The following is a 72,089-nucleotide window of genomic DNA, read 5'->3' as shown; positions in this document are numbered from 1 at the left end:
CACAAGGTTCTGTTTGTGCCCTCCTGTGCCCTCCACAGGACTATTTCCTTGTCCTGTGTAAATTCTGATAGCTCTATGGTGGGGTTAATTATGACCTCCTCCAAGAAGGCTTATGCCATACCCAAGTCTGCTGCACCCAGAGCCCCTGTCCCTGCGGCAGTCCACTGCTGACCCGTACCTCCACAGGAGACACTCAAACACAGTTCCGTCTCAATCTCTGTGGGGTCCCTGGGTCCTGGTGTGCATAAGGTTTGTCTGAGCCTTCTGAGCGTCTCTGGCAGGAATGGGGTTTGAGTTTAAACGTGAATTCGCCCCTCCTACTGTCTTGCTGGGGTTTTCTTTTACCCTTGTACATGGGGTATCACCTCACAGCCGCTCCAGCGCACACAGCCGCCGCTCACTCCAGACAATGCAGTGTTACTGAGCATTAATAAAGAATGAGCCATTAAACCTTGAAAAGTCATGGAAGACCTTAGATGTGTATTATCAAGTGAAAGAAGACGATTTGAAAAGCCTACATAGTTACATACTGTATATAATATTCTGGATAGTGGGGAGAGAGGGATGAATAGGTGGAACAGAGAGTTTTTAAGGCAATGAAACTCTTCTGTATGATACTACACAGTGGGTATGTGTCATACTTTTGTCAGAACCTGTAGAGTGTGCACCACCAGAGTGAACCTTAGCATAGAAGTATAGACTTCAGGTGGTAATGATATGTCAGTGTAGTTCATGTAGCAAAATACCAGTATGGTGGGGAACATTGATAGTGGGAGAGGTTGTGTGTGTGGTAGGAGGCAAGAAGTATGTGGGAATGCTGTACTTTCTGCTCAGTTTTGCTGTGAACCCAAAACTGTTCTAAAAAAAAAAGTGTATTAAAAATAATAAGTCATAAGTAGATGTGTAAGTCACATATACTTTCTATGAGAAGGAAAACTTGATACAAGGTGAAATCAGAGGCCCTCAGTCTCATTAGAGAATTTGCTAGTGTGGACTAAATTAGAAATAGCCTGACCAGGTAGGAGATAACAGGTGATATTTTCCAAATACAGATAACAAAGTGGTTGTAGTAGAAAAATATAGAAGTATTTGGGAACTTCACCCTCCTGGTGGCATATGGAAGCAGGCTTTTTGTTAAATTCTTGACCTACTATGCTCTCCAGTTCATTTAGTAGAAGAGAGGAAATGGTGAGTGACACCGCTAACTTGTACTTAATTGTGACTCTTAAGAAAATAATTCAGCATATTTTAAAAGGAAGGGCTTACTAGATGATGATGACCTGTCATTCTAGACTGTGACATGCAAGTAAGTGTTCACTAGACATAGTCAAACAGAATTCAAAAAGTTGAAGCATATTTCATAGAGCTGATAAGAAAGAAATGTACTGAATGAATTGAAGGAAGAGTTCATGTAGCCATAAATGTCTGCTGCATTTTGAGGGGCACTTTTTTTGTTTTTCCGGCTTCAGTTGCCATTGCTTGGGTACATATTCCATCACAGGGGTACAGACAGCGCTTACTATAGCCCCTATGGATTGGAACAGGAAACTATGTGAACTGAAGGAAGCCACAGATGGGTTAAACATGAGGGAGACAGAAATGGTTGGTAGTAAGTCTTTTAAATACTGCAGTCCAAAAGCTACCTACCAAATCCTTTCTGTTGGGAAAACATACATATGCATAGCATACAGAGAAGATAGGCATCTATTAATAGTTTGCAAATCTGAAAATTGTGCAGTTTTTCCTGTTACTTTTCAAGAAAAACATGTATAACAGAATTGGGAGGTCAGACACTTGTTAGGGTGGCTCTGTGATTCCAAAGAAGTACATTTTCTTTGTATTTTTTGTAGGCAATATATTGTAAGTTATCCATTGTTGTAAGAAGCATGAGCATATATTTTTACTGACTAGAACTATAGAGACTGTGGAAAACTTGACAGGCTGGAGAAGTACAGGCATACCTCATTTTATTGTGCTTCACTTTATTGCACTATACAGATATTGCATTTTTAAAAATTGAAGGTCTGTGCCAACCTTGTGTTGTCAGATGATAGTTATCACTTTTAAATGACAAAGTTAGCTATGTACATTTTTAGCCATAATGCTATTGCACACTTAATAGGATGCAATATAGTGTAAACATAACTTTTGTATGTACTGGGAAGCAAAAAGTTCATGTGACTGACTTTATTACTATATTCACTTTATACTGGTGGTCTGGAACCAAACCTGCAATATCTCTGAGCTATGCTTATACATAGCTTGTACCTATGCTTGTACGACCCAGATAATCATGATGGTGTGATCACTGACCTAGAGCCATACATCCTGGAATGTGAAGTCAAGTGGGCATTAGAAAGCATCACTACAAACAAAGCTAGTGGAGGTGATGGAATTCCAGTTGAGCTATTCCAAATCCTGAAAGATGATGCTGTGAAAGTGCTGCACTCAATATGCCAGAAATTTGGAAAACTCAGCAGTGGCCACAGGACTGGAAAAGGTCAGTTTTCATTCCAATCCCAAAGAAAGGCAATGCCAAAGAATGCTCAGACTACAGCACAATTGCACTCATCTCACACGCTAGTAAAGTAATGCTCAAAATTCTCCAAGCCAGGCTTCAGCAGTATGTGAACGGTGAACTTCCTGATGTTCAAGCTGGTTTTTGAAAAGGCAGAGGAACCAGAGATCAAATTGCCAACATCTGCTGGATCATGGAAAAAGCAAGAGAGTTCCAGAAAAACATCTATTTCTGCTTTATTGACTATGCCAAAGCCTTTGACTGTGTGGATCACAATAAACTGTGGAAAATTCTGAAAGAGATGGGAATACCAGACCACCTGATCTGCCTCTTGAGAAATCTGTATGCAGGTCAGGAAGCAACAGTTAGAACTGGACATGGAACAACAGACTGGTTCCAAACAGGAAAAGGAGTTCGTCAAGGCTGTATATTGTCACCCTGTTTATTTAACTTCTATGCAGAGTACATCATGAGAAATGCTGGGCTGGAAGAAACACAAGCTGAAATCAAGATTGCCGGAGAAATATCAATAACCTCAGATATGCAGATGACACCACCCTTATGGCAGAAAGTGAAGAGGAACTCAAAAGCCTCTTGATGAAAGTGAAAGTGGAGAGTGAAAAAGTTGGCTTAAAGCTCAACATTCAGAAAATGAAGATCATGGCATCTGGTCCCACCACTTCATGTGAAATAGATGGGGAAACAGTGGCAACAGTGTCAGACTTTATTTTGGGGGGCTCCAAAATCACTGCAGATGGTGACTGCAGCCATGAAATTAAAAGACGCTTACTCCTTGGAAGGAAAGTTATGACCAACCTAGATAGCATATTCAAAAGCAGAGACATTACTTTGCCAACAAAGGTTCGTCTAGTCAAGGCTATGGTTTTTCTTGTGGTCATGTATGGATGTGAAAGTTGGACTGTGAAGAAGGCTGAGCGCTGAAGAATTGATGCTTTTGAACTGTAGTGTTGGAGAAGACTCTTGAGAGTCCCTTGGACTGCAAGGAGGTCCAACCAGTCCATTCTGAAGGAGATCAGCCCTGGGTGTTCTTTGGAAGGAATGATGCTAAAGCTGAAACTCCAGTACTTTTGGCCACCTCATGCGAAGAGTTGATTCATTGGAAAAGACCCTGATGCTGGGAGGGATTGGGGGCGGAAGGAGAGGGGGAGGACAGAGGATGAGATGGCTGGATGGCATCGCTGACTCGATGGACGTGAGTCTGAGTGAACCCCGGGAGTTGGTGATGGACAGGGAGGCCTGGCGTGCTGAGATTCATGGGGTTGCAAAGAGTTGGACACGACTGAGCGACTGATCTGATTTGATCTGATCTGATGCTTGTACAAGGGATAGTTTCATGATTAAATATAACATGAAATTAAAATGAGACTTCTTCAGATTGTCTCAGTTTTGGCTAAGAACTTCCAAGGTTAGGCAATATAGGTGTCAAAATTACTCCCATATTTTAAGGCAGGGTGCTGGAGTAGCTTATGTACAACATGCTAAGAGACAGAAAATTTCTTCCATCAACATTAGCTCATTTATTGTCTCTCAGCCATATAAGGGAGAGCAAAGAACTCACGGGGAAGGGCAAAAATGGTTTGGAACGAGAATTTCTTTGGAGTTGTCAGTGTGCTGTATATGCATTTCCTACTTCCTGGTAAGAATGATGAAACACTTAGCCCTCATCTGAAGTCAACAGAAGAACAACAGTCAAAAAGCTTTAAGTATTTTCTCTGGAACTTGGAAGACTCAAGGTCTGTTATCTGAAATAAATTAAAAAAAAAAAAAATTGTGGCTAGAGGCTGGCTAGAACAGCCTGTCTGGTGGCAGAATGAAATAGAGCAAAGTTTAGTGGCGAGAGGGATGCTAATGTGTTTCCACGGACCAAAGGTGGAAACTGCAAAGGGATACAGTTATTAATCCCTTGAGGTTTGTTGATCCTTTGAAGAACTCTTCAAAGGAGATTAACCAAAGAGATCCATCTGGAGAAGTAAGATGACCCTGGTGGAAGCCAAGGGCTGTCTTAATTGTCAGTTGTAGAAAGAATCATTCCTTTAAGGAACTGCAGATAGGACATCCCTATTAGGTCAGAGGATTCTTTGTGAAATCCATAGAAATTCCCCACTCAAGAAGGAACTCAGATTCTAAAGGATGCTATACCCAAAGGACACCAGTGTTAGACACCAATTGCAACAGTTCTGGTTGTATAAAATGTAGTCTTTTCTTCCAAATGTCTCCTCTTTTCTAGGCTGGACAGTTGAAGGGACTTGAAACAGTAGCTAGTATGCAATGAGAAGAGATGGAAGATGGAAGGGAGAAGAAGGAAGCCCCTCATTCCTTCCCTACTGCAGATCTAAATTCCTCTGGTAATAATGGCAGTCAAGCCAGTGGTGATGGCCTCAGTCTAGGGTTGGGTTTGATGGTTTAGTCTGCAGCATCTTGAACCTGAGACAAGGAAAATGGTGACCAGATCAGTTCTGCTGCATGGTTTTGGACATAATTTCAAACCATAAATCTCTGAAAGTGTTTTCTAGTTTTCTTGATATTATTAACTCTTGATATTAATAGTTTTCTGACCTAATATCCTTTTAATAAATTCTTTATCATTATAAATTAATCAGAATTGATTTCTATGACTTGCAATGAAATCAGTCAATTTGTATCAGGAGTTTGCAAGAAAAGAGACCATCAGGGAAGTGGGTCAATCTGGGGATGAAAAATCTGACCTAATGGGGCTGAAAGCAAATGAAAACCCAGTTGATTCTAAGGAGTAGATTAAGTATGCAAGGGTGGAACAGTTAATAAAAAATTAACTCTGATTTCTTGGAAGGAAGTATTGAAGGCAAAGCCTTGGGGATCACAAGATTTTTGCCATAAAAGAGTATTAAAATAGATGATCATTCACAGCCTGTGGGTGTAGATGATTTCTTCTGAAAGTGCTGGACAGTTTAATAAAAGAGAATGGTAAATTCTGCTACTTAGTGATGTTGAGTATCTAGTTCAACTTCTCTAACATTCTCCTCCTTCTCATCATTGTTGCGAGATGGCTACTGCAGCTCCAGACTGTTGTGCCCTAACATAGTATCCAAAGGCAGGAAAGAAAGGATATTTTCTTTTGTTTCCCAATTGAAGTACAGTTGATTTGCAATGCTGTGTTAGTTTCTGGTATATAGCAAAGTGATTCAATTACTATCTATATATGTGTGTGTATAATACATACATACATATATATATATATATATATATATAGTTGTTGTTTTTTAATTGCTCTAATAGTATCCAACTCTTTGCGACCCCATGGACTGCAGCACACCAGGCTTCCCTGTCCTTCACTGTCTCTTGGAGCTTGCTCAAACTCATGTCCATTGAGTCAGTGATGACATCCAACCATCTCATCCTCTGTCGTCCCCTTCTCTCCTCCCCTCAATCTTTTCTGGCATCAGGGTCTTTTCCAATGAGTCAGCTCTTCACATCATGTGGCCAAAGTATTGGAGCTTAAGCTTCAGCATCAGTCCTTCCAATGAATATTCAGGACTGATTTCCTTTAGGATTGACTGATCTCCTTGCAGCCCAAGGGACTCTCAAGAGTCTTCTCCAACACCACGGTTCAAAAGCATCAGTTCTTCAGTGCTCAGCCTTCTTTATTGTCCAGCTCTCACATCCATACATGACTACTGGAAAAAGTCATAGCTTTAACTATACAGACCTTTGTCAGCAAAGTAACGTCTGCTTTTTAATACTCTATTTAGTTTTGTCATAGCTTTTCTTCCAAGGAGCAAGCATCTTTTAATTTCATGGCTGCAGCCACCATCTGCATTGATTTTGGGGCCCAAGAAAAAAAAAATCTTTCACTGTTTCCATTGTTTCCCCTTCTAATTTCCATAAAGTGATGGTACTGGATGCCATGATCTTCATTTTTTGAATGTTGAGTTTTAAGCCAGCTTTTTCACTCTCCTTTTTCATTTTCATCAAGAGGCTCTTCAGTTCCTCTTTGGTTTTCTGCCATTAAATTGGTGTCATCTGCATATCTGAGTTTATTGATATTTCTCCTTGCAATCTTGATTCCAGCTTGTGCTTCATCCAGCCCAGCGTTTCTCATGATGTACTCTGCGTGTAAGTTAAATAAGCAGAGTGACAATATAAAGTCTTAATGTATATTGTCCAATTCCAATTTGGAACCAGTCCATTGTTCCATGTCCAATTCTAACTATTGCTTCTTGACCTGCATACAGGTTTCGCAGGAGGCAGGTAAGGAAGAGGGTCTGGTATTCCTATCTCTTTAAGAATTTTCCACAGTTTGTTGTGATCCACACAGTCAAAGGCTTTAGCATAACCACTGAAACAGAAGTAGGTGTTTTTCTCTTGTTTTGTCTATGATCCAACAGATCTTGGCAATTTGATCTTTGGTTCCTCTTCTTTCTAAATCCATCTTGAACATCTAGGAGTTCTCTGTTGATGTACTGTTGAAGCCTAACTTGGAGAATTTTGAGCATTACTTTGCTAACATGTGAAATACATGCAATTTTGTGGTAGTTTGAATATTCTTTGGCATTGCCTTTCTTTGGGATGTGTGTGTGTGTGTGTACGCTTCTATGCACACAGTAAGTCTCCTCAGTCTTGTCCAACTCTTTGCGACCCTATGGACTATAGCCCTCCAGTCTCCTCTGTCCATGGGGATTCTCCAGGTAGGAATACAAGAGTGGATTGCCATGCCTTCCTCCAGGGGATCTTCCTGACCCAGGAACTGAGACCACATCTCCTACATTTGCAGGCAGGTTCTTTACCACCAGCACCACCTTGGAAGCCCAATATATATTATATACCAATATACCTGCACCAATATATACATATTCTTTTTCATTTTCTATTATGGTTTGTTTCAGGATATTGAATATAACTCCCTGTGCTATACAGTAAGACCTTATTACTTATTTTATTTATTTATACAAAATTTTCTTTTATATCGGAGTATGGTTGACTAGCATTGTTGTGTTAGTTTCAGGTATATAGCAAAGTGATTCAGTTATACAAGTATCTATTTCAAATTATTTTCTGATTTTGGTTATTATAAAACATTGACACCGAGTTCCCTGTGCTATACAGTAGGACCTTGTTATTTATCTTTGTTATATATAGTAGTGTGTATCTGCTAGTTGATAACTCCTACTTTATCTCTCTCCTACCCTCTTTCCCCTTTGTTTTCTATGTCTGAATGTATGTTTCATAAATAAGTTCATTTGTGCCATATTTTAGATTTCATATGTAAGTGATATCAGACGGTATGTCTTTTTCTGACTTACTTCATTTAGTATGATAATTTCTAGCTGCATTCATGTTGCTGCAGATGACATACTTTCATTCTTTTTTTTGGGCTGAGTAATATTCCATTGTGTATATATACTGCATTTAGGTTGTTTTTCTGTCTTGTCTATTGTGAATATTGCTGCTATTAACCTAAGGGTGCATGTATTGTTTTGTATTAATAGTTTTGTCAGGATATATGCCCAGGAGTGGGATTGCTAGATCATATGGTAATTCTGGTTTTTTTCTTCTTGGATCACTGCTTTGTCATGGCAAAGGGGCTTGCATAACTCAATGAAGCTATGAGCTATGCTATGCAGGGCCACCCAAGACAGACAGGTCATAATGAGGAGTTCTGACAAAACGTGGTCCACTGGAGAAGGAAATGGTAACCCACTCCAGTATTCTTGCCTAGAGAACCCCATGGACAGTATGAAAAAACAAAAAATATGATACTGGAAGATGAGCCTCTCAGGTCAGAAGGCATTTGGTATGCTACTGGGGAAGAGTGCAGGGCAGTTACTAGTAGCTTCAGAAAGAATGAAATGACTGGGCCAAAGCGGAAACAGGGCTCAGTTGTGTATGTGTCTGGTGGTGAAAGTAAAGTCCAATGCTGTAAAGAACATTGCATAGGAACCTGGAATATTAGGTCCACAAATCAAGGCAAATTGGAAGTGGTCAAGCAGGAGATGGCAAGATTGAACATCAACATCTTAGGAATCAGTGAACTAAAATGGACAAGAATGGGTGAGTTTAATTTGGATGACAATTATATCTACTACTGTGGGCAAGGATCCCTTAGAAGAAATGGGGTATCCCTCATAATCAACAAAAGAGTCTGAAATGCAGTATTTGGGTGCAGTGTCAAAAATGACAGAATGATGTTTGTTCATTTCTAAGGCAAACCATTTGAAATCATAGTACAACAATTTTTAGTTTTCTGAGTAACTCCCATACTATTTTCCCCAGTGGCTGCACCAACTTACATTCCTACCAACAGTGTAGGAGAGTTCTTTTTCTCCACATACACACTCTCTAGTATTTGTTATTTGTAGACTAAAAAAAAAAATAATTTATTTTAATTGAGGCTAATTACTTTCGGAGAAGGTGATGGCACCCCACTCCAGTACTCTTGCGGGGAAAATCCCATGTCAGAGGAGCCTGGTAGGCTGCAGTCCATGGGGTTGCTAAGAGTCGAACACGACTGAGCGACTTCACTTTCACTTTTCACTTTCATGCATTGGAGAAGGAAATGGCAACCCACTCCAGTGTTCTTGCCTGGAGAATCCCAGGGATGGGGGGGCCTGGTGGGCTGCCATCTGTGGGGTCTCACAGAGTCGGACATGACTGAAAGCGACTTAGCAGCAATTACTTTACAATATTGTAGTGGTTTTTGCCATACATTAACATGAATCAGCCATGGGTGTACATGTGTCCCCCATCCTGAACCCTCCTCCCCCCTCCTTCCCCATCCCATCCCGCAGGGTTGTCCCAGTGCACCAGCTTTGAGTGCCCTGTTTCATGATCAAACTTGGACTGGTCATCTATTTCACATATGGTAATGTACATGTTTTAATGCTGTTCTCTCAAATCATCCCACCCTTGCCTTCTCCCTCAGAGTCCATAAGTCTGTTCTTTATATCTGTGTCTCTTTTGCTGTCTAGCATATAGGGTCATCATTACCATCTTTCTAAATTCCATATATGTGTGTTAATATACTGTACTGATGTTTTTTAATGATAGCCATTCTGAATGGTGTGAGGTGGTACCTCTTTGTAGTTTTGATTTGCATTTCTCTAATAATTAGCAGTGTTGAGCATCTTTTCATGTGCCTGTTGACCATCTGTATTTCTTCTTTGGAGAAATGTCCATTTAGGTCATGAAGACTTTTATTTTTAAGGTCAGGTTCTGAAATTTTATTATAGTATAAGCAGGCATGACCCAGATAATCACGATGGTGTGATCACTGACCTAGAGCCAGACATCATGGAATGTGAAGTCAAGTGGGCCTTAGAAAGCATCACTACGAACAAAGCTAGTGGAAGTGATGGAATTCCAGTTGAGCTATTCCAAATCCTGAAAGACAGTGCTGTGAAAGTGCTGCACTCAATGTGCCAGCAAATTTGGAAAACTCAGCAGTGGCCACAGGACTGGAAAAGGTCAGTTTTCATTCCAATCCCAAAGAAAGGCAATGCCAAAGAATGCTCAAACTACCGTACAATTGCACTCATCTCACATGCTAGTAAGGCAATGCTCAAAATTCTCCAAGCCAAGCTTCAGCAATACGTGAACTGTGAACTTCCTGATGTTCAAGCTGGTTTTTGAAAAGGCAGAGGAACCAGAGATCAAATTGCCAACATCCACTGGATCATGGAAAAAGCAAGAGAGTTCCAGAAAAACATCTATTTCTGCTTCATTGACTATGCCAAAGCCTTTGACTGTGTGGATCCCAATAAACTGTGGGAAATTCTGAAAGAGATGGGAATACCAGACCACCTGACCTACCTCTTGAGAAATCTGTATGCAGGTCAGGAAGCAACAGTTAGAACTGGACATGGAACAACAGACTGGTTCCAAATAGGAAAAGGAGTTCGTCAAGGCTGTATATTGTGACCCTGCTTATTTAACTTAACGCTGGACTGGAAGAAACACAAGCTGAAATCAAGATTGCCGGGAGAAATATCAATCACCTCAGATACGCAGATGACACCACCCTTATGGCAGAAAGTGAAGAGGAACTCAAAAGCCTCTTGATGAAAGTGAAAGTGGAGAGTGAAAAAGTTGGCTTAAAGCTCAACATTCAGAAAACGAAGATCATGGCATCCAGTCCCATCACTTCATGGGAAATAGATGGGGTAACAATGGAAACAGTGTCAGACTTTATTTTGGGGGGCTCCAAAATCACTGCAGATGGTGACTGCGGCCATGAAATTAAAAGACACTTACTCCTTGGAAGGAAAGTTATGACCAACCTAGATAGCATATTCAAAAGCAGAGACATTACTTTGCCAACAAAGGTCCGTCTAGTGAAGGCTATGGTTTTTCCTGTGGTCATGTATGGATGTGAGAGTTGGACTGTGAAGAAGGCTGAGCGCTGAAGAATTGATGCTTTTGAACTGTGGTGTTGGAGAAGACTCTTGAGAGTCCCTTGGACTGCAAGGAGGTCCAACCAGTCCATTCTGAAGGAGATCAGCCCTGGAATTTCTTTAGAGGGAATGATGCTAAAGATGAAACTCCAGTACTTTGGCCCCCTCATGCGAAGAGTTGACTCATTGGAAAAGACTCTGATGCTGGGAGGGATTGGGGGCAGGAGGAGAAGGGGACGACAGAGAGGATGAGATGGCTGGATGGCATCACCGACTTGATGGACGTGAGTCTGAGTGGACCCCGGGAGTTGGTGATGGACAGGGAGGACTGGCATGCTGCGATTCACGGGGTCGCAAAGAGTCGGACAAGACTGAGCAACTGAACTAAACGGAACTGAAGCAGGCCTATAAAAAGAATTTTATTGATGGAAATGGAGAAAGGGATAAAAATGTTATTTAATAACAGTAAAATAAAGAGGCTATTGTTTTCCTTCTTCTATTTTTATTTTACTTTTTGGCCATATTGTGTGGCCTGCAGGATCTTAATTCCCTGACCGGGGATAGAACTTGTGTCGCCCTGCAGTGGATGCATGGAGTCTTAACTACTGGACCACCAAGAAAGTCTCTCCTTTTTAATTATTAAATGCCTAATATACGTACAAATTCTTTCTAAAAAGACCTTGAAACTTCAGAGAAGAAAAATGGTCTATCCTTGGGTTTAAGTGATAGAATAAGTGCATTCTGGTTTAATAGCATTCCAGAGAGGAAATATTTAGGGCTTTTACACAGTTCAATATTTGTCAACAATGGAGATGACTGACTAAAGAATATACAAATATAACCTGCATTTAATGGTATATTATTCAGAATAGGTGTTTCTCAGACTGCGTGTGGAATATCAAGTTTAAGAATACTTAGCAATATGTAATCAGGAATAAAGAGGATGTGGTAAGGGAGAAAGAGGTGTGTTAGGCGGCTGCAGCTAGAAGAGGGACTGAATTTTGTGATGCTCTAGAGAACAGAACTAGGGAGGCAAACTTTAGTTTTAACCATAAAGAAAAATTTGACCTCTTTGCAAAGCACCTAAAGAATATTAAAAATGGCCTTGCTCTCAAAAAGCTGTGGTCCAGTGATAATTTTGAAGAATCAGATTAAGTAATGTACATGAAAGTACTTTTAAAAATGTCAACTGTGATATATGTGAAAATCGCTGTTGTCTCCCTGAATTCTTTTTCTCAAAGGAAGTGTGTGAAAGTGTTAGTTGCTCAGTTGTGTCTGACTCTGTGACCCCGTGGACTGTAGCCTGCCAGGCTCCTCTGTCCATAGAATTCTCCAGGCAATATACTAGAGTGGGTTGCCATTTCCTACTCCAGGGAATCTTCCCAACCCAGGGATTGAACCCCGGTTTCCCACATTGCAGGCAGATTCTTTACCATCTAAGCCACCAGGGAAGCCCATTTTCTCAAAGCAAATAGATGGAAAAATATTAAAGAAACAAACACCAGAGGGCATTGTGGTAGCGTTTAGAAAACAATGACAGTCCAAGACATTTGAAGACAGTTAATATCTCTTAAGAAATCTTTTTTTTTCCTTCTAAGAAAAAGTGATGGTATTGCTTTTATTCAGGTATTATTCACCCTGTTAACTGGCATTTTTAAAGATTTCTAATTATTGCAGGTCACAATATCCTTAAAAAAACACACCTGTGTATCTTACTATGTTAGAGAATACAAACCTTTACCTGGTGGATTTTTCATTTCATATTTTTCTTTTGGAGGAGTCAAGTTCCATTTCAGTTTTGTTTCAGTGGCTTTGTGCCCTAGAAATACTATAACTTGTATTGCCCCTGGTATTTCAAAAAGTAACATTTTAGGGAATTTTCTGGTGGTTGGTCCAATGATTAGGACTTGGAGCTCCCACTGCTGGTTAGATCCCACAAGCCAAGAGGCACAGCCAAAAAAAAAAACCGGTAACATTTTGGAGAGGGATGAATTGAGAGTTTGGGGCTAGCAGATGCAAACTATTATATGTAGAATGGATAAACAACAAGGTCCTATTGTATAGCACAGGGAAATATATTCAATATCCTATAATAAACCATAATGAAAAAGAAAAAAATTTTAAAGTAACATTTAAAAAGTAACAGATGACTATTAGAGCCCTCAAGAAAACCATACAGTTGTCAGTAGTTTGCAGATTATTTTATATGTCTCTAAAGTGCAGGTTTTAAATGGAAGTTTTCTGCATATTAGCAAATGAATTGTTGTTGCATGATTTTTATTGTTTCTGGAATATTCTGTAAAAACAGCATTATTTCTTACTTTAAGAGAGAGCTATTTGGGTAACTTAGACATTAGATGCACATTTGGGAGAATTATACTATTTAAATTCACTAGGAATTTCAATTGGGGACCTGGATGAGAAAAAAGTCCTTTGCTGCTAAAGGAATGATAATGGTTAAGACTTAAACCCCATACGTATCATCCTGAGTTTTCACTGATTTCATAAATATTCCCAGCATCTTTGTTAAGAATAATGAGACTTTTTTTGTTTTTCAAATCAAAGAAGCAGATGTGGAAAAATAGAAGACTGATAGCGGCAGGGATGGTGAGCATGAGTGTTTGGAGAGAGAGAGGGAAACTACTGCTTCACAGCTTAGTTAATTGTTATTAACCTAGTTATTAATTTTACTAATTAACTTTATTAGTTAATAGTTTTAATTGATTAATATTACTAATTAAAAATAATATTCCTAATGGCTATTCTAAGTTATTAGAGTTAGATTTGCGTTTCTCTATATAGGAAAAAAAGAGAGGTACAGAAATGTTTTAGAAAAATTTCATTCAAAAGGTCTAATACAAACTATTCGGAGACTTGTTGAAGGAGGAAACAGACAGAACAGGCTCCATCTTGAAAGCAGGACTCCATCTTGGGCTGGACTGTAGACTTTGAACTATATGCCCAGTATCTATGGAAACGACATACCAATTGGAAAACCAGACCCCCCCCCCCCATAGAAGAGCCCCAGGGCTCGTACCTAGACTCTCCATCGCCTGAAAGAATACCCTAATTATCTGTGTAACCAAATAGAATATAAATTCTATTATGCTTATTGGGGTATGACCACAGGCCTATTGATCATTGTTCACTGTTAACTACCTAGGCTTACAGCTACAGCTAAGTCACTTCAGTCATGTCCGACTCTGTGCAACCCCATAGACAGCAGCCCACCAGGCTCCCCCATCCCTGGGATTCTCCAGGCAAGAACACTGGAGTGGGTTGCCATTTCCTTCTCCAATGCATGAAAGTGAAAAGTGAAAGTGAAGTCGCTCAGTCGTATTCGACTCTTAGCGACCCCATGAACTGCAGCCCTCCAGGCTCCTCCGCCCATGGGATTTTCCAGGCAAGAGTACTGGAGTGGGGTGCCATAAGGTATCTGAATCACGGGTTAACTTTGATTGCATCTTTCTTTTCGTTTGTTCAGACTAGTTTCAGGGAATTTGGGGAGGCAGGTTTGGGCACGTACACTTAGGGTATGTAAGATTTTCACAAAGACTGGTCGGGGTCCTTGGCTAAAAAGAGACTCTGCCTTGGGCCTGCAGGTGTAATAAACTACACTCCACTATCTACATTGTCCATCTGAGTGAGTTTGTTTCCTGGAAAGCATGGCTACAACATTGTGAGGATAAATTTTGGTATCAGACAAAATGTATCCATTGAGCATTTCTAATAGAAGTGTGGATTCAAGGATTTTTCTACCTTTAAGGAGTTTACCAACATAGACTTGAAAATAACAATGGAAGAAGCTGCATGTGGTAAGATTTCACTGAAGACATTAAGAGCCAAAGGAGATCAGGGAATAAATACAGCTTTGTGGCTGCCAAGATCTGAGAGGAGGTGGGTCTCAAGCTAGACCTGGGAAGGACTGAGGAAGCCAAGGAGAGGAGGGCAGGGCATGAGGAGAAAGAACAGAACTAACGTAGGGAATAGCATGAGAAAGGCCAGCCACACATGGGGTGCATCCTATCCCCCACAATGCCAACAAAGGGAGCCTTAACTGATGGATTAACTGGCTGCTATTTCTAATGAGAGAGAATTTAAATAAACAGAAATATAAGTTTCTACTTTGAGATATTACTACCTTCCTAGCCAAAGCTTCAGAGAAGTTTATCTTCTCTCAGAGTTCAGTGTGTGGTAAACGTTAAAACAAACAAACAAACAAACAAAAACCCCAAACTGGTAGATTTCAGAAATTATCCTAAACTGAGAAATAGTCTTTGTTACTCTGATCTGAATTATTATCTATCTTAAACTGTCCATTGTAAAATCTGTTAGTATAACAGTTTGAAAACTCTCATTTTGCTTTTCATATTAATCTTATTGTCTATTATGTCTTGCAACTACTTATAGCTCTATTTACATTTATAATAAGTACATTGTTCTTTGTCATTTCTAGTTGAATATAGAAAATAGATTAATATAAATTATTAATAGATTATTTAGTACAAATTTAGTAAATAGATGTTCACATTGTATGTTGTGATAATTCTTAAATAAAAAAAGGGTCTTATTTAATAAAAATGGAAATTAGAGAGTATAAATATATTTTCTTTAAAAAAATATATATTTATACACTCATTTATATAGTTTCTGATATCCCACACTTGTGATTATACTTTGCAGTGGTGAAGTGGAGCTAAGAGAAATTAACAGGTATTAAAATTATTTAGCAGCTAATTAAGGAAGAGTATGACTGAGCGACTTCACTTTCACTTTTCACTTTTCACTTTCATGCATTGGAGAAGGAAATGGCAGCCCACTCCAGTGTTCTTGCCTGGAGAATCCCAGGGACGGGGGAGCCTGGTGGGCTGCCGTCTATGGGGTCGCACAGAGTCGGACACGACTGAAGTGACTTAGCAGCAACAGCAGCAGCAGCAGCAGCTTGTTACTTACTGTAAATTGTGTTACATATATGATGTACGTTTTAAAGATATCTATATCTTATTGTAGTCTACATATCCATAATGATTTTTTTCTGGTAAAAAGATTTTTATTATGGAAAAATTAAAACATATACAACAGTAGAGAGAGCAGTATAATGAAACCCCATATATTTATCACCCCACCTAAAAAATTATAGACATATAGACAATCTAGTTTTATTTATGACCCCTTCATTCCCCACTTCCAGCTCTCCAGAACTAGTTTTAAACAATGCCTAAACATCCTATGACTCTCTTCATAAACATATCAACTATCAAGGTTATTTAACATAGGAAATATTGATATATTGGGTGTTAACTGTAAATATCTGTTTAAACTCATGGCTATCATTATTCATCATATCAGGTAACGGATTAACTAGACAGGTTCAGATTTAGTTAGCTAGTATTCCAAATTCTTCCTGGTGTTGTCAAAAGAGCAGGACTGTTCGAATGCTGTTAATAATAATAAAACAACAATCAGTATAATTTTCATGGTAAATTTCACCAAAATCCACAAGTTTTTTTGTTTGTTTCAAGATTTGGTTTAATATTTCTGTATAGATACCTACTTCGCTAAGCCTAATTTCTTTTATCTTGTCACCCACTTCCATTCATGACATTACTAATATTTCATATGGTGTTAGTAATCTGGGGAAAAATTGGAGACCCTCACTTGACTCTGGGCAACGTTCTTGTTGCCCACTGATGTTATAGAGAAGGGGGGTAACTGTTCTTGGCTCTCCTGTAGCTTAGAGTAAATTGGGCATCAAAAAAACGAGTGGCTGATGTGTTAGAATGCTGCTTTCGGAGAATTCAAAGATTTCTACTCCTTCAATATATAGAATCTTCTCCTGGACCTTACTGTTGGAGCTGTGAAATCCCTGGCATCAGCAGGTTGCCAGCCTATGTACTGTTTTCACCCAGGACCTGGAGCTACACCTTCTGATGGAAGGAGAACTTCTGTGGCCTTTCCACCTCATAAGTCAGGGCCATTGGACCTTAAGAGGCCAACTGGGTGTTGTGTTCCCTCCACTACCTTGCTACTATCAGTTGGTATGGCAGAGGGTCTAACCTCAGTTGTACTTCCTGTTCCTGTATGGCATCAGCATACCTGGATGTATCAGCATCCTTGGGGAGGCCCATCCTCTGCCTTCTCTTTTGCCACCTTTCTAGCTGTGTGGGCAGTCAACTGGTTTTCTTGGTGAGCCAGGGGGAAGCAGGAGACCTCCATTCAGGTGGTCTACCCCTCGGCCTCCATTCTACCACTGATTATCAGGCCTACATGGTATAGTGTGGCAGCCTTGCCCAGGTATTGGTAAAGTAGTACAACATTTTCCGTTTTGCTGCTACTTAGCAGTCCTTGTGGATATATGCCATGACTGAGAAAGAGTGCTGGAGGAGCAATGAATGCCAGTAAGGCTCTAAAGTGAAAGTGAAAGTTGCTCAGTCATGTCCGACTCTTTTTCAACCCTATGGACTGTAGCCTGCCAGGCTCCTCTGTCCATGGAATTCTCCAGGCCACAATACTGGAGTGGATAACTGTTCTCTTCTCCAGGGGATCTTCCCAACCCAGGGATCAAACCCAGGTCTCCCACACTGCAGGCAGATTCTTTACCATCTGAGTCACTAGAAAAGCCCAGTAAGGCCCTAAATCCTAATCTAACTCCTAATGTGATGAATACTACTTACAGGGTTATTGAAATTGTACAAGATATTGTGGGGCTTACACAGTCTAAGTTATTCTTTGTAGCTTAAAGAATAATGCTTATTTTTCCTTTTATTATTTTTTTTTCCTCTAGAAAATCTTCACTTTGCAATAGGTAGGAAGTAAAGCAACTTTATATCTGTATGAATTAGTTTCAGGTTAGCTCCTAACCACTGTTAGGACCCCAGAAAAAGACTGAGTGAAGTCAAGATATTAGGAAAAGTGTGGACAGGGAGAGACCCTGTAAAAAGGAAGGGAGGAGAGCCCAGAAAGAGCAGGGAGTGGGAAGGGACTCATGAGAAGGAGCAGAATGCAGACAGTCATAAAACGAACTCAAGGATCCCTGTGGGAGGGTGGCTCAGACAGAGCCCACACATTCCACCCCTGTGCTTTTGTCATTCACTGGACTTCTGCTCATGGATTTCTTTTGCAGAAAGAGCTCTGCAACTTTAAAATAGAGGTCTAAAAGCAAGGGCTATGACAGATAGTTATGGTTACTGTCAGTGCCCACAGATAATTAGAAACATTTGGAAAAAGAACTACCTCTACCTAACTCTTAAAACACCACCATGTGTGCAATGTTACAACTCCATTGTAGGCATGATTTTCTGGCAGAGTCTACTGCCTCCTGGAAGAGCAGAGGCCTTTGCCCACCTGTAGAACTTGTCTGACCTTGATGTCTCTCTCATTGGGCTTGCCATTACTCTTTATACAGAAGATGTCTTCTGTGGCCAATTCAGTATAGCTCAGGGGTGTCCAGGTCTCTGCCTTTGACATAGTTTGATGTATTTCTTGTAGTATTCTGGATTCAGATCTTCATCCATAGGCTCCTTCTGTGAGTGTTTTACAGGACTGAATAGCTGCATGTCCAATGTGGAGGCCTCAGGGTACAGGTATATACACTTTCACCCACTTGATATTGAATGATATGCTTGGTAACTGAACTGTAGGGAACTCGGCCATCCAGGTGCTCAAGCTGCTCTGTGGTCTTGGGAATTTCTTGTTGCCTCATTTCAGTCAGATAAGCACAGCTTGTGTAGACTTTTTACTTTTCCTCCATCAGCTGAGTTTTTGGAGGGAAGTCAAATCTCTCATAGTCTTGATCATACCACTGCTTGTAGATATAGGTCTCCCTATCATCCTCTGCCATCAGGGCATCAGAATCCATCCCCTCTCCAAGGCCTAGTTTTCTGACAGAACTTTCTAGACCTTTACTTTGCTGTGGATGTGTGAAAAGCTACATGTCCTCACATTTGGCTACTAGGAACAGGTCCAAGAAGTCTGATGTGATATCATCCAGGTACTGTCTGCATTGAATGCACTTCAGCGGGTGGTGCTTGGAGGACACCACTGTTTTAGTTTGAGCTGTTTTTTCTTTTTCTCAGTTGGGTCTTTGGATGTAGTTTTGCATCGCTTCTCCTCTCTGCTGGCACTTTAATCTTGGACTTCCAGTTTCCAGAACTTTTCACCCTTATCTTTGTAATGAGAAACTTGTGATTTTACTCTTTCAGGTTATTTTTCTTCAGGTCTCTGGCAGCCAGAATCTTTGGGTTGTCTTCTGTGTTTCTTTCCATCTTTCTTATCTCCTTTATCCATTTCAGCCTGAACTTCTGGTTCTGTGTGGCTCCTCCTTAGATTTCTGTTTAGGTATTGGTTCTTTGCTTGACTTCTAAATCTCTTCATCTCTTTGTTCTTCCACTTCCAAGTGTGTTTATGGGTTTTACTCTTTCTGGTTCTTCTGCAGCAAGTGATCTAGCAACTGGTTCTCTGGATGTGACTTTATGTCTTTTTTCCTCTTGGTTCTTTTCTTCTTCATTGACAAAATTGTCCAGTTTTGGTCTTTCAATTTCTTCCTCAGGTCTCCTTGTGAAATGAGATGTGATGGTGGTCTGCCTGCTAGTTTGCCTTATAATCCTGGGTGGGCCTAAACTTTGTTTCTCACCTGACTTGCTTTTTCTAGGTATACAAAGTTTAGAAACAAGATTGGGGGACTCGTTTTCCTCTGCTGTTCTCATTCTGCAGTCTTTACCACTTGTTTTCTAGACATCCATTCACTTCCCAACTGAAAGCCTGAGTTCTGTTCTCTAAGGATAGATCTTTATATAAAAAGGATTTGATTTTACCCAAGTAGCCCTCCACTGATAATTCTTCTTTATGTAATTTGCATAGTCACATAACTGCTTCTTTATTTCTATTTGCAGAAATTCATGCAAGAGATTCAGTTTCTTCTTCACACATTCCTTTTCTGTTAAGCTATCTGAAAACACAGGGAGTCTGCTCTCAAACTGCAAAGAAAATCATCTTCACCTCACTCAGCAGGGATGATTTCCTTTTTTTTTTTTTTAATTGAAGTTCCTTTTGATATGTTGCAATGAACACATTAGCAAATTAGGAAGTTCATGTAGTAGAGATATTTTCTCAGGTTTCTTCCCCAGGAAATATCCTGGGTCTTCATACTGTGGACCTATTTTCTTCTTTTGCAACATTTATTCTCTGCTTCAGATTCCTGTCATTTAACTGTATGGTTTTCCCCTGCCTCTTTTGTGATATATTTTCTTTTTGTTGCCTGTTTGCATTTTCTCTATTCAATACTGTTCCTGGTGTTTTGTCCTTTGCTCCCATTGACCAATGCTGTGGTTATTTTAACCAAAATCATTGATCCTAGTCTTGCTCCACAGTTACTAGGGATCCCATAATTGGGACACTTTTATAAATCAGTTCTTAGGGTCTATGCCAAGAGAGGACAATATAGCTGAAATTGTAGACTTGAATTACTTACAGGATACCAATGACAAACCTAGAAAATGAGAGAGTTGGGACATCCTTGAAGTATTGGACATCTGCCCCCAACTGCTCACATTTTCATGGTTTTCATTTGAATCTGATAATTAAGGGCCTGGAGTGGGCCTTCTATGTCAATTGCAGACCATAATGATTCCAGATCTAGGGCAATAATGTACCAAAGGAACCTGACATTATAATCTAGAAATCACTCTCTCTCCAGAGTAGCCCCAACTGAGTTAAAAATTGTTTATGAAGGGGAAAATGTCAGTTTATACCATCACTCTATTTTGGAACAGTGTATGGAAATCAACTCTGAATATTCATTGGAAGGACTGATGCTGAAGCTGAAGCTCCAATACTTCGGCCACGTGATGTGAAGAGCTGACTCATTGGAAAAGACCCTGATGCTGGGAAAGATTGAGGGCAGGAAGAGAAGTGGGCGACAGAGGATGAGATGGTTAGATGGCATCACTGACTCAGTGGATATAACTTTGAGCAAAGAGAGAGTGAGTTAGTGAAAGAGAGAGAACTTAGCCAGAGACAATGAAAGACTGTCTGGGAGATAGTGAAAGACAAGGGAAGCCTAGTGTGGTGCACTCCATGGAGTCGTAAAGAATCAGACATGACTTAATATACTCCATGTATATTATGGAGATAGAGTAGGAAGATTTTCTCTTTTCCAAATGACCACTATTTAATCTTTTAAGGGTTTTAAGTACTTCTGATAATGTGGAAAGTGTCAGAAAAGACAAACTGGTTAGTTTTCAACATCAAATGAAAATAGAATCATTGTAAAGATTTTTCAGACTGCTCACTCATCTGGTAATTTACCTTTTTCCTTGGTACATTAGGTCAAATGCCTCATTGACTTTGTCAAAAGGTAGGGTATGGGTCACCAATGCATCCAAATCCAATTTCTTATTCTTGTAGTCAGCAGCCAGTTTTGGAACAGAAGTGACACCTTTCCAACCTGTAATTGCCGAAAATGTCAAATAAACACATGGGTCTTGACATGAAGGGATAGTTTAACCAGTGTTTGTCAAATGAATGAAATTTTTAGGTCAGATATGGGTTGTTTTAAATAGATTATCCCCCTGCCATCTTTATTTATTTATTTATTTTTGTATTTTTAATCTATTAAATTTTTTCAAGAGAAAAATTCAAGATTATTTTCTATTTTTAGATAAGGAATTATCTCAGTTTGATCCAAGTCTACCTTTTGTTCCCCTATGTTGGTCTATTTTAATGTAAAATGAATTTCAATTTGCAAATTACAGTTATCCTTCTATAAAAATTCTGTTTACTTTCAAGTAATCAACAGAATAAATAGCTTTCATATAGTCTTCAGATATGTTCTAGGCACTCAATATTTAAAAAAAATAATTTTTCTTTCAGTAACCTTCATTATGATAATTTGAGTACTGCTATGAAGAAAAAAGAAAACAAAAACTGACCACCAAAGCTTGTTCCAGTTAGAGTACGGCCCATTAATAGCTCCATTGCAGAAACATTCAATCCATTGTCACCAACGTTTACTCCAATGATAGTGCATACTCCCCAACCTACTGTTACACTGTCCAGGGCAGCTCTCTGGAAGGTCAAACAAAAAAAGATTAGCTGAGTAGGTAGAAAAGTAGAACATGAACTGCAATGTGGGTATGTTCAATGCTTCAGGGAAAATTTACACAATTCTGCATTATGACCTTATGGTCATAATATAGATTGAGACTTAAGGCACTTATGTTCTGTTTCAGATAGCACATCCAATAAAATTCTGAACATCATCAAAAATGATATTTAAATGAAACGAAACATATTTTACTCTGTTTAATACCACAGTTATGCTGAACCTATAGTGTATTTCATTGTATGTCAAGAAAAATACACATACATGAAGTTAAGGAAAGATCTATAGATGATATTGTAAACTCGAATCAACAAGTTTTTGACCATTTACAATGGAATATGCAAAGATATTTGCAATTCCAGAGGCTTAGGATCCAAATTAAGTCATGAAGAGAGAGTGAATAAGTAAATATGAGGCATATACTGGAAACTTAATAGATCTCAATGTAGGATAAATTAAATGAAATGCTATTTAAAACAGAAGACAAAACAGTTAAACAGAAAATGATAGTGGCTGCTGCTCATCAAACATTTCATCTGCTTCCCTATAGTTTTTAGCTCTCCTGAGGTTACATAGAGTCACGTGACTAGTTCTGGGCTACAGGCCAGAGTGATGTGTGCCATTTCCTGGCCAAAATGGAAAAGCCAGTGGGCAGCCTGCCAGCTATCCCTTCTGCTCTAACAACCCAGAGAACCTCGTGTTAAGATTGTAAAGCCATGAATTAGAACTTCCTTCATAGCTAAGTCATTACATGGAAAACAGGGACCCAGAGGATTTGCACTGATCTTTGCATGAGAGAAGAAAAAATATTGTTATATTAACCACTGCAGGTTTGGAGTTAATATGAAATGCCAAGATTGAAAACATAAATAAGTTTAAGAAAAATATAAACTTGTGGATGGCCATTCCACATAGAAGCCCTGTGGTGTAGTGGAACATTTAAAAATCTTTTAAGACTAATGTTATAGAAGAAAAGTATAATTTACCCCATATCCTTTGCCATGAGTGCTCAGTCACTTCAGTCATGTCTGACTCTCTGCGACCCCATGGACTGTGGCCCGCCAGGCTCCTCTGTCCATGGGATTCTCCAGGCAAGAATACTGGAGTGGGTTGCCATTTCCTTCTCCAGTGATAAAGTATGAAGTGAGTGAAGTGAGTAAAGTGAAGTCGCTCAGTTGTGACTGACTCTTTGTGACCCCATGGATTGTAGCCTACCAGGCTCCTCTGTCCATGGGATTTCCCAGGCAAGAGTACTGGAGTGGGGTGCCATTTTCTTCTCCTTTGCCATAGTACGTAGTCAACTTGATTCTCACTTGTCAAGGTGACTTTTACTTCACAAGGTGACTTTACTTACAGAAGTTCCACTAGAAATACTGTTGCTTTTCATCACTGAACACTATATGAAAGAAGCAGTCTGAAGTACGGTATATTCGCTCCCTCTTCTCTCGTTGTCTCTGTCTGTCTTACTAGGGATGGAAAATGACCTAGAACTTTTAGAATGTGTTTTGAAATCTTTATTTGAATATGTGTTTATTTATAGTTTTGAAAATTTCTAACATTTCTCAATAGCAACTCTTTTACTTTCTACATTTCTTGTATGGCAGAAGCATTTTTGTTTAACGCATATTGTACAGAAGAACCCACAAAGAGAGGAAAACAACACAGGCACTTCTTGTTACCTTAAGGGAGCTGCTTAGATTATTCCCATTTGGGGTTTGGCTGTGCCATGTGGCTTAGGGATCTTTTTTTTTTTTTTTTTTTAACTTTACATAATTGTTTTAGTTTTGCCAAATAAGATCTTAGTTCGCTGGCCAGGGATTAAACCTGTGCCCTCTGCAGTGAAAGTGTGGAGTCTTAACCACAGGACTGCCAAAGAACCCTCTTCTATGTTTTTAAATTTAATATCTTTCCTATTGCCCTTTTCTCCATTTCTGAGCTTTTCTCCAAGCAGGGAATTGACCTCCATAAATATGACTTAGTTAAATGGGTATTATATGCAAATATAGGGTTTTATTTAGTAGCCTCTGATAACTTTTGATGAGAATTATTTTTAATTCTCAAAATCTTATAAAATTGTCCATTACTGTAAATTTCTAATTGCTTTGTTGGGTTTCTTAGGCTGCTTTAGAGCATTAGAAATAATCAGAATCAAGTTCATACCCATTACTGGAATGTCTTCAACAATCTAGAAATTTAGCTTTCCTTTCCCTTTGTGGAAGGGTAGGCAGCTTATTTTTTGTGGTTAAATAAACCCATCTCTTTTCATTTGGATTCTCTAGTGTGATTCTGCTCCATAATTTAAAATACATTTCTTGGTGTAATAAATAAGATAATAATGGAACCTGAAAGATTTAGATCCGTGGTTCTCAGCTTGACAAACTTGTAATAAATATTAGTACCTTGGTCCCCAGTGTGTGAGAATATCCTAGATATGGATCTATTCATTGACACTGAAAAACAACTCCCCAGATACTTCTAAAGTTTTGAGAATCTCTGTACTAGAAAAATAAGGTTAAATAGGCTGAATTTCAGTGCTGTGAAACATGTGAGCCGTGGGAAGTGGAGGAATGGATGTAGCACATTGCAGTCCTCAGGTTCCAAGGACAATTTAAATAGTAGGGCCTGAAGCTTTGGCTGCAGAGGAGCAGTGCAGGACAAGGAGCCCTCCCTGCATGAATTTCAGTAATAGCATTTATTGAGTCCTTCCCAGGTGGTGCAGTGGTAACAAATCTATCTGCCAATGCAGAAGACACGGGTCAGGAAGATCTCCTAGATGAGGTAATGGCAACCCACTCCAGTATTCTTGCCTAGGAAATCCCAGGGACAGAGGAGCATGGTGGGCTAGTCTGTGGGGTCATAAAGAGTCAGACAGGACTGAGCAACTGAGCACATAGGTGCATACGCTTATTAATGGCCAGATCCTCTCTTAAGCAGTCACACTATTTGCAGTGAAACTGTTCTGAGAGGCAAGACCCAGGAAGGGCGGCCTATTGCTCTCAGCAGCTCTTTCCAGTTTCCATTCTCTCCTGGGGAAGACATGTCAGGTGAGAACTGAGGAGAAGAATCAGCAAAGCCTGTTCCTGGGAGACTGAACTACAGAATTGCATTCTTTATAGCCTCCCAGTGCCCAGTTGTGGAGAAGGCAAATGGCACCCCACTCCAGTACTCTTGCCTGGAAAATCCCATGGACGGAGGAGCCTGGTAGGCTGCAGTCCATGGGGTCGAGAAGAGTCGGACATGCTTGAGTGACTTCACTTTCACTTTTCACTTTCATGCATTGGAGAAGGAAATGGCAACCCACTCCAATGTTCTTGCCTGGAGAATCCTAGGGAAGGCGGAGCCTGGTGGGCTGCCGTCTACGGGGTCGCACAGAGTCGGACATAACTGAAGCGACTTAGCAGCAGCAGCAGCAGCAGTGCCCAGTTGTGTCCGCCTCTTTGCGACCCCTGGTGTTTGGATGGCAAAGAATCTGCCTGCAGTGTGGAGACCCAGGTTCAATCCCTGGGTTGGGAAGATCCCCTGGAGAAGGGAAAGGTGACCCACTATAGTACTCTTGCCTGAAATTCCTTGGACAGAGGATCCTGGTGGGCTACAGTCCATGGGGTCATAAAGAGTCAAACACGACTGAGTGACTAACATACATACACATTTTGCAACCCTGTTGGCTGTAGCCCACCAGGCTCCTCTGTTCATGGAATTTCCCAGGCAAGAATACTGGAGTGGGTTGCCATTTCCTTCTCTAGGGATTAAACCGTCACCTCTTGTGTCTCCTGCATTGGTAGATGGGTTCTTTACTGCTAGTGCCACCTGGAAAGCCTCTCCTTAGAGGAGAGTTTTAGGAGCCAGGCTGAGTGAAAGTGTAAATAAAAAGAAATAGTGTCATAACTATTAATACTTCACAGTTCTCACTAATGAAAGAAAAGTTCTCACTAATTTCTCCATAGACAGAAAATTTAATTGATGACTTCTCTAATCATCTTGTTAAAAAAACAAAACAAACCCTTCCTAATGGTGTCTTTGAGCAAATATGCATTAGGCGAGTATTTGCTGGAGACTAAGGCTGCGCACTCTGGAGGCTAACTAATCCCTACGTTGCCTGTTGGCTCTTTATCCCATCTTTTGGAGCAGAACATACAGGACTAGAGGTGTGGATCTGCAATCATGCAGTTGCTTAGGACCCTGCACTTAGAAAGGCCCTCCTTTCCTGTCCTGAGAGGAGAAGAAATCTGAATGAATCAAAACTGTAGTGTTTAGGAAAAAAGGATTTAGATTTAATTTTGCAGCTTGTTGATTTTTCAATTGAAAATTTCACACGTAATTTGGACCTAATTCTGCAGACCATTTATTTAGATCTCTTGGACAGAACTGGCTTGTTTGCAGGTTGCTAACCTCTCCTGGCTGTATTTTAATGTGAGAGTGGATACCTTTGGCTGTTAGGAGGGACACCAGTCACCCTCTCTATTCCCTCTTCTAGGACTACCTTTTCTTTTTCCGTCACTTCTCATAGGACAATTCCTTTATAAAGTTTTAATTTGTAAGTTTTCTCTTAATGTTTTTGCTGAATTTCATGTGAAAGAATAAACAAATGTTAATAACACATTAATATTAAGTAGTAATTAGCAATATAACAAATAAAAATTAATTACATGTTATGTAATGTATAATGGCATCTAATATATTAATAAGTATTGCTTATATAAAGTTAACTTGCTGCTGCTGCTGCTAAGTCGCTTCAGTCGTGTCCGACTCTGTGCAACCCCAGAGACGGCAGCCCACCAGGTTCCTCCATCCCTGGTATTCTCCAGGCAAGAACACTGGAGTGGGTTGCCATTTCCTTCTCCAATGCATGAAAGGGAAAAGGGAAAGTGAAATCGCTCAGTCGTGTCCGACTCCTAGTGACCCCATGGACTGCAGCCTACCAGGTTCCTCCGTCCATGGGATTTTCCAGGCAAGAGTACTGGAGTGGGGTGCCACTGCCTTCTCTGAAAGTTAACTTATGTATACGTAAATATTAATATTAAATATAAACATATTAATATATTTTCAATGTCAATTATGTCAATAAGCAATATTTATTATATCTATTATAAAAAAAAATACATACCATGATTTTAGCTCCGCCTACACACTCAAAGGCAAAGTCCACACCTCCATTGGTCATTTCAACAATGACCTCTTGAATGGGTTTGTCTAGGTCTTTAGGATTGAGGCAGTCAGTGGCTCCAAGGGCTTTGGCCTTTGTAAACTTCTCACTATTGATGTCAACAACTATGATTTGGGAAGCTCCTGATGCTTTACAACCCATTACAGCAGAGAGACCGACACCTCCTAGGCCAAAGATGGCACAGGTAGAACCAGGTGTGACCTGCAGGCAAGAACATTATAAATTAACTTTTCAAGCAGCTGGTCCCATTTTTGAAAAAGGGACAGAGTGAAGTGGGAGCAAAAAAAGGGACAGAGTTAAGTGGGGGCTGCTGCTGCTGAGTCGCTTCAGTTGTGTCCGACTCTGTGCGACCCCATAGACGGCAGCCCACCAGGCTCCCCCGTCCCTGGGATTCTCCAGGCAAGAACACTGGAGTGGGTTGCCATTTCCTTCTCCAATGCATGAAAGTGAAAAGTGAAAGGGAAGTTGCTCAGTTGTGTCCGACTCTTAGCGACCCCATGGATTGCAGCCTACCAGGCTCCTCCATCCATGGGATTTTCCAGGCAAGAGTACTGGAGTGGGGTGTCATTGCCTTCTCCTAAGTGGGGGAAGGAACAGATATATAAAAGCCTGTCTGTTGTAAAGCTAAATGATATAGCTAAATGGGGGAAATTTGCCAATGTGAAAATGTATGAATCACTGGCTAAATTTGAAGAAACATTTGAAGGCTTTAGAATTAGAATTATCAGCTCATAATTCTACAAACCCAAGTAAAAATTGTTCTCTTGTCTTCCTTTTCCCTTTAGTGTTATGAGAACAAAAACTGAAGCCCACACATTTTAAAGGGCTTATTGGTTTCTTTTTAAAATAGATCTTCCCTGGTGGCTCAGACGGTAAAGCATCTGCCTACAATGTGGGAGACCTGGGTTCAATCCCTGGGTCGGGAATATCTCCTGGAGAAGGAAATGGCAACCTACTCCAGTACTCTTGCCTGAAAAATCCATGGATGGAGGAGCCTGGTAGGCTGCAGTCCATGGGGTCGCTAAGAGTTGGACACGACTGAGCAATTTCACTTTCACTTTTCACTTTCATGGATTGGAGAAGGAAATGGCAACCCACTTCAGTGTTCTTGCCTGGAGAATACCAGGGGTGGGGGAGCCTGGTGGGCTGCCATCTGTGGGGTCGCACAGAGCTGTCCATGACTGAAGTGACTTAGCAGCAGCAGCAGCAGCAGACATGCATACACTGGCTTTTGCTACTCAGGGAAAAAGAATATATATATTTTGCAAATATTCAGAATACTGTTCTATACATACTATGTAATCTTTACTATGATACTGTAGTATGAGTTTAGTATATTTCCAAATGTATTTCTCCAGAGACTGTTATAAAGTTCGCCAGTAAGTCTAATTGGAAGTAGACATGCATTTTTCTCATTGAAGCAATGTTGTACACAGTTGTGCATAGCTTACAACAGTGCATAAACTGAGTACACTACCAATTGTGTGATACAACTGGACATTTTGTGTAAAAGTGTCTTTAATTGCAGTTTGGGGTGGGGGGGTCATTATAAAGTATTGTTTGTTTTTTTATTTGTGTTAGTCACTTAGTCATGTCCGACTCTATACAACCCCATCGACTGTAGCCCACCAGGCATCTCTATCCATGGGATTCTCCAGATAAGAATCCTGGAGTGGATTGCCATGCCCTCCTCCCAGGGATCTTCCCGACCCAGGGACTGAAGCCCAGTCTCCTGCATTGCAGGTGAACTCTTTACCATGTGAGCCACAAGGGAAGGTTATAAGGTATAACCCCACTTAAAAATAGAGCTTTAAATAGTGTATGATTATCTATCTACAGACAACACTCTTAGGACATTTTTATGCTTTCAAAGATCTCTATGAAATGTAATTAATTTGGCAATAAAGGATGCAATCAGATTGATAAGAACAAGGGGAATGGTCCTTAATAATTAATCAGAGTTATTGTATCACTTTTCTTCTCAGAGGTAAATTAAAAATTATTAAAGCTCTTGCCTTTTGTCTAGATTACTGACAATTCATTTCTTTTTACTTGCTCCTATCAAATTTATTTCTCTTTTTTGAGTATCTCATGAGGTGGATTAGCTGTTCTTCAGCATCGGGAAGAACAGATTCTGGGAATTTAGGTAAGCTTTGACTAGATTTAAAAGAAAATTATGGCTGAATCTCAAGGGTTAATATCCCTGAAGAAAGACTAAAGTGGTAGAAGGTAATAGTCAACATGGAGTCCAGAAAAGGGCAGGGTGAAAAGGTAGCTGTGGTGGTGGTGGTGCTGGTGATTGTAGCAAAGAACAGTAATTCTTTCCTGTGTCTCCAGTGTTATCTAGAGGAAAATATGCCTTGAATGCCAGGGTCACATCAGCTCTTAACTTCTCCCAACTAACAATACCCTTCCTGTAGGAGCCTTCAGATTAGTTTGACTTCTCATATAGTCTTAAATTTTTGCTAATGAATAAATGAATGAATGAATTTTTAGAAAGAGATAATATACCGAGAGCCAAGAATAGCATCCCTATCTGCTTGACTGATATAATTCTCAACTAAAAGTTGTATCTTGATATTTTGGCTTCTAGATCAGCCTTTTATTTTGGTTCAGCTGACTTCATTTTCTTGACACTGATCAACTCTATGTAATCTTATATAAAAAAAATAGTTGGATTGCAAAGCTGAGGACCAAGCCTCACCAAGATGTTTTAGGGGTTACGTATGAACCTGGCTTTATTCATTCACTTGCTGAAAACTTTCCAAGCTCATACTATGTGCCAGGCACAAGGCTAGGCCCCGGAGCCATCACAACGAACAAGAGAGAATTCTTGTCCTTATGGAACAAATCATCTAATAAGAAGGAGAAATAAGTGGGAAATATCTCTGTAGTGTGATAAGAAGGAAGAAAGGGATAAATACAGATACTTTAGGGGAAACTGTGAGGGATGCCCAATGCATGCCTGGGAGGATGGAGTAGGTTTCCAATGGGAAGTGACAAATAAATGGAGTCAGACAGAAGAAGTAGGGGAGCTTTCCAGGCAGTGTTGGTGGGAGCCAGGTGTGAAGAAAAGTCTAGAGGCCACATTTAGAACTCAGAGACTGGGGGTCAGGCCCAGGGGAACAGCAAGCCATGAAAGGAAATAGAAAGAATGACTAGCATATTGAAAGAAAAGGGGAATAATTAAAGGGGAATGAAATCTCCAGATTTTGTTGTTTAGGAAGACCAAGCTGGTTGCATTTTGCAGTTTAGAGTTAAGGGATAAAGATTGATGTCAAGGAGGTTCAAATAAGGAGGTCACCAGTAGTCTTGCCTGGGAAATCGCATGGACAGAGGAGCCTTGTGGGCTACAATCCACCGGGTTGCAAAGAGTTGGACACAACTTAGCAACTGAACATGCAAAATCCCGCAGAAGTGGTAAAGCGGGGTTGAAACCTACGTGTGCCTGACTCTGGCAGCTCTGTGCTTTCTCTCAGCCTCCCGAAGCTCAGAATGAGGCCCTTGAAATAGGCAGAGCGAGCGCTAGTGGACAGATGGAGAGAGGAAGAGAGGGTAACCAAGGACAGGAAGACAAGAAAGATGGATAATGTGTTCAGATCTGCCCATGGGGGTGCACTTGGAGGCAAGGGGGTGGGTTCACCTATCGGGTGCTGCATGAGGACAGCGAGGGCGGCCTGGGGACCAGCTTCTCAGGTGGCACCAGAGGGAGGAGGAAGTGGGAGTGGATGGAAGGGGAGCCTTTGCTTGCAGGCAGGCAGTACAAATTAAAAGAAAAAAGAAAAAAAAGGAGGTCGTTTGAAGCATCCAAGTGATAGTGACATCTCTCTAGTCTGTCAGAGCTTTGTAAAAGCTTCTAAATTCTAACATGGAATTTCAGGGACGCATCTTGCCACCATCAGGGCTGCCATCTGAGATCCTCCCTTGAAGCCACAAAGGGGCAAAGGGAGATGTAGAGATGAATTACTACATTTGAGAGAGAGGAAATGGCAACCCACTCCAATATTCTTGCCTGGAGAATCCCATGGACAGAGGAGCCTGGCTACAGTCCACGGGGTCGGACACGACTGAGCGACTTCACTTTCTTTCACTTTCACTTTCTAATCTGCTGCATCGGGGAGAAACTAGGTGGCTATATGGGTGTAGTTTCTGTTGTTTCTTGACCGGATCTGTTGTCCCAGGACAAGGGACATGTTTAGGGGACATGTTTAAGCAGACTGTGCTTAAATCAGGGATAGTCAATAATCTAACATACTAGTAAAGGAAAGGAAATTAACATGAACTGGATGCCAGCTATGTGCTAGCCTCTGGGCCAGATGTCTTACATATGTAATATGATTTAATTATCCCACAGCTATTTGTAATAGATATTACAGTAGAGAGAGAGAGGAGTGGAGAGGTTAAATACCTTGCCTAGAATCACAAAGGTAATAAATGACAGAGCCAGTTTTTGAAGATAAATCTGGCTGCTTTATCATGCTGCCTCCCAGTAACATCTATCTTACACAGCCTGGTGATTAACCATTTTACCTTGGCATTGTTGATGACAGCTCCATAGCCAGTTGAAAATGCACATCCAAGCAGACAAACTCTCTCTAAATTGGCATCGTCCTCTAGTTTGGCAAGGTTGACATCTGAGACCACAGTGTACTGACTGAAGGTACTGGTCCCCATGAAATGGTAAATTGGTTTTCCTTTGCAGGTAAACCTGCTGGTTCCATCTTCCATTAATTTTTGATCACCCATAGGATTTTTAAAATGCCTAGGGAAAAAAAAGATACAAAAAAGGGAAAGTTGATGGACAACTGATTACTTTCCTGAAAGAAAGTACCTACCTGCTCCCTGACGCAAGCACCTACCCTCCCCACTTTGGACTATTTTCAAGTAAATCTCAGACATCACTGTTTCATCTGTAAATATTTCAGTATGTGTCGCTAAAAGATTCTTTTAATTCTACAGATTTCATTTGGTTGGTATGTCTCTTATGTCTCTTGATTTATAGGTTCTCACCCTACCCCTTGTTTGTTCCCCTGCAGTTTTTTTTTGTTGAATAAATAGTTATTTGTCCTACAGAATTTTCTTCACTCTAGATTTTTCTGATTATGTTCCTGTAATCTGGTTTAGCATAATTTCTCCATCGCTGTATTTCCCCTAAACTAGTATTTTTGATTTAAATGCTTGATCTGATTCAAATTTTATGTTTTTTAGGAATATTGCTAAAATAGCGTATGTAGTGTATGCCTCACCTGGAGGCATGTAATAGCTTATCTCTTTGTGATGCTGGAAAGAGCTGATGGTCATTGCCAAAATCTGTTATTTCATTAGAGGTTTGCAAAAGGGTCTATTCATTTTTTGAATATCTGCAACAACCCTGTGAAGTAGGTATTATTGTCTCCTTTTTATAGATGAGTAAATTGAGGCACAGTATGGGGAGAAGAGCCTGGAGGACTATGGTCCATTGAGTTGCAAAGAGTCCGACACGGCTGTAGCAACTGAGCACGCATGCATGCATAGATATGAGTAGTAAAATTTTAGCTTCTGAAATAACTAGTTTCAATTAGCACTAAAGATAAATATTTCGTTTCTATAGTCTAAGAAAAAATAAGGCAATTAAGATTTTTGACTCCGGATCCAGACTGCCTAGATTCAAAATCTAGCTCCAATCCATGTGGCCTTGGAATAAATTACTGTGACGCATTGCATTTCTCTCTCATCCTCTGTAGAAGTGAGAGGGTAACAGGCAGGTAAAGAACAGAAAATCAGTCTGGGATGCCATCAGGTATACCCCTGGTGCATCTTCACCCCGCCTTGGTGGTAGAACCAGGAGGTACGAGTATGGTGCCTGCGTCAGTAAGGGACAGACTTAAGTCGGACCAGGGAAGGAAAGCTTCGGTGGAAAGTCTGTCTACATCCCCCGTCTAGAGCAGGGAGGGACGCCTCCAGTAGAAAGATGGCACTGGTCACTTTTTTTCTCTCTTACAGGTGGGAGCTAACAATTCCAGCTTCACTCTTTTGAACTGTATCCTGAAAAACTGGGATAGATTTGATCCTTAGAGCATAAAGACGATATGCCTGATCTTCCTATGTGATACTGCATGGCCACGGTATCCATTGGAGGAAGGCAAACGGTGGCCAGTTGGATATAATTATCTTAATTATAATACTATTTTACAATTAGACCAGTTCTGTAGAAAACAAAGGAAATGGGTAGAAGTAGCATATGTGTTGACCTTTTTCTCTGCAAGACATGCCAGACTTATGTCCTAAGGGCATAGATTTGGGTATGAAACCTTCAGCTCCCTCCTGTCCTCCTACTTTGCCCCCTTACCCAGGGCTCCAAACTGAAAGTCAGGCCCCCCACCCCGCCCAGAAGGATTGCCTCAGTAAAAACCCAAACTGAGATTCAAACTGCCCAAGAAGAGGTCCAAACAACCCCTGTCTCATTATGACCTCAGACTACGCTGGTTTCAAAGAAACTCAGACATTTGAAGTAAGAGAAGCTCAGACAGCTGTAAGGCGAGTGCAGAGAAAAAGAGAGTGAGCTGGGCAGTCAGGCAAGAAAAAGGAAATTTATTAGAGGGAAAAGAGAGAGTGACTGGCTCTTAAGGAGAACCAGTGTTCTCCCTTTCTGACGGAGTCCTTCTTATACCCCACCAATGAAAAATTCTCTGAAAAGATGGTCACATAGCCAGAGGTCTGGAATCTGGTGGTCTTGCAGCTTTGAGAAGATAAGTGCCAGTGAGATAACAGGATGCCATTTTGGCAATTTGGTCAGTCTCACAGATCACTGTGATTTTATTCTTCATTTGCAAGGTCGACATAATGAGCCATCTTATCAATGAGACCCCATGTGGGCCCTATCATTCCAGCCTTTTTGATTTAGGATAAAGGCCAAAGGTCAATCTTCTGTAACTGCTTCCTGCAGGACAGGAGCATCATGGGGGTAAGATAAGACATTGTGGGGGTAAGATAAGAAAAGGCTAGAATGCAGGCCAAGGGGATTTGTGTGGGGTCGAAGTTTTTGATAATCTGAGTGAGTTAGAAGTAGCTCGTGGATAGTTCAGTTGGTGAAGGCTTGTAAGTGGTCCTGCCACTGTAAGAGTTACCCTGGGCTCTGTAGAGGTGATGAGAGTTGGGGCCTGGGGCCCTGGGCGCCTTTAGTCTTCAGTGGCAAATCTGAGGAAGCTGGGCAGAGCTGGGTTGGAGGACTCCTGCTCAGAACCTGGAGGGGAATGTCTGGATCCCTGGAGGTGGATTTGGGCAGCTGACCTTCCAATGTCCCATTATGCCACAGCTGGGACATGGACCTGGAGGGGGCCTTGGCTTTAGGCATGAGCAGGTCCAATGGCCTTCTTTGCCGTAGTTGAAGCAGAGTCCAGGTGGCTTCCTTCTTTTGTTGGTTGATGGTGGCTTGGAGCCACATAGGGCAAGGGATAAAAGGTGGCATTTGGTCTGATCTCTTTGGGCCTTCTCTAGCTTTGCCTATTCTTCCCGGTTATTGAAAATCTTAGAGGCTGAATTTAAAAGGTCTCGTTGAGGGGTTTGAGGGCCTTCTGCCTTTTTTAGTTTCTTTTGGATATCTGGGGATGACTGGGAGATAAAATGGGTGTTAAGGACAATGGTGCCCTCTGCTGAAGTGGGGTCTAATTTTGTATATTTTTGTAGCGCTTCTGTTAACCTGGCTAGAAATTGTGCTGGGTTTTCATCTAGCCCTTGAGTTATTTCCCGGAGCTTATCAAAGTTGATGGCTTTATGCCCTGTCTTTTGAAGGCCCACAATGAGACAAGCAACCATGTGATTACGGGCTGCTCGTCCAGGTCTCCCTGCCTGATAATCCCAATTGGGATCTTCTCGGGGACAGCTGTTGCCCCTACGGGCTTAGTGTCATCTGTCCTGTGTATCTCATCAACATGCGCCTGAGAGGCTTGCCATACTCATTCCTTCTCTTCTGTGAGAAGAGTGGAGGAAAGTATGATGTAAATATCATGCCAGGTTAAGTCATAAGACTGGGTAAGACACTTGAATTCTTTTAGATAATTATCCAGGTATGAGGAGAAGGAGCCAAGATGCTTTTCAGTCTGAGACAAATCGTGAGGGAGAACGGGACATGAACCCTAACAATGCCTTCTACTCCAGCTACTTCCCCTGAAGGGAGGAGTGGAGCAGGGGAAGGAACGGGGTCCGTGGTGAAGTTTCCTGTTTTAAAGTTGTTCAGGACTGGCTATGGGGAAGAGATCTAGGGTGGTCTGGGTAAAGCCTTGGGACCCTTAGGGTACAGGGTGGGGCTGAGATCTCAGAGCTTATTACAGGCAAGGGGATTGGGAGCGATAGGGGGTAGGCTGTGGTTGGAAGGGTCTAAGGAAGAAGAAGAAAAGTCTGATCAGGAATCGGGAGACATTGTATTAGGATAGGCTAAGAGTATTTGAGAAGTAGAACAGGATTCACAGAGAGAGCGTTGAGAGTAGAGAGTGAAGAAAGCCTGAACATAAGGGATTTCTAACCACTTGCCGTTGTGGCAGCAGATGTTATCAAGGTCCCATAGGGTATTATAATTGAGAGTTCTGTTTTCTGGCCATTGGAGCCTGTTATCAAGTCTGTGTTGTGCCAGCCAATGTTAGAATAGTAAATAAGCCTTTTTGGTCTTATCTCCCCTTGGAAGCCCAAGGCTTTTAGGTTTTGGAAAAGGCATCTTAGAGGAATAGATTTTGAGGGCTAGGATTGAGAATTTCCCATTATGGATGAATAGGGAGGTTAGACAAGGGCAAGAGTGAGGAGAAAGGTCTGAGAGAAAAGGCATCCCCATTCTCAGGACTTTCTCAGAGAGTAACAATAGTCTGCTTTGTAATGGGAGTCCCCTATTTCAGAGTCAGATGGGGTGCAAGGCTGAGGGCCCTAGGGCCGTGGAGATCCTCCTGCCTAGCGCTAGGACTTGGAAAAGAGGCTAGAGAGAGAGGATCCGAGGGAATGGGATTTCACTCACCCTTGTAACCGATGGATGAAATGTGGGCTGGTGTGTGGATGTCGCTCCAGCAAGGCAAGTGGAGAGTCCCATCCCGGAGCTCATCTCAGTTTCTTGGCAAGGTCCAAGGGAGGGGACCACTGGAGGTGGGCTCGTGAGAGGAGCCCACCCAGTTGCAGTGGATCTTCCCTCCCGGGTTTTCTGACAATGAGACCCCATGTGTGATAGGGCCCACATGGGGCCTCATTGATAAGATGGCTTCTTATGTCGACCTCACAAACAAAGAATAAATCACAGTGATCTGTGAGACTGATCAAATTGCCCAAATGGCATTCGGTTATCTCACTGGCACCTAAGTTCTCAAAGCTGCAAGACCACCAGATTCCAGACCTCCAGCTGTGTGACCATCCCTTCAGAGAACTTTTCACTGGTGGGCTATAAGAAGGACTACGTCAGAAAGGGAGAATGCTGGTTCTCCTTAAGAGCCAGTCACCCTCTCTTTTCCCTCTACTAAATTTCCTTTTTCTTGCCTGACTGCCTGGCTCAGTCTCTTTTTCTCTGCACTTGCCTTACAATGTGGGAACTGCTGCTGCTGCTAAGTCACTTCAGTCATGTTCAACTCTGTGCGACCCCATAAATGGCAGCCCACCAGGCTCCCCTGTCCCTGGGATTCTCCAGGCAAGAACACTGGAGTGGGTTGCCATTTCCTTCTCTAATACAATGTGGGCCTTATCAACAGCAAAAGCTAAGGGTGACATACAGGATGAGATGGAAGACAGGAGACAAAGAGATAAAGAAAAGTAGGTTTCTCCAATCTATTCCTGGGATCATATGCGCAGAGCAGCCAGAGGGGCTGAGGAACAGCCACACAAGCTGTTGCATCTTCATGAAGCACCCACTGGGAGAAATAATCAGTCTATGAGAGTTAATAAGTCCTTTTCTTATCAAGAAATACAAAGAATCAAGGAGGATCTAGGAGACTGTTTAGAGTACCCAGAAAAATATATTAGCGCTTTTAAGGGTGTTACTCTGCTTTATGACCTTACTTGGAAGAGTGTGATGTATGTCTTGAGACAAACATTAACTCCTGCCTCAAAAACTCGAGTTTTGGGGAAAGTGGTTGCTTATGGAGATGAATGGCTTGGTAATGAATCAGTGGGGAAGATGGAGGACAAGATAGCTGCTCTCCCCACTGAGAATCAGGCGGTCCCAACTATAGAATGAGATTGGGACTGTAACACAGCTAAAGGAAGATGGGATCAGAGTCATTTTGTCAGATGTATTTTTGGGCTCAGGCAAACACGTGACTTTAAAATAAGTCTTTAAACTGTGCCAAACTGGCAAACAGAAAACAGAACAGGAAGAGAAGGAAGCTCCTGGTGAATTCCTAGATAGACTGAGGGAAGCCCTTTGCAGATTCACGGAGACTGATCCCAAAAATGAAGAGGGAAGAGTGATCTTAAAAGATAGATTTTTCACTCAATCGGCTCCAGATATCTGCTGTAAAACAGGTATATAGGCCAAATCAGTCTTTAGATAATCTGTTGCAGCAGGCTCAGACAGTCTATTATGGCAGGGAATGTGAGGAAAAGAAAGGCAGAGAATGACAAAACAGGTGGAAACCCTTATAATGGCTGTCCGAACCATTCTTAAACAGCCTGAGAAAAATTCCCAGAAGGACCCAGGTGAAAAGGGATAGGCTTGCTATTACCGTGGAAAGGAGGGGCACCTCAAACAGGATTGCCCTCAGGCATCTAAGTTGCCCTGGCTCCATGTCTGGTCTGCAAGGGACCACACTGGAGGAGAGACTGCCCCCAGAGGCGTAGGTTTCAGGGGTCAAACTCTCAAGACAATCAGGACTGAAGGTGCCCAGGGGTCCCCATACAAGCTCCCGTCCTAATTACATCTGAGGAACTCTGAGTATTAATAACTGTGGGGGTGCCAATCCGTCGATTTCCTTTTGGACACTGGGCCAACTTACTGTGTGCTTACTGAAGCCTCTGGCCCACTTTCTCCCAGATCTGCTTCCATAATGGGACTGTCTGGACAAGCCAAATGTTATTATTTCAGTATGCATTTGGGACTCTGCTATTTTCACATGAGTTTCTGATCGTGCCAGAGTCTCCCTCACCCATTTTGGGGAGGGATATACTGAGTAAAGTCCATGCCTCTGTTTTTGTGAATATAGAGCCCTCCCTTTCTCTCCCTTTAATTGAACAAAATGTAAATCCGAGAGTGTTGGCTGATGGAAAGTCTGTGGTTCGAGCACAAAACGCTATCCCTGTAGTTGTCAAGCTCAAATACCCACATTTATTTTAACATAAAAAGCAGTATCCACTGAAACCTGAGGTTAAGGGAGAGTTAAAACCCATTATTGAGAATTTAAAGGAGCTGGGGCTATTAATTCCCTGTAACAATCCGTGCAACACTCCTATTCTGGGTATAAAGAAGTCAAATGATAAATGGAGACTAGTTCAAGATTTACAAACAATAAATGAGGCTGTAGTTCCTTTACACCCCATGGTGCCTAATCCTTGTACTCTGTTGTCTGAAATTCCTGAATGAGTCAAGTATTTTTCAGTCATTGATTTGAAGTTTGCTTTCTGAGTTAAACCTATATTAAATCATCCTCTACCTATGACTTTAAGACAATTGAGAGGATTTTTTTGGAATCGTAGGGTACTGCTGCATTTGGATTCCCAGTTATGGGGAACTTGCCTGGCCTTTGTATAAACTTATAACTGAAACTCAACAAGCCCAAACTGACAAGCTGCTTTGGTCCCCAGATACTCAAAGGCTTTTAAGGCTCTTCAGACTGCTCTCCTGCAAGCTCCAGCTTGAAGCTTGCCCACAGGGTCAGAAATTAATTTGTCACTGAAATAAAAGGTATGGCCTTGGAATTTTTGACACAACCCCAAAGGCCTCACCAGCAGCCTATAGGAGTGTATTCTTAAACTCTAAGGTTAATATTTGGATGACAGTTGGCTTCTTAAATATCAGTCATTGTTGTTAGAAGGACGAATAACTAATCTTAAAGTTTGTGGAAACTTAAATCCTGCCTCTTTCCTTCCTGAAAAAGAAAATGAAACACCCGATCATGATTGTTTCCAATTTCTAACTTTATGCAGCTCGGGAAGATCTGACGGATACCCCATTAGACAATCCTGACATGGAAATATTTACAGATGGTAGTTCTTTTGTTCGGGATGGGAAGCATAAAGCAGGTTATGCCATGGTAATGGCTGAACAGGTTTTAGAAGCAAAATCTCTCCCAGGGAACGAGTGCTCAGCTAGTGGAGATTGTGGTTCTGGCTCTCGAGTTAAGCAAAGGGCAGCAAGTAAATATCTACATTGATTCTAAGTATGCTTATTTGACTTTACATGCTCATGCTGCAAATTGGAAAGAAAGACAATTTAAAATAGCAACAGGAGACCCTATTAAGCACATTTCAGAGAGACTTTTAACTGCTATATATTGTGCGAAAGAAGTAGCTGTTATGCATTGCAAAGGGCACAGCAGGGACAGGAGTAAAGGGTAATCAGCTGGCTGTCAAGTCAGAAAGGTGGCACTTAAGGAAACCCCTTCATGACAGAGGCCTTTGATCTGGACAGGTCCTGTGGATAAGGAAAACCACAATATACTGAGGAAGAATTAGAAAGATATGAGAAAAGAGGAGCAAAGTTTATCATCCTTTGATAAAGGATGGTTACAGTCTGAGGATGGATGATCAGTAATTCCTGAAAATGCTCAATGGAAAAGTTTTCCTAAAGCCTTGGAATTAACTAATTATGTAACTCAGCTCTTAGCTTTTCAACAGGCATTAAAGGAACTCTGGGAGGTAACTCCTGACCCAGCCTCTGAGTCAAAAAAGCTTCTGTTTGAGCCAAGAACAGAGGTCCTGATAAAAGTACTGGGATCTGGGGGGCCAATCCCTCTCTGGGAAGGCCCTTACCAGGTTATTCTTTCTTCTCCCACAGCTGTCAAAGTGCCAGGAATTGATTCGTGGGTGTACCACACTTGAGTTAAGAAGTAGCACCCTGACCAGAACTAAGTGATGCCATTTTATGCCTTTACTTTCTATGTCTTACTTTGTACTTTTCAGTACAATAATCTGAAAAGTACAGTACAATATTCAGTACAATACAGTACAATTATTCAGTACAATAACCTGATCATCTATATGAGCCTGATTCTGCTGACTCCAAAATTCCTGAGTCTGCTGTTTGATCCTCAAGATAATGCCTTCCTGTCCTGGGCTCACTCCCACACTGCATTCCACAATCGATGTAATTACTGGGTCTGTGGAGTGCTCCACTCTTCATCAGTGGATAGCTTCCCATGATGGGAGTCCTTCCACTTCAGGAAAAGGACTTACTGCAAATCTGTGACTACCTTCGATGACAACAATTATATGTGATGCCTCATTAATCTGATGACATCTAACAACCCTAAAATCAACAGGTGCAACACTTTGTACCTTAACTATGGACATAATGTGACTTTTTGCTTATTGTTCTGTTTTTGCTGTTTGCTCCCTGCATCTGTAACAGTGTAGCTGGATTTCTTTCTAGTTACACGAAGGTTTTTAAGTTACAAATGGTTGACTCAAACTCCTGTTGACTGCGGCAGCTTCCACCAGCTACTACTTGAGGCCCCTGGATCAGAGACCCTCAATATGAAGGTTAGGAGAATATGTTGCCTCATCAATTTAGGGACAATGCCTCTTACCAGCTTGGAAGCAGTTACGGAACGAGAATGACTCCCCTTTCCCTAGGCAACATAATTCTAAAAGAAAAGGCAGGAATAATAGGGTAAAAGGCAGGAAGGCTAGGGGTCTCCAAACAGAGGAAATGGGCTGCAAGAGTCAGACATTTTTTATCTCTCTCTGAAGTGGCAGAAGGAAACAACTACAAGTGTCAGATTTTTTTCCCCTTCTCTATACAAACTTAAAAGGTTTCTCTTAAAATTCTGTGTTGTCATGACAATACCTGGCTCCACCTGAACTTAACTTTTCTCAAACCTTGAGCAAACCAATGCATTTTTCTTATGGAAATGTTTCTCTTAAGCTACGTTAATGAACTATGTATTTACCCTAGAGTCTGTCTTCAAGTAGGTTCCACCTAAGACTCAGAGCCCAATATGTTTTACTCATACAATTGTTCTCCTAATCTATGTTAATGAAACCATATATTTGCTTGGAAACCTGCCTTTGTTCAAGATTCACGGCAATGGTTTTATGGCCCGGGATGACTCACCTTGTGCCAATGTTATCTCAAAATGCATGTTGTGGGTGAGAGGCCTGGTACCACTCTGAGTTTTGAGACATTTCCTTTCTCTAATTAGCAGCCTGCTAGAAACTATATAATATCCCCTTAAAGACTAGCGGGGGGTCGGGAGAGGCACTCTGTCTGCCCTCTTCTGATATCTATGACAGAAGCTTTCTCTCTTTTATACTTTAAAAAAACCTTATTACACAAAACTCTGAGAGATCAAGCCTTGTCGCTGGCCACAGACTGAATTCCTCTCCTCTGGAGGCCAAGAATCCCAGTCTTTCATGGCTCAGCAACAACCTTGAGTAGCTATTATTCTCAATTTGGCACTTATCATTTTCTTTACTATATTCACATAAACCATAAACAATACAGTATATGGTATTGTTATTGTATATGGCTAAATATATGTCATAAACTTGCTTCTTTCCCTTACCATTGTAAGTGTGAGATTATTCTGGGTTGAAACATTTAGAGCAAGTTTAGCCATTCTCACTTTTATGTGGTAATTCCATTGTGTTACTACACAGTGATTGTTAATATGTTTTCCTATTGATAGACATTTGCCATATTTTCAGTTTCTTGTTATTACAATGTGGAGTGATCATACTAGTACATGTCCATTTGTGTGATTTTGCAATGGCTTCTTGTACACACCAAGAATTGGTGGGTACAGAATATGAACATTTTCAACTCCATTTAGGTATGCCAATGTACTGCTCAAAATATTTGTACCAGCTATCTTACTAATAGCTTATAGAGCTTACTTGAGTTTTCCACAAAAATTTGTGCGTGGACTTAGACAGAACTTGCATTTTCCACATTGAGGTGCGTAGAGTGGAATTACTTTGTCACCTAGAAAAAAAAGGCCAAGTGTTGGATGATGCACGGTTGTTACTTATAGTTTTCACCAGGCGAATTGGTGGAAAACACTATTCTTTATTGTATATATCTTATATTCGGTAGGAAGTATAGGTAGCTACAATACTTTGTTAACCTACAAGATTGCTGATTCTCCCAAGTACTGCATATGTTATCTTTTTTCTTTTTTTCTCTGCTGGACAGTCAAGCAACATATCTGTATTGATACCTTCAAGTGCAGAATCCTGTCTGACACTTTGTTGTCCTTGCAACACTCTGCATCATGACTATTATTTACTATGTCATGCCTATTATTTATTACATTTGTAAACACCTTAATTATAGGAGATATGGGCAATAGGCTTGATATGGAGAGTAAATTATATATCATCTCCATGTTTCACCATAGTTCACTCAAATTCTACATTTTTCTACTTTTTATTCAATTTGAATTTAACAAAGACTTCTAGCCTCTGATGACTAAAGTCCAATAATGATAATTAACATTTGTTCAACCTTTAGTATGTGTCAGTCACCATTCTAACTGCTTGCATATATTATCTCTTTAATTCTCAGAATAACTCTTTGAGATGGGTACTATTATTATCCCCATTTTAGAAAATGGAAATCTAAACTGAGTCACAGAAAAGTGACTTAGCTGACTAAGGTTACACAGCCAGTAAGTGGCAGAGCTGTGCCTTAATTGGCTGGACTTATTTGAAGATTCCAAATTTTGAAGAGCAATTTGCTTCTATAATCTTGTTTGGAATAGAAATGTGATGAGACATTAAAGCCCTCAGCTTGTCACAGTTCTCGGGTCTTGGACAGACCGTGTTATAGCTCTTAGACAAATTAGCGTTACAGCTCTGCGTTACAGCTCTATTTCATTTAGAAAATAGCAGGAAAATCCATCCTCGAGGCGTGAGGGCATGCTGACCCAAAGATGCGAAGAGAAGAGTGCCCCAGCGTGCGGGAGAGAGAGAGACCCCCCCGCCCATTGGCTCCTCTTTTTATGTCTTTTCCTGTCCCCTGGGCCTGCCCTGTGTAAGTTGGGCTAGCCAGGGGTGCTGTTTGTTCTACCTGAGGTCCTCACTGTGGTCCTTGGACCTTCCTTTGTTCTATTTTCACGGACTTGTCCTTTCATTGTTTTTTAGCCACTGCCATTCTGGACTCCTGTTTCCTATTCTAACTACCTAACAGAAAGATACTAATATACCTCTCAATTTGGAACATCTTCATTAAAGGAAGAAAGAAGGATATGGTTCATCCTAGATAAGTGACAATTGCATAGCTCATATTCCAGTATTTGGTGGATCTGTTACAACATGTAAAGTAAATAATTTCAGCTATTGTCATGCTTTATATATATTTATCTTACAAGTTCCCAAGAAAACATTTCAGCTAACATTGACATATGCATAATGTTTCCCACTTAAGCTACCTAAGGGTCTTCATTCTTTATATATTAAAATAGTTCTGTTTTATTTAGAGGAGGTTGCTGTAAATTGTCATCTGTGCCCCCACGGAGGCTTCGGTGTAAGCTCACTTTGTAGCTTTGCTTCGTAGGACAACTTCTCAGTGCTGGATGTAAATAAAGTGACTGTGTTTTCCAGATTTCATTAGACAGTTCTGACTGCAGATATTCTGCCTCATTGTTAGATTGTGATAGATTGTGTGTCTTAGTTTCACTTTGGAAAAGATGGTCCCCTTATGTAAGTAGAGATTGATTATAGCATGCAAAGGCAAGACTGTAGCAGAAATTATCCCTGAAATACCCTGACGTTTCCGTTTAGTTGGAATCAGAAATTAAAATACCTGGTTTGAAGTTGGTCACTCCTGGCCCAATACTTTCCACAATTCCTGCAGCCTCATGGCCAAGAATCACTGGGAAAACCGCCCCCTCAAATTGAGGATGGAGAATATGGGCATCAGAATGGCACAGGGCGGTGGCAATTATCTGCAAAGCAATCACAGACTTGAGTCCTGTTTCTGTAATTATATCAATAGGGTTGTTAGGATAATTTTAGGCCAATGACACCTTGAAACTTAACAACACTCATTGAGGTCAATAAAAGAACTGCATTTTGAAAAATAAAAAGAACAATTAAAAATATATTAGGATATATTCTTTCCTCTTAATGAATCTTTGTTTTCTTCCTTTCACTGTCCCTGAAAAATCACACAGAGAATTGGCAGTCACTGTCTCTAGGAGGGGAGAAATCAAAGGTAATAAAAGTCTATTAGAGGGAGTACAGGGAACACAGGCTTCCAGGGCTTGTTCAGATTTTATTGAAACTAAATGAAATACAATTGAGGTAATAAACTTTTATAGTTAAAAGAGCTGTATCAAATAAAAGATTATCTTAATTAATTAGAAAGTATCCCTGCATTATTCTTCAAGATTCTGTTCATGAGGATATCTCATTCAGTCTCAGGCAAAATCTCTTACTGGGTGATCCCGAGGAAAAATATAAGCCAGGTCAACTGTAGGGAAAATAGAGAAATTGACCCACCTTGTCACCTATGATGCCTCTCTGCTCAGTACCGTCTCTTCTCCCTGCTCTCTCGCTTCTGTTCCCTCCTGTGAGAACCCAAGACCCTTAGCACTTCAGATCTTTTCTTATTTTGAACCAAACTCTCAATCTTCCTTTTAAAACATCTGTCAATACCTGGCAACTGGAAAACAAAAAGAAAACCTACCTAATTCTAATCTAATGTAAATTCCTGTGTCTGATTCTTATAATTCATCCCTCCTGGGAATAAATACCTGTTTTTGATGTGAACCTAAAAACGTAATTCCCCACAGTGGGAAACTCCTGAGACTCTCAGTCAAACCACGTAGGTCTGACCTGACCAAAGCCAAGTCAGAATTTGGTGTCTTGTTTATCCTGCCCTGGGAAACTCCATACTCACCTGGATTCGAACTTCATGATCCTTGGGGGGAGCTACCTCAACCTCTTCAATGCTGAGGGGCTTGTTTGCTTCCCAGGCGATAGCTGCTTTGCATTTAATAATCTGAGAAAGAGGGAGAAAGGAGGAAAGGGCGAGGGGTAAAGAACAGAAGGGAGGAAGAAAGACAGAAAGAAAAATATCGTGGAAAAAAGTGAAAGAACATGTTGATACCATTATTTCATGAAAGAGAGTTTTGGGGTTTGTGGCTGGATGTTATACATAGTTATTGTAAAGACAAGGGACCTTAATTGACAATAGGAAGTCAAAGTCTACATTATAGTCATTGCACTTTTAATTTTTGAAAAAAACAGGTGTTTTAAAATTTACCTTAATGTAAGGCCTTGATTTTTTCCCCTCTCCAGAACAGAGAGGATAAATTTATAGAATTTGGAGAGAGTAGATGACCAATATGTATTTTATGATTGAGTGATTGATTTATCAGCTCTGCATTACCTGAATCCATATTGCTAGAGCGAATGTGTTTTACAACTTTGCTACTCAAAATGTGAACCTCCTTGACACTAGCAGTTATTAACATCATCTGGGAATTTGCTAGAGCTATAAGCCCTGTCCAAAATCCACTGAATCAAAACCTGCTTTTGAACAAGATCCCCATGTGATTCATTTGCACAAATAAGTTTAAGAGATGAGGCTTACATAATTATTAAATTTATCAGTGGAATGTACATTAAAGATTTTGTCCCTTTGAAACCTGGATAAAAATATATGAAAAGAAATTAAGCATTAAAGATTCTATAATCTATAATTTTAGCCCCTTAAAATTTTATTTTTAATTTTAAATATAAGTAATATTGAAGGAAAGTAGAAAGAAATAAACCTATACTTCATTCTAATGCTATTATGTTTACTTTTGGTATGATATTCCTAGTCTTTGTTCACATGAACATGTATTTTTGATACTTGTTATGCAATTTGAACTGTATTTTAAATATCATTAGTCTTATTATAAATTAAACATAGAAATGCAAATAAGAAAAAAAGAAACAAAACCCATCTGTAATTTTGTCTTCTACTTTATGATTTTGAGGTAGATCCTTTGAGCTTTTTCACTTGGGACAAAATTGTATGTAATATTTTATAATTTTTTTATACTTATTAATGAATATTTTTCCATATTCTTTTCTAAAATTTTAACAAATACAAATTTTATGATTATGGCACAGGTACTGAAATCTCTCTTTTTTGGGCTGCTATAAATAGTATTTAATTGAACACCCTTGTAGTAAGCATTTTGGCAAATTCAGTTATTTTCTAGAGTAAATTCCTAGCATGGAGGTCACTCATATCCTTTTGATCATCTTTATTTTTTTCTTCAGATTTATTAAAATACGATTGATATGCAGCCCTGTTTAAGTTCAAGGGTTATATAGGATAATGATCTGACATACATATATGATAAATGATTACTACAGTGGGATTAGTGAACATCCATCATCTCATATAGACATAAAATTAAAGAAAGAAAAAAAGTTTTTCCTGTGATAACTCTTAGAATTTACCTTCTTAACAACTTTTAAGTATAACATTCAGCAGTGTTGATTATATTTACCATGTTGTACATTATATCTCTACTACTTATTTGTCTTATAACTGGAGGTTTGGAAGTTTGTACCTTTTGACTACATGCAATTCTTTCTCTCCATCCCCCTCCACCCCCGCACTCCCTGCCCCCACCCTGCTTCTGGTAACCACAAACCCGACCTCTTTTTCTATTTGTTTTTGAAGTATAATTGGTCTCTGCTTTTTTAATATGCTGTCTAGATTGGTCATAGCTTTTCTTCCAAGGAACAAGTATCTTTTAATTTCTTGGCTGCAGTCACCATCTGCAGTCATTTTGGAGCCTAAGAAAATAAAGTCTCTCACTGTTTCCATTGTTTCCCCATCTATTTGCCATGAAATGATGGGATCGGATGCCATGATCTTAGTTTTCTGAATGTTGAGTTTTAGAATCATTGGAAGGAATGATGCTGAAGCTGAAACTCCAATACTTTGGCCACCTGATGTGCAGAACTGACTCATTGGAAAAGACCCTGATGCTGGGAAAGATTGAAGGTGGGAGGAGAAGGGGATGACAGAGGTTGCGATGGTTGGATGGCATCACTGACTCGATGGACATGAATTTGAGTAAGCTCTGGGAGTTGGTGATGGACAGGGAAGCCTGGCGTGCTGTGGTCCACGGGGTCACAAATAGTCCAACATGACTGAGTAACAGAACTGAACTGAATGTTCATTGTGTGTGTGTGTGTTCGTGTGTGGATATACCACATCTTCTTTATCCATATATCTCTTGATGGGAACTTAGCTTCTTTTTCCGGCTGGCCATGTGGCATGCAGAATCTTAGTTCCCTGACCAGGAATTGAACCCGTGCCCTTGCAGTGGAAGTGTAGAGTCCTAACCACTGGACCTCCAAGGAATTCCCTGGGACTTAGCTTTTGATCAGCTTTAAATTGCTGCTTTCTGAGAGCAATACCCAAGGAAACTTCTTTTAGCAGATGTATAAAGAGACATGCTGCTAAGTCACCTTAGTCATGTCCGACTCTGTGCGATCCCAGAGACAGCAGCCCACCCGGCTCCGCTGTCCCCGGGACTCTCCAGGCAAGAACACTGGAGTGGGTTGCCATTTCCTTCTCCAATGCATGAAAGCGAAAAGTGAAGTGAAGTCGCTCAGTTGTGTCCGACTCCTAGGGACCCCATGGACCACAGACCACCAGGCTCCTCCGTCCATGGGATTTTCCAGGCAAGAGTCCTGGAGTGGGGTGCCATTGCCTTCTACAATAAAGAGACATGCACACACACAAAATCCCAAAAGAATTGATCAAAGAAATTGTATATTTGCTTACTTTTCCCTTGGTGCCCATTTTCTTTGGGAAATTTGCCTTGGAAGTTTCTCTCAAAGTTTCTCTCTGATTTAAGAAGCTCTTCTACTTCTATCCAGGGTGTTCCATGTCCTGTAATGAATTGACTTTGAATAAATACCATTTCAGCTCTTGTGTTCTCCAATCATTTTCTCTCCTTTTTGTTTGCTGTAATCTGAAACTTTGCCCTTCTATTCACATCATCATTTGTGCTATCTTGTTTCAGCTGCAAACCTTCATTTCTTCCAAATGTTATTGGGAGATTTTTGTTTACTTGTTTTTTTTCTTCCTTTATTGCAAAATATAAGATAACATAGAAAAGGTCATTAAACTTATTGGATAAGTCAACAGATAATTATAAAGGTCATTAAAGCTATTAGATAAGTTATCATATAGTTATAAAATTAACAAACATCTCCAGTGCCTCAGAATCCCTCCTATATCCATCCTTCTCTTTCACAATGCTAGTAATAATTTTCTTGCATTTCTTTTATGATTTATGCTTCTCTATACAATATAGTTTAGTTTTACAGATTAGAAGTTATATGGATAGAGTCATGTGTTCTTTCATGGCTTTTTTCCCTCTCAACTATTTTTGTGAGATTTAGCCACATTGGCTATAGCTACACTTTATTTTAATTATTGTAGAGTATTCCATTATATGAATACTGTAGAGTATTCCATTATATGAATTGACCACAATTTTTTCATCCATTTTCTGTTGTATAGTGAATCAGGATTGCTTAAAAATTCCTTTCATGTATTCTTGTTGTGTTTGTGCTTGAGTTTCCTTAGGGAAAGTTCAGGGCTTTTATGCAACCAACATACCCTATTAAGGTGAAGCCACCTGTTAAAATATTGAAATACTTTTCATCCTGTTGATAAAAAGCCATAGTATTCTACTATCTTCTCCAGAGAGATAGTAGAACTATCTTTATATTTGTTAAAACTTTAACTAATATTCTATTATTGACTAAGTTTTTCTATCACAATGTTTAGAAGTATGATTTTTACTCTTCGTTTCTACTTTCTCACTACTCATGGTTTCACTTCTCTACTTGTCTGGTTTCCATCTCTATATTTTAATTGAAAATTCTTTGGAAAATTGTCAGTGGCCTCATTTTTTAAAAAGTGACCTTTAAAAATTTCTTTCTAGTGTTTCTTATTTTATTTTTATGACTTCTTTCTCTTTAATCCAAACTTCTGCCAGGAGTTTCTGTGTGCTCCTAGATGTTTCTGTTTTTTTAGATGTTTCTATTTTAATAGTGTTCACGGAATAATTTCATCTTCTTTCTTGACTCCAGGCTCCTTTCTCTAACTTGCCTGTTTTGGCACTAGCATCTCCAATCTTCTGAAACCCCGCTTGACCTTGCTTTCTGCATTGTTTACAAGCTTTGTGTATTCTACCTCTCGTGTGCCTTTCATTTCCCTTTTTCTGTTTTTATTATTACATGTAGACAAGATAGATAAGAGTAATCTTACTTATTGCTTATGTCATCACTATAGCCTTTTTTTAAAAACTGATTTTCCTATGCAGAGCTGCCTCTGCCAGTCTGTGTTTCAAAATGTTGTTAGATGAGTACTCTCTCTTTTTTTTTTTTTCCGGCTATGTATCTAGGGTTCTTTATTCTCCACAGAGTGATACGTGCTAAGGTGGGTTGGGCTTGGGCCGATGTCCCCATATGTACAGAACTGAATAAAATGGGTCTCTGAGAAGAAGTCTGATTTGCCTTGATGTGGAGGGGAGCTGGGGAGGATGGAGATGAATGTGACAACCAGGATGTGTTCAGTCCTGTGCTGGTTCTGGCCTGGAATGTAGGGAGTTATGGCAGCTCTCAGGGTGGTCACTACCAGGTAGGGGTGGCCTGCCAGGCTTGGAGGGCCTTTTGTACCACATCTTCCCACTGGGCATCTGATATCTCATGAGCCCAGGCAGGAACCCCTGGTGTAGGCAGGCTTATGCCAGCCATTGTCCTTTTCACCAGCTCTACGTGTTCTGGGTCCATGGGAATAGAGCTGTGGTTGTTCAATGTTGTATCTCCCTGCTCATCTTCGTCCTCACTTTCTAGTGGTGGGTCCGGCAGGCGAATGAAGCCCCAGGGCCTGGGTCCGATCTTGAATATCAGCAACTACATCTTCTCCATTCCCCACTGGTGCCAGTTCCACCTCCTCTTGTTCAGGATCTTGGTTCAGAGGCTGGTAGGAGTAGCCAGCTGGTCCTGCCCCTGTTTCCTCTTGTTCTTCCTCTGGTTCCTCACTGCTCCAATCCTCTGTGCCTTCCGTGGGGCCCTGATGTGGCCCCAGTTTCTCAGTCTGATTGGGGAAGATACATTCAGGACCCACAGTGTCTCCCCCTAGAACTACTGCTGCCATCGGGCAGGGGCTGCTCAGAGCCCACGACCCAACCCTAGATGAGTATTTTCAACAATTTTTACTATATCATTCTCTTCATCTAAAACCATCAAGAACTCTCCTACTGAATTCTCATTCTGGCATTCAAGACCATTTATCTACAACCCAGTCTGTGTTTCAGAACTTATCTTCCAGCTCTCCTCCAATGTACTGTGTGCCTGCCTTCCTGCCTCCATGATTTTGTCTAAACTGGTTCCCCTGATTAGAACACCTACTGCTGCCAGTTCTTCCTACTAAACGAACATATTCTTTGTTTTTAAAGATTCATTTGTTTTTGCTTATACTGGGTCTTCCTTGATGTGTGCCAGCTTTCTGTAGTTGCGGTGGAGTGGGGGAGCTACTCTTTAGTTGCAGTTGCGTGCTCCTCATTGTGGTGACTTCTCTTGTGAAGCATGTGCTCCAGGGTGCCTGGGCTCAGTAGTTGTGGCCCATGCCCTTAGTTGCCCACAGCATGTGGGGCAAGGGGGGCATGATCCCTTTCCAGACCAGGGGTCATTGAACCAGTGTCCTCTGCATTGGTAGGTGGGTTCTTAACCTCTGGGCCACCAGGGAAGCCCTGAACTTATTCAGGACCTTAAGAACATATTCTTAAAAAAGATCTTTTTTTTCTTTGAATCTCTACAGCATTTATTGTGTTTCCATCTCCTTACTGCTCACACATAGATAGCTACATGAAGCAAAACGACTCTGTCTCCAGCCTCCAGTGTCCTTAACTATAATGATTGTATTTACTTACATTTTACACCCTTCACAGAGTACTTCAGAGTCCTGAAAGATACTAGGTACTTAGTAAGTGCTGGGCAAATTGAGTATTTACCTTGGAAACCCAATATGCTTTAACATATTTTCTGAATGCTAGGTATTTACCTTCTTTCTGCCTTTCTTTTTGTGCTGCACTTTGATGAGCTTCTTTGAAGATGCGGACTGTCTTTTATATTCTTTCATAAAGAACCTGCTAAGAAGTGTTTTGAGTGGAAACTGGGTAAGAGATTTCGAATGGTAGAACCCTGGGATTTTGAATGTGAAGGTGTCTTCCAATTCTAAAATTAATATTGTAGATTCTTTCCATGAGGATGGCTTTACCTTTTCTAACAGTTGATTTTCAGACTTGTGTTGTTCTCAAAATTTCCAATGTTACATATGTTTAAAAGTATAATCTCTCACCCATTGAATTAATATATACATTATTTTAATAGTAATTCATTAATCTCAGTATAAACACCCAAACAACATATTTGGGATCCATAAATGTTCAAATTGAATTTGTTCTGTTTCTGCACAAACTAGCTCTTGCTTTTTAATGCACATTTCCTCTATTTCCTATATATAATTATGCTTCTTTGATTTTAGTTTTTTTTTTTTTTTTTGCAAGTTAAAATATCTGATATCAGTTCTTTCAGTTCCTCAGTCATGTCCAACTCTTTGTGACCCCATGGACCGCAGCACGCCAGGCCTTCCTGTCCATCACCAACTCCTGGAGTTTACCCAAACTCATGTTCATTGAGTTGGTGATGCCATCCAACCATCTCAACCTCTGTCGTCCCCTTCTCCTCCCACCTTCAATCTTTCCCAGCATCAGGGTATTTTCAAATGAGTCAGCTTTTCACATGAGGTGGCCAAAGTGCTGGAGTTTCAACTTCAGCATCAGCCCTACCAATGAACACCCAGGACTGATCTCCTTTAGGATGGACTGGTTGGATCTCCTTGCAGTCCAAGAGACTCTCAAGAGTCTTCTCCAACATCGATTCTTCGGTGCTCAGCTTTCTTCACAGTCCAACTCTCACATCCATACATGACTCCTGGAAAAACCATAGCCTTGACTAGATGGACCTTTGTTGGCAATGTAATGTCTCTGTTTCTTCCTATGCTGTCTACATTGGTCATAACTTTCCTTCCAAGGAGTAAGCGTCTTTTAATTTCATGGCTGCCATAACCATCTGCAGTGATTTTGGAGCCCCCAGAAATAAAGTCAGCCACTGTTTCCACTGTTTCCCCATCTATTTCCCATGAAGTGATGGGACCAGATGCCGTGATCTTAGTTTTCTGGACGTTGAGCTTTAAGCCCCTTTTCACTCTTCTCTTTCACTTTGATCAAGAGGCTCTTTAGTTTCTCTTCACTTTCTGCCATAAGGGTGGTGTCATCTGCATATCTGAAGTTATTGGTATTTCTCCTGGCAATCTTGATTCCAGCTTCTGCTTCTTCCAGCCCATCGTTTCTCATGATGTACTCTGCATAGAAGTTAAATAAGCAGGGTGACAATATAGAGCCTTGATGTACTCCTTTTCCTATTTGGAACCAGTCTATTGTTCCATGTCCAGTTCTAACGGTTGCTTTCTGACCTGCATACAGATTTCTGAAGAGGCAGGTCAGGTGGTCTGGTATTTCCATCTCTTTCAGATTTTCCACAGGTTATTGTGATCCACACAAAGGCTTTGGCATAGTCAATAAAGCAGAAATAGATGTTTTTCTGGAACTCTCTTGCTTTTTCGATGATCCAGCGGATGTTGGCAATTTGATCTCTGGTTTCTCTGTCTTTTCTAAAACCAGCTTGAACATCTGGAAGTTCATGGTTCACATATTGCTGAAGCCTGGCTTGGAGAATTTTGAGCATTACTTTACTAGCATGTGAGATGAATGCAATTGTGCAGTAGTTTGAGCATTCTTGGCATTGCCTTTCTTTGGGATTAGAATGAAAACTGACCTTTTCCAGTCCTGTGGCCACAGCTGAGTTTTCCAAATTTGCTGGCATATTGAGTGTAGCGCTTTCACAGCATCATCTTTTAGGATTTGAAATAGCTCAACTGGAATTCCATCACCTCCCCTAGCTTTGTTCATAGTGATGCTTTCTAAGGCCCACTTGACTTCACATTCCAGGATGTCTGGCTCTAGGTGAATGATCACAATGTCATGATTATCTGGGTCATGAAGATCTTTTTTGTATAGTTCTTCTGTGTATTCTTGCCACCTCTTCTTAATATCTTCTGCTTCTGTTAGGTCCCTACCATTTCTGTCCTTTATCGAGCCCATCTTTGCATGAAATGTTCCCTTGGTATCTCTAATTTTCTTGAAGAGATCTCTAGTCTTTCCCATTCTATTGTTTTCCTCTATTTCTTTGCATTGATCGCGAAGAAAGGCTTTCTTATCTCTCCTTGCTATTCTTTGGCACTCTGCATTAAAATAGAAATCCAAAAAAGAGTGTATATATGTGTGTGTGTGTGTGTGTGTGTGTGTGTGTGTGTGTGTGTATATATATATATCTGATTCACTTTGCTGTATAGCAGAAACTAACATTGTGAAACAACTATACTTCAATAAAAATTAATTAATAAAAAATTTGCCTCTAATCCAACAGCTAATATTCTCAGAAATCACCAATCACAACTGTAACAGAATGTGCATGTCAAATGGGATATAAGCTTGCCTTCCATTATTAAACTGACTGTGTAGTCAAAAATGTCTATAAGAAAATAAAATTATGCTTCTATATCTCAGTGGAGTTCAAATTATGAAATTCATGTTGTGTTTCATGTCAGCTTTCCTGTTAACATATTAATTTCAAAAATTATTGGCTGTGCTTAATATCAACTCCTGACTTTTAATAAAGAAAGCCTAAATATTAAAAAAAAATGTAGGCTGTAATTTCTTAACATTTCCCTCATTTGTCCTTCTAGTCACATAACTACCATTGTAGTTTATTTCTTCAGTATTTCTTCTTTGTTTTTAAAAAATGAGATAAATTCATTTAGCATAAAACTCAGCATTTTGACCATTTTAAAGTATGCAGCTTAGTGATTGTTAAGTATATTTACAATATTATGCAGCCATCATGAATACTAATTCCAGAATTTTCATCACCCCAAAAAGAAACCCGATACTTAGTAGTTTATTTATCCCTTTGCCTATCCTTAGCGCAACCACTAATCCACTTTCTGCCTTTGTAAATTTGCCTATCCTGGACACTTTATTTAAATGGAATCTTACAGTGTATGGCCTTTTGCATTTTCACTTATCATAATGTTTTCAAGTTTCATTCATATTGTAACATGCATCAGTATGTCCTTTTTTATTGCCAAATAATATTATATTGTATGGATATACCACTATTTATTTATATTTTTTCAGTTGATGAATATATTTTTTCCCTTATTGGCTGTTACAAATAAATATTCTGCTAAAATATTCATGTATGTTTTTTCATGTAGAAAACATCTTTTCAATTCTTTTGAGTATATAGCTAGGAATGAAATTGCTAAGTTAACTCTGTGTGTAACTTTTGAGCAACTGCCAACGTTTTCGTCATGGTTGCACCATTTAACTTTTCAACTAGCAATGTATGAGGCTTCCAGTTTCTCTACTCTTCATCCATACTTGCTTTTTTTTTTTTCTTTCATTGTAGCCATCCTAGCAGGTGTGAAATAGTATTCCTCACTGTTTCTTGAATGGTATTTCTCTCACAACTTCTTCATTGACCTCCTAGTCTCTTACTTCTTCAAAATAGATTTCCAAAGGGACATTAAAATCATTTAATTTCCTATTCAAAAATCTAAATGGTTGCATAATAGATCTATCAAATTAGATATGAATTTGCTATCCTGTAACTCAAGGATTTTTAACCTACTAATATGTATGGAGCTACACTTTAGGAGCTAATGCATTAGTTTTCAACAAAGCTGAAAAGTTCAGCTGTCACCTGATTATCTCTTGCTGCTGCTGCTAAGTCGCGTCAGTCGTGTCCGACTCTGTGCGACCCCAGAGATGGTAGCCCACCAGGCTCCCCCGTCCCTGGGATTCTCCAGGCAAGAACACTGGAGTGGGTTGCCATTTCCTTCTCCAGTGCATGAAAGTGAAAAGTGAAAGTGAAGTCGCTCAGTCATGTCCGATTCTTAGCGACCCCATGGACTTCAGCCTACTAGGCTCCTCCATCCATGGGGTTTTCCAGGCAAGAGTACTGGAGTGGGGTGTCTTTTTACCCTCCTTTGTTAATTTTGTTTCCTGTACCTCCAGTTCTGTAGGTGAAATTACTACTTTTCCTTCAAGGCTTATCTCAGAAATCATCTTCCAAATGAAGCCTCTTCTGATCTTTCCATTCTTTCCCTTCTTTTGAACATCCAGGGCAATTGGTATGTTTTTTACACCATCTATCCTATTCTGCCTTATAATCTGAAACACTGAGTTCTTTCCTTGACCTTCCTCCTTAGTACAAAGACTTACTCATCTTGTGTCTCTGCAGTGCCTTACACATATAAAATATTTAATAATGATCAACTAATTTGAAATTGTTCAATGGTTTAACAGATATTAGATGAACTTTTTGAGGTACAGAATGCTGTGTGGTACTGAAATGTAGCAGGACCCTATGTTCCTTCTTCCTCATGTCCTCTGCCAGCCTTTTGTCTGTGGAAAAACTTTCAGTTCAGTTCAGTCGCTCAGTAGTGTCCGACTCTTTGCAACCCCATAAATCGCAGCACGCCAGGCCTCCCTGTCCATCACCAACTCCTGGAGTTCACTCAGACTCATGTCCATCTAGTCAGTGATGCCATCCAGCCATCTCATCCTCTGTCGTCCCCTTCTCCTCCTGCCCCCAATCCCTCCCAGCATCAGGGTCTTTTCCAATGAGTCAACTCTTCGCATGAGGTGGCCGAAGTACTGGAGTTTCAGCTTCAGGATCATTCCCTCCAAAGAAATCCCAGGGCTGATCTCCTTCAGAATGGACTGATTGGATCCCCTTGCAGCCCAAGGGACTCTCAAGAGTCTTCTCCAACACCACAGTTCAAAAGCATCAATTCTTCGGCGCTCAGCCTTCTTCACAGTCCAACTCTCATATCCATACATGACCACAGGAAAAACCATAGCCTTGACTAGAAGGACCTTTGTTAGCAAAGTAATGTTTCTGCTTTTGAATATGCTATCTAGGTTGGTCATAACTTTCCTTCCAAGGAGTAAGCGTCTTTTAGTTTCATGGCTGCAGTCACCATCTGCAGTGATTTTGGAGCCCCCAAAAATAAAGTCTGACATTGTTTCCATTGTTACCCCATCTATTTCCCATGAAATGATGGGACCGGATGCCATGATCTTCGTTTTCTGAATGTTGAGCTTTAAGCCGACTTTTTCACTCTGCTCTTTCACTTTCATCAAGAGGCTTTTTAGTTTCTCTTCACTTTCTGCCATAAGGGTGGTGTCATCTGCATGTCTGAGGTTATTGATATTTCTCCCGGCAATCTTGATTCCAGCTTGTGTTTCTTCCAGTCCAGCGTTTCTCATGATGTACTCTGCATAGAAGTTAAATAAGCAGGGTGATAAAATACAGCCTTGACGTACTCCTTTTCCTATTTGGAACCAGTCTGTTGTTCCATGTCCAGTTCTAACTGTTGCTTCCTGACCTGCATATAGGTTTCTCAAGAGGCAGGTCAGGTGGTCTGGTATTCCCATCTCTTTCAGAATTTTCCACAGTTTATTGTGATCCACACAGATTAAATTTATTTTATCCACACAAATTAAATTTATTTATTAAATTAAATTTTCCACACACTGTCTGTGTGGAAAAACTTTGGCCAAAGGATAAATTTAATCAGAAGTGAGAAAAAGCAGAAGCAAAGAAAAACAATCTGACAAGACTAATCATGAAAATTTTGCACCTTGTTTTATGTCCTTGGATATGTTCCAGTGCCTCTTGGTTTATAGTCTATGGGAACTTGGATAGAATTTGTACTCTGCTATTGTGTGAAAATTGTATAATTTAAATTATGTTGTATTGGTTCATGGTATACACTATCCTTCTACTTTTCTGTGTATTCATTCTATTAATTTTTGAGAGTTTTATATTGAAATGCCAACTAAAAGTCTTATTTTAAAAAAAAGGGGAGGGGGGGACAAGATGGCAGAGGAGTAGGTGGATGTGAAGTACATTTCTCTCCACGGATACATCAAGAATACACCTTCAGACACACAAGTGCATGCAGAACACTAGCTGAGAGTGGACAGGAGTACCTGACAAGTGGAAAAGAATATATAGAACCATGCAAAACTCAGTAGGACAAAGGAACTAGGGGGAAAAACAGGAGTGTTAGTAGGACTGGACCTGCCCTCAGCGGGTGGGGGACCTGAAGCAGGAGTTCAATCCCCACACTGGGGCAACTGTCTGAGTCAGAGGAGAAACATTTAAGGCTGAGAGTGGAACAGCTGACCTGTGGCAGCCTAAATGGAATGAGAATCAGACGGTCCTTGCCACAGCCATACATACCCCAGACAGGAACCCTGGTTCCCTGGAAGGTGCAGTGGCTGGGAGCTGGAGTTTAGGGATTGTGGAGCAATCCCAGAGTGAGGGCTGCTGTTGACTGCAGAGAGGCAGACTGAGGGGATGTGAGGGAGGAGATCGTGGTGGGAAATGCTGGTGGAGGAAAGTCAGGCAGCCATGGAAGCAAGGCAGTACTGCTAAGTCTACACGCAGAGGGTGGAGCCATCACCATAGCCTCTCTCTCCTCACATGCCAGCATCGGCAGGTGAACAATAGAAAGGCTGGCCCATCAAACACGTGATGCACTGAACTATGGAGTAGGACCCCACCCACGGTGCCCCTTTAAGTGCCTGATGCACTGACCAACAGAGAAGGACCCAGGCAAGGGAGCCCTTTAAGTACCTGAATGGGCAGAGCTATGGAGAAAGACTGGCCAAAGAAGCCTTCTGTTTGTCAGCTACAGTTCAGTTCAGTTCAGTCGCTCAGTCGTGTCCGACTCTTTGTAACCCCATGAACTGCAGCACGCCAGGCCTCCCTATCCATCACCAACTCCTGGAGTTCACTCAAACTCACGTCCATCTAGTCGATGATGCCATCCAGCCATCTCATCCTCTGTTGTCCCCTTCTCCTCCTGCCCCCAATCCCTCCCAGCATCAGAGTCTTTTCCAATGAGTCAACTCTTCGAATGAGGTGGCCAAAGTACTGGAATTTCAGCTTTAGCATCATTCCTTCCAAAGAAATCCCAGGGCTGATCTCCTTCAGAATGGACTGGTTGGATCTCCTTGCAGTCCAAGGGACTCTCAAGAGTCTTCTCCAACATCACAGTTCAAAAGCATCAATTCTTCGGCGCTCAGCTTTCTTCACAGTCCAACTCTCACATCCACACATGACCACTGGAAAAACCATAGCCTTGACTATATGGACCTTTGTTGGCAAAGTAATGTCTCTGCTTTTGAATATGCTATCTAGGTTGGTCATAACTTTCCTTTTAAGGAGTAAGCGTCTTTTAATTTCATGGCTGCAATCACCATCTGCAGTGAGCGACAAGAGGCTTGAAAAAAGACTTTGATAGGGCCATAGCTCCTGCACCTGAGGCAGTCCATGTCCCTGCACACTTGGCGCCACCAGGGTCCCTGCAAGCCAAGCATCTGTGCCACCCTCATGCTCAATTCTCACTGGGGCAGAGCTGCCACAGGCAAAAAATGTCTTGCATCTGTGTGTGCAGGGTCACTTCAGTCATGTTGGACTCTTTGTGACCCTGTAGACTGTGTGGTCTGGCAGGCTTCTCTATCAAGGAGAGGGTTTCTCCAGGTAAGAATGCTGGAGCGTATTGGCCAATACTTGTTGCTGTACCCTTCTAGAGCACTATATTTCCTGTTGCCCTAGCTGTCAACTCCGCTGAGTACCTGGTGCTGCCAGAACCCCTGTGACCCAAGCAGCTGCACCACCTCCACGCTTGGCCCTCGCAGGGGCAAACCCAAATCCTTCAGGGCAGCCTCAGGAGCAAACCCCAGTGGATGACTCACATATAGAGGTGGAAATAAAACCATAATTGAAAACCAGGGGCAGTGTGGCTAAGGAAGAAGACCCAAAACCTTCCCACTAGCTGTACAAGCTGCAGATTAAATCCACATGATCAACTAGGCAGACTCTGTGTCTATGGAATATATAAAAGGACATTGAGAACTCCCACAAAAGAAAACACACTAGTTCTGATAGCTGTGGGCATTGGAGGCAAGAATACACAGGAGTAGGACCAGATTAGAATCTGAGCTGCCCCCAAAGCAGGTCCAGAGATCAGCACAGAGTTGGAGGGCATCCTAGGGAGGTAAGGTGTCCTGTGACTCCCAGAGAGGGAAAGAACTCTGACAGAAGTGACTCAAGAAAAACACTTATTATTCTTATGTTTTGACTTGTTCTACAGATTCTTTTGGATTTTTTTTCTTTTTTCTCCCCTTTTTTCCCTCCCCTCTATTGTAGTTGTCAATTTTATTGGCTCTATGGAATCCAATTAAGCTTTTTTATTCTCAGTCACATTTTTTATTGTTATAAACCTCTGCCTCTATGTTGGACTTTTGCAGTTCTGTGGAGTTTCTCTCTCTCTCTCTCTTTTTTTTTTTTCTCTTTTTTTTCTATTTTAATTTTAAAAAATCGATTATTATTTTTTCTACATTTATTCCTTTGTTTGCTTTTCCTACTGTTCTTTCCCCTTGCAGTTAATCTTTAATGTATATAAATATTCTTTATCCATCTCTATTTAACTTTTCATATCTATTCTTTCCTTCTTTTCTTTCTCTCCTTTCCTCTCAACATATTTGTTAGTTTTATTTCCATTGCTTTATTCCCCAATTGGCACCTTGCTTTAATTTTGTTTTCTAATTCATGCTTTAGTTAGTTTTGCTCTGGTAGATATAATTTTTGGTTTCCTTCTGGGTCAATCTATTGTACTTTATTTTTGTTGGACTGTTTTGATTTTGCTTATGGGTGTATATATATGTGTGTGTGTATATTCACTCACACTTTTTTTGTTGTTATAAACCTCTGCCTCTACATTGGGCTTTTGCAATTCTGTGAAGTTTTCTTTTTTTCCCTTTTTTCTTTTCTCTTTTTTATAATTTTAATTTTAATTCTTTTAAACCTATTTTTTTCTACATTTATTCCTTTGTTTGCCTCTCCTACTGTTCTTTTCCCCTTGCAGTTAACCTTGTAGTTAATCTTCATCTACCTCTGTTTAACTTTGCTTATCTATTCTTTCTTTCTTTCCTTTCCTCTCAATATATTTGTTAGTTTTGTTTTCATTGCTTTATTCCCCCTTGGCACCTTGCTTTAGTTTTGTTTTCTAGTTTTTGCTTTAGTTAGTTTTGTTCTTAACTGGTGAATATAATATTTGATTTCCTTTGTTCATTGGGTCAGTCTACTGTACTTTATTTTTGTTGGAGTTTTTACTTTGTTCATGGGTGCGTATGTATATGTGTATATTCATTATTTTAATTATTATTTCATTATTTTGTAACTGCCATTTGTCTGGGGTTCATCTTTGGTTTCTCATTTTTAGATATTTAGTTTAATCTCACTGAATGCCATAACAAACCACTTGTGGAATCTTTATTCCTGACCAGAGATCAAGCCCTGAGTCTTTGGAGTGGGAGCACTGACTCAAAGACCCTAGACTACCAGAGAACTAACCCTGCTGCTGCTGCTGCTGCATCGCTTCAGTCGTGTCCGACTCTGTGCGACCCCATAGACGGCAGCCCAGCAGGCTCCCGCATCCCCTAGGGTGTATCAAATAGTGAGAACTCACACAAAGGAAACCTCTTGAATACAAGACTCAGTATCACCCAACCACCAGAAGCACCCTGTGTAGGAAGTCTCATCTACACAACAAACAAAACAAAAATACAAACCCAATCATCAGTAGACAGGAGTACCACCTCACTCAGCCTTGCCCATCAGAGGCAAAACAAACAAACAAACAAAAACTCAGCACAAATTTCACACTATATGAAACTTACACAAACCACTGGACCAAACTTAGGAGGGTAGAAACCAAAAGGAAGAAAGAATTCAACCTTCTTCAAGGAAAGAATTCAACTTTCCTTGAAGCCTGGGAAAAGGAGACCTCAAACACAATAAGTTAAGAAAAATAATGAAAAGGCAGAGAAATAATACAAAATGAAGGAATAAACTAGAAACACAGAAGTCCAAATAAATGAAGAGGAAATAGGCAAACTACCTGAAAAAGAATTCAGAATAATGATAGTAAAGATGATAAAAAACCTGGAAAATAAAATGGAGAAAATGCAAGAACCCGTTAATAAAGACCTAGAAGAATGAAAGAATAAACATACAGAGACAAACAACATAATTACTGAAAAAAATACTCTAGAAGGAGTCAATAACAGAATATCTGAAGCAGAAGACGAATCAGTGAGCTGGAAGATAAAGTGGTAGAAATAGCTTCTGAAGAGCAGAATAAAGTAAAAAGAATGAAGAGAATGGAGGATAGTCTCAGAGACCTCTGGGACAATATAAAACACACAAACATTCTTATTATAGGTGTCCCAGAAGAAGCGAAAAAGAAAGGGTATGAGAAAATTTTTGAAGATGTTATAGTTGAAAATTTCCCCAAGATGGAAAAGGAAATAGTTAATCAAGTCCAAGAGTCCCATACAGAATAAATCCAAGGAGAAACATGCCAAGACACACAGTAATCACATTAACAAAGACTAAACACAATGAAAATATTAAACGAAGCCAAAGAGAAGCAACAAGTAACATACAAGGGAAATCCCATATGCTTAACAGCTGATCTTTCAGCAGAAACTCTACAGGCCAGAAGTGAATGGCAGGATATATTTAAAGTACTGAAAGGGAAAAATCTACAACCAAGATTACCGTACCTGGCAAGGATCTCATTCAAAATTGATGGAGAAATCAAACTTTTCAGACAAGCAAAAGTTAAAAGAATTCAGTACCACAAAACCAGCTTTACAACAAATGTTAAAGGGAGTTATATAGTCAAGAAATACAAGAGAAGAAAAAAGATCTACAAAATCAACCCCAAGCAATTAAGAAAATGGCAATAGGAATATATATATCAATAATTACTTTAAATGTAAATGGATTAAATGCTCCAACCAAAAGACACAGGCTGGCTGAATGGATACAAAAACAAGACCCCATATATATGCTGTCTACAAGAAACCCACTTCAGACCTAAAGATGCATATAGACTGAAAGTGAGAGTGTGGAAATATATATTCCATGCAAATGGGAAGCAAAAGAAAGCAGGAGTAGCAATCTTCATATCAGACAAAATAGACCTTAAAATAAAGAAGATTACAAGAGATAAGGAAGGACACTACATAATGATCAAGGGGTCAATCCAAGAGGAAGACATAAAAATTGTAAATATCTGTGCACCCAACATAGGAGCACCTCAATACATAAGACAAACACTAACAGACATAAAAGGAGAAGTTGACAATAACACAATAGTAGTAGGAGATTTTAACCAATGGGCAGATCATCAAAACAGAAAATTAATAAGGAAACACAAGTCTTAAATGATACATTAGATGAGATGGATCTCATTGATATCTTCAGGACATTCCATCTAAATGCAGAATACACCTTCTTCTCAAGTGTACATGGAATATTCTCCAGATAGACCACATCCTGGGTCACAAATCAAACCTCAGTAAATTAAAAAAAATTGAAATCAAATCAAGCATCTCTTCTGACCACAATGCTATGAGACTAAATATCAATTACAAGAAGAAAACTAAGAAACACAGACACATGGAGATTAAACAACACGTTTCTAAATAACCAACAGGTTACTGAAGAAATCAAAAGGGAAATCAAAAAATTTCTAGAAACAAATGACAATGAAAACACGACAACTCAAAACCTATGGGATGCAGCAAAAGCATTTCTAAGAGTGAAGATTATAGCAATACAATACTACCTCGAGAAATAAGAAAACCATCGAATAGACAACCGAGCTTTATACCGAAAACAACTGGAAAAAGAACAACAGAAAAACCCCAAAATTAGTAGAAGGAAAGAAATGAAGATCTGAGCAGAAATAAATGAAAAAGAAATGAAAGAGCCAATAGTAAAGATTAATAAAACTAAAAGCTGGTTCTTTGAGAAGATAAACAAAATTGACAAACCTTTAGCCAGACTCATCAAGGAAAAAAGAGAGAAGAATCAAATCAACAATATTAGAAATGAAAAAGGAGTGGTCACAGCAGACAATGGAGAAATACAAAGGATTATAAGAGACTATTATGAAAAACTATATGGCAATAAAATAGATAACCTGGAAGAAATGGACAGATTCTTAGAAAAGTTCAATCTTCCAAGACTGAACCAGAAAGAAATAGAAATTATGAACAAGCACTGAAATTGAAGCTGTGATAAAAAAGTTTCCCCCAAAACAAATGCCCAGGACCAGATGGCTTCATAGGAGAATTCTATCATTTAGAGAAAAGCTAATGCCTATCCTTCTAAAACTCTTTCAAAAAATTGCAGAGGAAGGAACACTTCCAAAATCATTCTACGAGGCCACCATCACCCTGATATCAAAACTAGACAAAGACAACACACAAAAAGAAAACTACAGGCCAATACCACTGATGAATATAGATGCAAAAATTCTCAACAAAATTTTAGCAAACAGAATTCAGCAACACATCAAAAAGCTCATACACCATGATCAAGTTGGGTTTATTCCAGGGATGCAAGGATTCTTCAATATACACAAATCAATCAATGTGATACACCATATTAACAAATTGAAAGATAAAAATCATATGATACTCTCAATAGATGCAGAAAAAGCCTTTGACAAAATTCAGCACCCATTTATGATTTAAACTTGTCAAAAATGAGCATAGAAGGAACCTACCTCAACATAGTGAAGGCCATATATGATAGCCTATGGCAAAGATTATTCTCAATGGTGAAAAACTGAAAGCATTCCCCCTAAGAGCAGGAACAAGACAAGGGTGTCCACTTTCACCACTCTTATTCAAAATAGTTCTGGAAGTCCTAGCTACAGCGTTCAGAGAAGAAAAAGAAATAAAAGGAATCCAGATGGGAAAAGAAGTAAAGCTCTCACTGTTTGCAGATGACATGATACCTTACAAAGAAAACCCTAAAGATAGTATCAGAAAATTACCAGAGCTAATCAGTGAATTTAGCAAAGTTGCAGTATACAAAATCAATACACAGAAATCACTTGTATTTCTGTATACTAACAATGAAAAATCAGAAAGATAAAGTAAGGAATCAATCCCCTTCAACATTACAACAAAAAGAATTAAATATCTAGGAATAAACTTACCTAAGGAGACAAAAGAACTGTACCTGGAAAATTATAAGACACCAATGAAAGAAATCAAAGGTGACATAAACAAATAGATATTCCATGTTCCTGGGTAGGAAGAATCAATATTGTGAAAATGGCTATACTACCAAACACAGTCTACAGATTCAGTGTGATTCCTATCAAATTACCAATGGCATTTTTCACAGAACCAGAACAAAAAATTCATATGGAAACACAAAGACCCTGAATAGCCAAAGCAGTCTTGAGAAAGAAGAATGGAGGTGGAGGAATCAACCTTCCTGGCTTCAATTATACTACAAAGCTACAGTCATCAAGATAGTATGGTACTGGCACAAAAACAGAAATACAGACCAATGGAACAAGACAATGGAACAAAGCCCAGAAATAAACCAATGCACCTATGGGCACCTTATTTTTGACAAAGGAGGCAAGAATATACAATGGGGCAAAGACAGCCTCTTCAATAAATGGTGCTGGGAAAACTGGACAGCTACATGTACAAGAATGAAATTAGAACACTTCCTAACACCATACACAGAGATAAACTCAAAATGCATTAAAGACCTAAATGTAAGACCAGAAACTATAAAACTCTTAGAGGACAACATAGGCAGAACATTCAATGACATAAATTGAAGCAAGATCCTCTATGACCCACCTCCTCAGTTCAGTTCAGTTCAGTCGTGTCTGACTCTTTGTGACCCCATGAATCCAGCATGCCAGGCCTCCCTGTCCATCACCAACTCCTGAAGTTCACTCAGACTCATGTCCATCGAGTCAGTGATGCCATCCAGCCATCTCATCCTCTGTCGTCCCCTTTTCCTCCTGCCCCCAATCCCTCCCAGCATCAGAATCTTTTCCAATGAGTCAACTGTTCGCATGAGGTGGCCAAAGTATTGGAGTTTCAGCTTCAGCATAAGTCCTTCTAATGAACACCCAGGACTGATCTCCTTTAGGATGGACTGGTTGGATCTCCTTGAAGTCCAAGGGACACTCAAGAGTCTTCTCCAACACCACAGATCAAAAGCATCAACCACAGTTTAAAAGCATCAATTCTTCGGCGCTGAGCTCTCTTCACAGTCCAACTCTCACATCCATACATTACCACTGGAAAAACCATAGCCTTGACTAGACGGACCTTTGTTGGTAAAGTAATATCTCTACTTTTCAATATACTATTTAGGTTGGTCATAACTTTCCTTCCAAGGAGTAAGCATCTTTTAATTTCATGGCTGCAATCACCATCTGCAGTGATTTTGGAGCCCCTCAAAATAAAGTCTGACACTGTTTCCACTGTTTCCTTGTCTATTTCCCATGAAGTGATGGGACCAGATGCCATGATCTTAGTTTTCTGAATGTTGAGCTTTAAGCCCTTTTTCACTCTCCTCTTTCACTTTTATCAAGAGGCTTTTTAGTTCCTCTTCACTTTCTGCCATAAAGGTGGTGTCATCTGAATATCTGAGATTATTGATATTTCTCCTGGCAATCTTAAAGAAAGGAAAAGCCAAAGAATGCTCAAACTACTGCACAATTGCACTCATCTCACACACTAGTAAAGTAATGCTGAAAATTCTCCAAGCCAGGCTTCAGCAATACGTGAACTGTGAACTTCCAGATGTTCAAGCTGGTTTTAGAAAAGGCAGAGGAACCAGAGATCAAATTGCCAACATCCGCTGGATCATGAAAAAAGCAAGAGAGTTCCATAAAAATATCTATTTCTGCTTTATTGACTATGCCAAATCCTTTGACTGTGTGGATCACAATAAACTGTGGAAAATTCTTCAAGAGATGGGAATACCAGACCACCTGACTTGCCTCTTAAGAAACCTATATGCAGGTCAGGAAGCAACAGTTAGAACTGGACATGGAACAAGGGACTGGTTCCAAATAGGAAAAGGAGTTCGTCAAGGCTGTATATTGTCACCCCACTTATTTAACTTCTATGCAGAGTACATCATGAGAAACGCTGGACTGGAAGAAACACAAGCTGGAAGCAAGATTGCTGGGAGAAATATCAATAACCTCAGACCCACCTCCTAGAGTAATGGAAATAAAAACAAAAGTAAACAAGTGGGACCTGATTAAACTTAAAAGCTTTTGCACAGCAAAGGGAACTATAAGCAAAGGAAAAGAAAACCCTCAGAATGGGAGAAGATAATAGCAAATGAATCTACTGACAAAGGATTAATTTCCAAAATATACAAGCATGTCATACAACTCAATACCAGAAAAACAAACAACCCAATCAAAAAGTGGGGAAAAGACCTAAACAGACATTTCTCCAAAGAAGACATATGGATGGCTAACAAACACATGAGAAGATGCTCAACATTGCTCATTATCAGAGAAATGAAAATGAAAAGGACAATGAGATATCACCTCCTACTGGTCAGAATGGCCATCATCAAAGTCTGTAAACAGTAAATACTGGAGAAGGTGTCGAGAAAAGGGAACACTCTTACACTTTTGATGCGAATGTAAATTGGTACAGCCACTATGAAAGATGGTATTGAGATTTCTTAAAAAACTAGGAGTAAAACCACCATATGACCCAGCAATCCCACTACCTAGGCATATACATTTAGGAAACCAAAATTGAAAAAGGCACATGTATCCCATTGTTCCTTGCAGCACTATTTACAATAGCTAAAACATGGAAGCAACCTAGATGTCCATCAACAGATGAATGGATAAAGAAATCATGGTACATATACACAATGGAATATTACTCAGCCATAAAAAGGAACACATTTGAGTCAGTTCTAATGAGGTAGATGAATCTAGAACCTATTATACAGAGTGAAATGAGTCAGAAAGGGAAAGATAAATATCATATTCTAACACATATATACAGAATCTAGAAAAATGGTACTGAAGAATTTATTTACAGGGCAACAATGGAGAAATAGAGAATAGATTTATCGACATGGGGAGAGGGGAAGAGAGGGTGAGATGTATGGAAAGAGTAACATGGAAATTTACACTACCATATGTAAAATTGATAGCCAATGGGAATTTGCTGTATGGCTCAGGAAACTCAAACAGGGGCTCTGTATCAACCTAGAGGGGTGGGATGGGGATGGAGATGGGAGGGAGGTTGAAAAGGGAGGGGATATATGTATACCTATGGCTGATTCATGTTGAGGTTTGACAAAAAACAACAACATTCTGTAAAGAATTATCTTTCATTAAAAAATAAATTGATTTTTAAAAAGTTAATAAAGAAATGAAAAAAAAATTGGGGGCAGGGAGACTAAATGATAATAGCTGTAATTAACCATAGTTAAGGACCTTTAGTTCCTCTTCAAGGGCTACAGATAATATTCTGAGCCATATCCTGTGAGCTGTCTTACAGATACTGAAATCACCATCAGGTAGAAGTTAACTACTGTTGACAGACTGTGGCCATGACATAAGCTGTCACAATTCCAAGAACTGGCCTTAAGGAAATGGGAACAAACCAACCTGAAACTGAAGATTAGCTCTACTTAAGACAATCAAGATGACACTGGTCAGACCACTTCTGACCAATTTCAAGATGATTGTTGGAGATCTAGACCCACAAGTATGACCTAAGGCTAAATCTCAAAATCACCTTAAGAAAATTTTATTTTGTACTTTTACACAGTAAAAATTTTCAATCCTTCCTTTATGGCGTTTTACAAACCAATATGAAATAAAAGTCTTTCATATTATTAAAAGAAAAAGATGAATGTCAGAGCTGACAGTGCTGTTTCCGAATATAGCCCCCTCCCTTCATCTATAAAAGCTCTTGCCAACTGATTATCAGTGGCCTGGGGTGGGAGGAGTTGGCCTTTGGACAGGAGTTCCCCCCCCTCCCCACCCCACCACCGGTTGCCAGCATCCAAAATAAAGCAAACTTTCCTTTCCACTAACCTTGCCTGTTTGTTGGCTTTGGAGCAGCAAGCAGCCAGACCTCACTTTTGGTTATAGTGCTATGTATTTGGCTTATTTATTAGGTAAAAGAGAAACACCCTGTCTTCAATCTAATCAGAGAAATAGGACTGACATATGAAACCTACAGAAATATGTATCCATAAATATAATAACTTTAAACCTGGCTTGAAGGGGAGGAATCATACTGATGAATTGGAAAAGTGGTGGGTGAAATAAGACAGATTCCTGGAAATTAACTTGAAACTATAAAGGACAGTATTATTTGGGAGAGCTGGAACACAGTAGAAAAAGGGTGTAGTTTGTTCAGTAAACCTAGTAACTTAAGTTTCAGGTTTAACAAACATCTTGTTTGTTGATTTTAATTATTTTCACCAGTGTTCCTAATGTCATTTGTTAAGTGGCTTAGAAGTTCAATCACCCATGTTGTTAAGAGACTTTTGTTTTCCCATAAGGGTTTTATAGAGAAAACAGGCCTGAGGTCATGGGTCGTGATTTTATAAAGATAGTTTAATTTATGCCAGTGAGAAGATACTAAAGTAGTAATAACCAAATGACAGAGCATTTGCTGGTGGTGAAAGCAGTTTTGAGTGAAATGGTGATTTTGTCTTCGGGCAGTAAATCTGGCTAGCAAGATGCAGGTGTGTGGCTGTCTCTGATTCTCTTCCCAAGAGGAGATTGGGACACTCCTCAGCAGGAGTGGCGGCACTCTCCCAGCCCCAGAGCACTGTTGCTCTGCATTGCTGCAGTTTTTCTCATAATCTTACAGTCAAGACTGTTTAATAAAAAGAAAGATATTTCTAATCTGAGATGGTTTGGGCTAAGACAGAACAGTTACTTTTGGAGGTATTTTTAAAAGGCATATTAACTGTTGCATTTTTTTCTTGATTGAGGGGAGGGGTGGTGGTGGGATGGAATAAATGGAAGTCGGTAAAAATTACAGAGAAAATTAGCTATTTATGTATTTTTGGAGATGATTACTCTTACACTTTAAATAAGTTTATGTGATTCATCTTTTTAAAGTATATTTTTGAATACAGATTAATATACTCACATTGCATGAAGTAAACATCTGGCCCATGATAATCCTACTAATTTTAAAGTCCTAAAAAAACAGGATTTTTTTTCATCTAGGGATAAGGTAGTTCTGAGAAAAGAGGCATAAAATTAAACTCATAGGTGGGGCTTCTCTGGTAGTCCAGTGGTTAAGTCTCTGTACTCCCAATACAGAGGGCACAGTCAGGGAACTAAGATCCCGAATGCTGCAGAGTGCAGCCAAGAAAACCCACAAAAACCTCCTAGGTGACTGCACACTGTGATGCCAGTTAGTCCTAATTTATAGTCGGAGATATACAGGGCCTGTCAGAAATGCATTGCTGATCTCAGCAAAGCCCATATCCTTGCTGATCAGTACATACATTTATGAAACTCAAATTAGAATTCACAGTTCAGACAAGTCAGTTGGCTTTTGGGAAATCAAAAGAAAGTTGGGTTATTTTGTTTAGAGTAAGGAGGGCTTAAATTATTCAAGATATTTTGTTCAAAAAAATGATTGAAATCTCTGACTCAAGCTAGCTTCCTAAGATCATTATGACTTTAATTAGATTTCCAGGGGCAGGACTGGCTCTGCAGTTGGTTGATTTAGTGGTTCAGTGATGTCAATAAGAACCCTCACTTTATTTTTTTCTCTGCTTTACTGTCACTATGAAATTCATCAAAGGCTCTTTTTCCTTTTGATTACAGTCCTTGATTGGTACTATATACTTCCTTGTTTGTATGAAATTGAAAGATGGGGAGAGGGAAGGCAGAAGGAGAGAGAAGAAACTGGTTTGAATTTTCTGACTAGATTTGCAGTTCAAGAAAAGAAAAAAAACATCAAGGACTTCCCTGGAGATCCAGTGGCTGAGACTTCACCTGCCTGTGTAAGGGGTGAAGATTTGATACCTGGCCAAGGAGCTAAGATCCCATGTGTTTCAAGGCCAAAAAAACCAAAACATAAAACAGAAGCAATATTATAACAAATTCAATAAAAACTTTAAAAATCGTCCACATAAAAAAAAATCTTAAAAAAAAAAAAAAAAGAAAAAAAGTTATATCACCCAGGATGAGGGGTTCTGGAAAACAAAGAAATAAAGCCAGGTATAACCCAGTTAAACTCATGGGAGATTGTAAACTAATTAGGCCAACTCAAATCACATGCTCATCTCTAGGCAAATAATTGCAAGGGAATATATTTAAAAGTGCTGTTTGGCTTAATTACATCATCTGGGAGAAGAATAATATTGGGGAATCAAACAGTATCACAATAAACCTGGATAAATGCTCTTTACTCTCTACTCTAGATATACATTTACTTAAAGAAAATTAATGGCTCAAAGTCAAAACAATACCTCCCATGAAGAGACATGGAAAAATATTGACACCTACTTTTATGATTTCCCTGTTCCATTTGTGTGTGTTTCATGCATGTATCAGTCACCACATGCTTCTCTGTGTCAGCCAATAGGTTAAGTGTGCTATGTCAGTGTCATTGGTTCAACTGTTATGAGTTAGATTTTCTCCATTCCAGGATTTTAGATCAAATTGTTAAATTGCTAATGTTTGTGTTGAAGGATTACAAAGAGGATTGCATGAGGAAATATTAATGGATCAGTATAAATATATTATGGCTAATGAGAAAAAAGATGTGCCTATTTTGGTGAATATCACCTTACACAAATAAAGGACTGCTTGAAATGTACTTTATTTTGTATTGCAAAGGTTATAGAATTACTTGGGATTGTTTGATTGCAGCATCTCACTTGACCTGGCTTTTGGCCAGAGATGTATCATGGAATTCCAAAGCAGAGTCAAATCAGCCTCAGGCAGGAACTGAAACTAGGCAGTAGGCCTCCATGGGAATGTCTCCATTTCTCTTCTTTCTGTGCATCTTCATTCCTCTTGCTGCAGATGGGCCTTCTTTTGATCTCTCTTCGTTTGGTTGAAATTATGATTACTATTTCCCCAGGTCACATATTCCTAAGCCAGACTCCTAGGAAGAGGCTGAATCAAAACACTTTATTTGGTCTAGATTCTAATTTTCCAGGGAGTTTAATGACCATACCTGGTCCCATCAACAAAGATGACTCCTAGCTTCTCATAAATTTAAGGAAGAGGCAGAATCTATGAAGAGATGAGCTAGATAGATTACCTTATAGGTTTTCAATCTTTTACGTTCATCTGTGGTAAATTGCTGAGGAAATTGTCATTCCTATAGTTACATGTGGATAGGATTTCCCTATCCATCACAAAATCAATGACTTTTTCTATGTAGGGGTAAAGTACTGGACTAAGAATCAGGAGACCTTGGATCGAGAGCAGACTCAGCCATTTAATCTTGAGAGTGAATGGTCATCCATGTGCCTAGATTTCATCATCTTAAAAGTGAAAGACTTGAACTAGATCTTGTCTTTTATAAATTCCTTCCAGTTCAAAAGTCGTGAAACTTAAGAAACTATGTTGGAAGAAGAAATGTTTCATTTGGTAGGACCCACAAAGTGAAATCCCAAATTCTTGGGTTGATACTGTAAGAATCCTCT

General features: G+C 40.0%; 1 protein-coding gene and 1 pseudogene across 1 annotated transcript; both read right to left on the bottom strand.

Annotated features, from left to right (window-relative positions):
* Positions 1-16,318: 16,318 nt before the first annotated feature.
* Positions 16,319-48,093, bottom strand: LOC102283964 (all-trans-retinol dehydrogenase [NAD(+)] ADH4). Its single transcript, XM_005898810.2, has 9 exons — positions 48,076-48,093; positions 45,175-45,276; positions 44,077-44,218; positions 42,168-42,255; positions 31,701-31,932; positions 27,111-27,371; positions 21,834-21,969; positions 21,211-21,349; positions 16,319-16,343 (listed from the first exon to the last, which is right to left on the bottom strand). The coding sequence occupies exons 1-9, from the start codon at positions 48,091-48,093 to the stop codon at positions 16,319-16,321; spliced, it is 1,143 nt and encodes a 380-aa protein (XP_005898872.2).
* A 1,844-nt stretch (positions 48,094-49,937) lies between these two features.
* LOC102285075 (male-enhanced antigen 1 pseudogene) lies at positions 49,938-50,463 on the bottom strand (annotated as a pseudogene).
* Positions 50,464-72,089: the final 21,626 nt, after the last annotated feature.

Source organism: Bos mutus, chromosome 6 (genome assembly GCF_027580195.1).
Source record: "Bos mutus isolate GX-2022 chromosome 6, NWIPB_WYAK_1.1, whole genome shotgun sequence".
NCBI lineage: Eukaryota > Metazoa > Chordata > Mammalia > Artiodactyla > Bovidae > Bos > Bos mutus.
Note: the sequence above shows the minus strand (reverse complement) of the source record. Positions and strands in the feature narration are given on the sequence as shown.

What these genes read in the sequence shown, in the direction of transcription:
- LOC102283964 (XM_005898810.2), bottom strand. An exon ending in ATCATGAAGTTCGAATCCAG is followed by an intron (nt 44,219 to 45,174) that starts GTGAGTATGGAG and finishes ATTGCTTTGCAG; the next exon opens with ATAATTGCCACCGCCCTGTG. An exon ending in TAGGCGGAGCTAAAATCATG is followed by an intron (nt 21,970 to 27,110) that starts GTATGTATTTTT and finishes TTGACCTTCCAG; the next exon opens with AGAGCTGCCCTGGACAGTGT.